General features: G+C 51.9%; 2 protein-coding genes across 2 annotated transcripts; one reads left to right on the top strand and one right to left on the bottom strand.

Moving 5' to 3' along the window:
• Positions 1-40,670: 40,670 nt before the first annotated feature.
• Positions 40,671-43,066, top strand: LOC137538143 (uncharacterized). The gene is made up of 2 exons (XM_068260165.1): positions 40,671-41,877; positions 42,184-43,066. Exons 1-2 carry the CDS (start codon positions 40,731-40,733, stop codon positions 42,411-42,413), a joined length of 1,377 nt encoding a protein of 458 aa, XP_068116266.1. The 5' UTR covers positions 40,671-40,730; the 3' UTR covers positions 42,414-43,066.
• Positions 43,067-43,977: 911 nt separating this feature from the next.
• Positions 43,978-45,336, bottom strand: LOC137537928 (oocyte zinc finger protein XlCOF22-like). The gene is made up of 4 exons (XM_068259855.1): positions 45,231-45,336; positions 44,940-45,137; positions 44,559-44,852; positions 43,978-43,997 (listed from the first exon to the last, which is right to left on the bottom strand). Exons 1-4 carry the CDS (start codon positions 45,334-45,336, stop codon positions 43,978-43,980), a joined length of 618 nt encoding a protein of 205 aa, XP_068115956.1.
• Positions 45,337-70,484: the final 25,148 nt, after the last annotated feature.

Raw genomic sequence — 70,484 nt, 5'->3', positions numbered from 1 at the left:
ATCCGCTGAAAAGGGCCTAAGTAATTTTGGATTTGTGCCGGAATCGCAACAAGATAAAGAGAAGTGTCCGGGGAACAGTCGGCAAACTCTGGGCACGGAGAAAAATAATGCTGCAGTTTTTGCCCCTGGAGGAGCAATTGCTCCGTCAGATATTTCACAGCATAAAAACAAAATCGCTGAACTGGTGAGGTCAGCAGAGAAACAAAGGAGAGGCAGCCTAGACTCAAGTTTCTCAAGGACTCTGGAAATCTCCAGGTGGTCAAGTGAAGAACGCAGTACGGCTAAGTCTGTCGAAAATGAAACTCAGGAAATAGACCCGAATATCGTAAATCTTCTTGAAGGCTTCACTAAACGTATAGAATGCACGGTTGCAAAGTCGGTCCAAGAAGCAGTAAGAGAGGCAGTGGCAATGGAATTAAAACCAATTAAAGAATCGATGACTATATTAAGCAAAAAAATTGAAGTTCTTGAAAGTCAAACTAAAGAAGTGAAGATGGTATCAGACGACCAGATAAAGCAGCTGAGAACTCATAAAGAGGCCTTGAGAGAACTAAGAAGCAGAACAGATGATCTGGAGAATAGAAGCAGAAGGGAGAACATTAAAATCCGAGGTATCCCCTCGAGCGTGGAGCAGAAGGACCTGGAGGGAGCGGTACAGAAGATCTTTGAGGAAATTCTGAAAAGTAAAGAGCCAACAGAACATATGATAGAGTGTATAAAACAAGAACTAACTCGGACTTTGGAGATTGGAAATTAGAATTCTTCCAGGACCTGTGTATCCGTTCTGTCTGCCCGCACCATATGGAGAAGACAACTTCTCAGACCTATCCTAGAAATTATCAAAAAAAAGGGAGGAGTATGCAAATGGGGTTTCCCCATGGCGCTGATAGCAATAATAAATAATAAGACAGTAACTTTAAAAGACGGAGAGCCTTTGGAAAGTTTTCTTAATAAACTGGAGCTACAAAAAATTGAAATAGAAGGATGGGAAGAGGCTTGAATACTTGAATATCAGTTCTGAAGGAAGAAGATGGTACCCTCCCCCCCCCCCCCCCCCCGAAGTTTCTGGATAGATATCCTTATGGTGGATTAATGACCATGGAGATATCACCAGAAAAGTTCCAAGAACGGATGAGTATTAGTTCACACTACTTTTGAACCAAGTTCCAATGGATGAGTAGTATGTTGGTGGATGTGGGTATGTATGTGGGAAACAGGGAAAAAGGAACACTTCTCAGATGTGGAAAACTTCTCAGATGTGGATTGATGCTTAGGATCTATTGGTGCTGTCAGGTCTTGTCACATAATAAAGGGGTGGGTGGTGTAGGTCTTTCTTCTCTAGTCTTTTTTATTTTTAGCATATTGAAGTTAATAAAATGGAATCTATAAAAATCTTGACAATTAATGTTAATGGAGCAAATGTGGGAACTAAAAGGAATAGAATTATTACAGACTTAGTAAGAAATAAAATAGACATTGCGTTAATTCAAGAAACACATTTTCAAACGGGGAAACTACCAAAAATTGTAGATAAAAGATATGAGTGGATTTGTAATAACAATAAATTTAAGAAAACTTGTGGGGTAGCAATCCTGGTAAATACAAAGATCCCCCTAAAGGTATAAAAAGTTCTAATGGACGATTCGGCGCGAGAAATAATAATAATTGGTAAACTGGAGGGTCTATGGATAACAATCGCTAATGTTTACGCGCCGAATAATAAACAGGAAGACTTTGCTTTACTATTTATAGAAAAGGTAATGGGAGTAGCTAGGGGTAAAATAATTATCGGTGGGGACTTAAACCTAGCCCTAGACCCATTTTGGGACTCATCTAGAGGGACAAGTCAATTAACAAGACAACCTTGTGCCCGACTGAATACCCTGATAAATAATCTTTCTCTTGTAGATATCTGGAGATTAAAACATATTGGGGAAAGAGACTACACCTACTTCTCCAAAGTATATAAATCCTACTCAAGGATTGATTATCTTTTTCTTCCTAGGTCACAGATAGACTTAGTGGAAGAGGTAATAATAGGACATTTTACATATTCAGACCACGCTCCAGTTATCATGTCATTGAAAATATCGGAAGGAGGCCTTAGTAAAAGAGGATGGAGAGTAAATACTGACCTATTAAAAGATGAAACAGTGAAGTTAGAAATTGCCGAGAAAATAAAGGAATTTGTGCACTTTAATATGACAGACGAAATCAAACCCCATGTGGTGTGGGACTCATTTAAATGTGTGAATCGGGGTGTTTTGATGGAACTATCTGCAAGGACCAAGAAAATTAAAGAAGGGAAAATGAATAGGTTATTAGAGGAACTACATAGTGCAGAGCAAAAACACAAGGAAAAACTGGATAGTATAACATTAGCTAATCTGATTAGCATAAGAGCGGATCTGAACGAGCTCCTCAATGAGCAATGTGGAATAGAATTAAATGAGAAGCGAAACAAGATTAAACAAGGGGGTAATAAGGCAGGCAAAATCTTAGCCGATATCCTTAAAGGGAAAAAGAAAAGCAAGGTCATAAATAGAAGAAGCAATTAATAAATGTAAACTTGGCAAAAGCCACGGCCCTGATGGGTTTAGTGCGGAATTTTGTAAAACATTTGTAGGGGAAATAGTAGAGCTCTTCTGTTGGATGCTAAACTCGACGGAAGAACTTACCTTCTTGAGTACAAATAATAGTGCACTAATAACCCTAATCCCTAAAGAGACCTCAGAAATATCCAGATGTACAGACTTTAGACCAATCTCGTTAATAAATACTGATATAAAAATTTACGCAATGATCTTAGCAAGTAGATTAGAGAAAATCACGGATAAATTACTAAGCAGCTCACAGTGTGGATTTAGGAAGAATAAACAACTCAAAGACAATATATATACCGCAATTAATATTATTGAAAAATGTAAAAAAGATAAGATAGAGGCTATATTAGTAACACTAGACGCAGAAAAAGCGTTTGATAGAATCTCGAGATCTTTTCTTTTTGACATTCTGCAGAAATTTGAATTAGGTGAGGCGCTAATCAAATGAATTAAAAAACTATATGCTAATCAAACAGCTCAAGTAGTAGTAAATGGCACATTACATGAAAGATTCAGTATCACAAACGGGGTTAGACATGGCTGCCCACTGTCACCAATTCTTTTTAAGCTATGCATGAAAGCGTTACTATCAACAATTCAAGCAGACAATGAAATTCGGGGTATTCAGTCGGGCCAACTACATATTAAGACACTTGCGTACGCTGATGATGTATTATTGATCCTTAGTAACCCAAATAGATCTTTACAAAGATGTGGAAAAGTGTTGGAAGACTTCAGACTTTGTTCAAATTTTAAGATTAATGAGAAAAAAACAAATATTCTAGACCTGGGCTGCACACTAAGGATAAAGAAGGAGAATGAGAAAGAAATACATTACACATGGAAAAATGAAGTCAAATACTTGGGAATTACACTATGGAACAGGTTAGATAACCTTCTTGCCGCTAACTATAAACCCCTGCTGACTGATATAAAGAAGATGTTGAGGTATTGGAATAGACCCTGCTTTAATGTATTGGGGCGCACTGCAATCATTAAAATGATTATATTACCTAAGATCCTGTTTATAATGCAGTGCATTCCAATACATTTACCGGGCTCATGGTTTAAGGCCTGGCATAACATCTTTCAGGACTTCAAATGGGCTAATAGTAACAGAAAGATAAAGTATAGTATGATCAGTAAGAAAAAAGAGGATGGGGGCCTGGCAGCACCAAACCTCCTGTGGTATTATAGAAGCATCCATCTTACAAGAGTAACTTCATGGAGATTAGAAGACGACAGGGCAGATTCTAAGTTACTGTGGACCGCGTTAGAGCAATGCGAAGTAGCTTTTGCAAAAATATTCTCATGGATTCCGGAAAATATTAAAGAATTAATTAAAACAGCAACGAACATATTAATCAAACCAACATTAAATACACTCCTGCAGACGATAGAAACGTGCGATAGATCAACAGGCATATCACCTTTGATATCTCTGAAAGACAATGGGGAATTCCTGCCTGCTTGCAATCTAAACTGGTTTAATAAGAATAAGATCGCTTATGATACTAGAATCATAGATATTGTGGGTAACAAAGAATTAAAAATTGCCGGTCTGAATTGTGAGCAGGCAGGGAAAGGATATTGGTGGCTAAATCAGGTGAATAGTTATCTTGGCAGATTGGAATCAACGGGTAAAAAAATTAAGGAAAAATTAAATATACTAGAGAAAAATATCTACTCTAGAAGGTGCCAGAAAGGTATGATCTCCATCTATTATGACTTTTATGCTGGCCTGCTGAATCCTGGAGTACCTTCGTTCTGTGGTAGCTGGGAGAGAGACTTGGAGAGAGACTGTACACAAAAATGGCGCAGTATTTGGCAAAAAATGAATGCAATTCATGATACAAGTTTACTATTAATACAATACAAACTCTTAAATAGATGGTATATGACACCAAAAAGGTTAAACAAAATCTCTAAGCGAAATAGCAATAGGTGTGGAAGATGCAACAAGGATTTAGGGGACGAAATCCATATTTGGTGGGGGTGCCCAAGGATCCAAGAATTTTGGGAAAGGATTGAGCTCTTCGTGAGAGGGAAATCTTTAACAAATGAAGAGTGTAAGAGGAAAAGAATATTGACAGCAGAAGGGGTGATCTTTAGTATCGCTGATACAGATGATAATAGAGTTAGTAGATTCCTAAAAGAAATGGGAACTCTAGTTGCAAAGGCGCTCATTACCAAATACTGGAAAGGAGGTCAGATCCCTACTTTGGAGGAATGGTGTAACTACATGAATAATACACTGAGAAGGCAGGAAGAAGAGAAATTAGGAGAGGGTGTTAGAGTAGAGGAATTTAGAGAGACCTGGGAAAAAATATTGCTTGAATGGAGAAATGACAAGGAATAGAGCTCAAATAAAGATAGGCGGATTAATTACTCTAATCGAGATTCTCTCTCCAGGCCTCCACACAGCGAACAAGGTGGGCAATACTGGGAGTAACAGGCAGACTATAATGGGTAGTACGCGGCAGCATAATACTATGGAGGAGGTGCTCTGGGGTTCCCTGTTTCCAATGGGGTGGGGGAGTGAGATTGTCGGGATGAGTCGGGTCAATTAATGGAGGGATGGACGGATGGACGATATCCCATTTGGGGGGGGGGGGGTGACGTCCCATGGGACGGTATCGCATGAGGGAGGTGGCGCCCCATGGGACGGTATCGCATGAGAGAGATACATGAGTATCTGCGCATTTAATTGCATGATTTTAGAACATAAGGGTTCGTGCGCTGATTCACTTTTTCGACCGAGGCCCTCTTTATGAGAAGAACCCTCACCTCCAATTTGGGACATCACTTGGGTATTCCATTGTAGAAAGGTTGTTAGGTGGGGGTGGGGTTGTTAGGTGGGGCGAAGATTGAAATCTAGAGTTGGGTTGAGGTACAAGCGGATTCGTTGAGAAGTTTGGGGAGAACTCGGGCGAGGAAGGGTATTGCACAGGGGCCAAGGGGAGAAAAATTTGGGTTGGGGGCAGAATGCACAATCTATAATCTGTATGTAGAGTATATAAATTAACTATTTGTAGATATTTGGTTTGACTTCATTTCCCTTATTGATGTTTTAACTACAAGAATTAATAATAATAAAAGGAAAGAAAATAAATAAGGAAAATCAAATGATGATGCAAACCATACCCAATGATGGGAGTGCTTCAATGAAGCTAATTTTTCTCTTGGGTACAGTACCATGGGTGCGCTGAGTTTGAAAAAAAAAATGGACAAACCAGGTAGAGGAAGAGATAGAGGCAGACCCAGAGGAAGGCCACCAGGCACCAGCAGGTCTGTGGCTGTGCAAGGTGGTCTTGCTGTGATTTCGTGCGGACCTGCCCCAAAATACATTGCTCAGAAGAAGGCACGTGCCATCACTTCCCAAAATCGTGAGGAGGTGATTAAGTATTTAACACAGAACACCTCATTTCCCGCAGCCACCAGCGCTACAACAAGCACCACATCCGCTGCATTTGACACTTCGCAGGAGTTATTTGGTGGTGGTGGTGAAATCACTGATTCCCAGCCACTACTGCAACAACAACAAGAAGGCGCAGGTACACCACCTCATACATCTGAGTTAGGTGGCGATAGTATGGACGTAACGTGTGTGGATGGGGATGATGGTGGACCACCTGAAGTTGGCGCACTTGAGGAGGTGTCTGAGGAAAGCGCAGCTGGCCAGGAGGATTATGATGACGATTATACGGATACCACATATGTTCCCGGTAGAGGCGATGACCAGGGGGACAGTTCAGAGGAGGAGTCAGAGAGGACTAGGAGGAGACGACTCCATGATAGAAGCAGAGGGAGCTCGTCCTCAAAAACAGCTGGGGGCATTGTCCGGCGCCATGTATCACCAGCTATGGCCAGCCAGCCAACATGCCCTTCAACGTCAGCTGCTGATGCCACCCTAGCGCCATCACCCCAGGGGGGTTCAGCGGTTTGGAAATTTTTTCACGTGTGTGTCTCAGATCGGAGCAAAGCCATCTGTTGTCTCTGCCAGCAAAAATTGAGCCGTGGAAAGGCCAACTCTCACGTAGGGACAAGTGCCTTACGAAGGCACCTGGAGAGAAGGCACAAACAGCTATGGCAAGAACACCTGAGGAAAAGCAGCACCCCTCAAAAGACAATCCACCCTCCTTCTCCTCTTCTTCCTTCAGGTGCATCGTCTTCATCCACTTTCTCCCTTGCACCTTCACAGCCACCCTCCTCCACACCGCCTCTTCCCTTCAGCGGTTCCTTCTCCTCTGCCCACAGCAGTACCCAGCTGTCCGTGAAGGAAGTATTTGAGCGTAAGAAGCAAATGTCTGCCAGTCACCCTCTTGCCCGGCGTCTGACAGCTGGCGTGGCGGAACTATTAGCTCGCCAGCTATTACCATACAAGCTGGTGGAGTCGGAGGCTTTCCGTAAGTTTGTGGCCATTGGTACTGTCAAAAACCAGGGTGGTTCTTGCCTTTTTCATGATTGCTAACTCAGTAAAGGACCAGCCCTTAAAGCGTTGCTATCATATAAATCCGGCATAGTGGGGTCTGAACCCTCTATAACAGTAATTATAGATTGACGGTATACCTTGAAATGAATCAGAGCACTCAGTGTATGATTTTATATAAAAAATTGTATTTGCTTATCATACAGCATAACAGTTCCAAGTAGTGTTTCCCAGGGCCGGGCCAAGGCATAGGCTGGAGAGGCTCCAGCCTCAGGGCGCAGTGTAGGAGGGGGCGCATAATTCATTCAGTTGTCATTCCTAATTGTGTATGAAGCAGAAAGAAATGAGAAAGGGGGATACATAGCATTAAATTCAAGCCAGATAACTAGATATTAAGGTGTTGGGGGGTTGTGGGCCCTGTGGCCCTCTTAGTCTAATAGCAATCAGTGTGTGATGGCTGGGGTGGGAGGGATGGAGGGGTGCACTTTGGTGTCTCAGCCTTGGGTGCTGGAGGACCTTGTCCCTGCTCTGGTGTTTCCTTCTAACAGCATTCCATCTCATCAAGGCTTTATAGCCAAACGATCATCAATCTTCTAAGTACATTCAAAAAAGAATATAACAGTTGTGTTATGTAGAATAAGATCAAAAGTAGTCTCATCTGTATCAATAGCTGTGTATCTAGTAGCTGTGTAAAACTTGTAGTAATCTTCTTAAAGAAATAACATAAAAAATAGCTTCTAAAAAACTTCTTGCTAACATCTTAATAAAACTTAATGCTGAAAAATTAATAAAGTGAATCACCAGAATATTAAGCATATTACCCCTTCTCTGTCATCTCCTCAGCATCTAGAACCACTTGTGGGAAGGTAGCTTCTGCCTCATGTGTCTTCTCAGGAGATTGTTGGGCTTCTGCAAACTATGAGCTTTCAGCTTCTACCTTTATAGGGGTTGGAGGCAATATGGCTGCCTAATCTGGAACTTCCCTGGATCCCAGGTTCTGATTGGCTAAAGCTTCCGTGCGTCAATGCTTTATCATGTTTTGATTTCCTAAGTCACAATATTATTGTTTATAAATTCTTAATTACCTTATCTTGTGGGAATGTACGTCATTTGGAGTGCTTGACATTTAATATAGGGTCATTTCTGACGCACTTAATTAAAAATGGACGTCAACAGCCATCTTGTCTGTTGGCTGACCCAGACATGGAGACTAAACAATGTCATTTATGACGCATTTCTGATAAAGTGTTCACTGCTAATTAGTTTTTGGAATGTGTCCTTTCCCAGGTCAGGTTGACCCTATACACAGACCTGTAAGAGCCTTCAGCAATTTAAGGCTTATTAAAACATACAGGGCTTCTAATATACTTATTTAAATATAAAGCTTATTATATAATTCTTCTTAAAACAATTAATCATAAAAGAAATAATTGCACATTAAATCTTGATAATATAAAATCCTTTTCCATATATTTGTCTTTCTGATGAAGAAATAAATATCTAATTTCAACCGGCAGAGGTCAGCCTTTCATAACAAATAACAAACAGTATTAATAATGTTGACGCCGGGTGGCATCATGGAGTCATCTTTAACTAATTGGGAAAACCCCTTGTTTTATATTTTATATCTTCCATGTTTTGACTTTCTCTGTCTGGGAAATGTTTATATTTTCTTGCTGGCCTTGGCCTTCAAGCTAAGAAACATGTCAACATCTTCTAAAACTAAAACAATCTCACAAGAAGGTTTCACAGACCCAAATCATCACTAGCTTTTAAATATATTTTAAAGTAATAGATTCTATTATATAGGGTTTAACAATAACTATTTCTTTCTTTAAAGGGTCTGTATTGATCATTAATATTTAGATTAATAATATCTGTGTGTAATAATTATGTGCATTTATAATTACTGCAGTAATGTGAGTTTAACTTGCTTCTCTGTCTTCACACAGAAGCCTCTTTAAATGTCAAGGCTACGCACTAGCATAAACAAGAATGCTCTGACTTTTTGTAACTAGAATAATCTTATAGGCCTCACAGCCTGGAATATGCTATGTCACAGAGCAATATAAAGTACTCTAACTTTTCACTTTACAATGAAATTTTGCATAGAACATTAAAACTTAACACATATACATATGACATCTTTTCCTGCATAAATAAAACCGCCAGAATTCTGACAGTACACCGCAGTAGAAGATACCAGGCCGCAATTATTTTTCACAAAAGGCCATACCCAAACTGTACCGTGCAGTTGAGAGGCAAGTGGTGTCATCTCTGGCACACAGCGTTGGGTCAAGGGTCCACCTGACCACGGATTCCTGGTCTGCCAAGCACGGGCAGGGCCACTACATTCCATACACAGTCCATTGGGTCAACCTGGTGACCGATGGCAGCAAGCAGGGAGTACGTGGCTGCGCAGAGGACCGACTTGTCACACCTCCACAGCTTGCAGGCAGGCCTCCAGCCACCTCCTCTCCACCTGCTATCACCGCTTCGCTGTCGTCATCCTCCTCCTCCTCCTCCTTGGCTGGTGCCGCCATCTCCTCTCCAGCTACACAGCCCCAGCACCCCAGGGCCTATGCTGCATGCCAGGTGCGACGGTGTCATGCAGTGTTAGACATGTCTTGCCTGAAAGCGGAGAGTCACACTGGAGCAGCTCTCCTGGCTGCTCTTAACAAACAGGTGGAGCAATGGCTGACCCCACACAAGCTTGAGATCGGCAACGTGGTGTGTGACAACGGCAGCAATCTTATTGCTGCGTTGAATTTGGGAAAGCTGACACACATACCCTGCATGGAACATGTGCTTAATCTGGTCGTGCAAAGATTTGTGTCCAAGTACCCAGGCTTAGAGGACATCCTGAAGCAGGCCAGGAAGTTGTGTGGGCATTTCAGGCGCTCTTACAAGGCCATGGCACGCTTTGGGTGACATTCAGCGTAGAAACAACTTGCCGGTGAGACGCCTGATTTGCGATAGCCCGACTCGCTGGAATTCCACCCTGCTTATGTTCTCTCGCCTGCTAGACCAGGAGAAAGCCGTCACCCAGTACCTGTATCATTACAGTACAGGGACACAATCTGGGAGGATTGGGATGTTGTGGCCCAACAACTGGACACTGATGCGAATTGCATGCAGGGTCATGGAGCCCTTTGAGGAGGTGACCAAACTGGTGAGTCGCGATGAGGGCACCATCAGCGACTTGATCCCCTACGCCTACTTCCTGGAGCGTGCCGTGCGTAGAGTGGTGGATACAGCTGTGGAGGAGCGTAAACAAGAAGAGTTAGGGCAGCAGGAGTCGTGGGAGCCATTTACACACGAACCCGATGTTTCCACAACACCGGCGGCAGCACAGAGGGGGAGGAGGAGGAAGAAGAGGAGTCGTGTGGGGAAGGAGAGGAGTCAGACTCTGATGATGGTGATGATGAGGAAGGTGTTTCTGTGGAGGAGGAAGAGTGGGCGGAAGGAGAACAACCGCGGCAGCCATCACAGGGGGCTTCTGCTGCTCCACGTTCCCGTGGTATTGTTCGTGGCTGGGGGGAGGAAGAGGAGTTGCGTCCCGTCACTGAGGAAGAGCAAGAGGAGATGGAGAGTACGTCTGCATCCAGCTTTGTGCAGATGTCCTCTTTCATGTTGTCCAGCCTGTTGAGGGACCCCCGTATCAAAAAACTCAAAACGAATGACCTGTACTGGGTGGCCACACTACTAGACCCTCGGTACAGGCACAAAGTGGCGGACCTCTTAGCAACTCAACAAAAGGCGGAAAGGATGCAGCACTTGCAGAACAAGCTGTCGATGATGCTTTACAATGCATTTAAAGTGGAATATAACCCTGCATTTCAACTTTGCTCTAAAACATTATTTACAGTATATTATATGCAACCAGCATTTTTTTTTTTTACTAGACCAGCATTGGAAGGGTTACACAGGGCTTTAAAGTCCCTAGAGATTTCGGCAGACGCATCCGAACTTCAGTTAGATACTTTTTGTTTTTCAAATATGTATCTAAGTGTTTATTGTGACTCATCTCTCTCACTGAGAAGGAGTTTGGAGGACAGCCAAAGAGTGTGTAACTGTTTATCAATAGATACATCTAACTAAATAGAATGTAACTATCTGAACGTCTGCACAGAACTTAAAGAGAGTCTGAAGCGAGAATAAATCTCGCTTCAGACCTCATAAATAGCAGGGGCACGTGTGCCCCTGCTAAAACGCCGCTATAGCGCGGCTTAACGGGGGTCCCTTCACCCCTAAATCCCCCTCGGTGCAGCGGGGGAGCGCTTCCTGGTTGGGGCAGGGCTAACCGCCGCAGCCCTGCCCCACGCGCGTCTGTCAGCGCGTATCTCCGCCTCTCCCCCGCCCCTCTCAGTCTTCCTTCACTGAGAGGGGCGGGGGAGAGGCGGCGATGCGCCGCTGACAGACGCGACTGGAGGCAGGGCTGCAGCCGTTAGCCCTGCCTCCAGGAAGCAATAAATCTGCGACCTTTCTACGACACTCTTTTGCGGGGGGTGGGTTGGGGGTGAAGGGACCCCCGTTTAGCCGCGGGATAGCGGCGTTTTAGCAGGGGCACACGTGCCCCTGCTATTTATGAGCTCTGAAGCGAGATTTATTCTCGCTTCAGAGTCTCTTTAAAGAGACTCCGTAACAAAAATTGCATCCTGTTTTTTATCATCCTACACGTTCCAAAAGCTATTCTAATGTGTCCTGGCTAACTGCCAGGACACATTAGTTGGTAAGTCTTAGAGCAGTTGGGGACAAGCTCCTGGGTGTGGCAGATCCAGGGCTTGGCTGCGCTCACATATGGTGTTGCATGCTGGTTCTGGGGCCCCGGGCAGTGAGAGTTCCTGGGGCCCCAGGCTGGCTTGTGCACCATTATTGTTTTTAATTTTATTGTAGATTCCCATGCAGTTTAATTAGGAGGGGGGCAGATGAGAGGGTATATCCTGCACGCTGGTGCCCCCTGCTGGCCATATAGCCATTGTCTATATGCAACTGAAACCCTCTCCAATTACTAGATGAGTAGCTCAGCTTCTGTTTGAATTAATCACTGCAGACTAGGTGTCATGTGTATGTGCACTTCTTGATTGGCTTACAAGCAGCCTGCAGGCTTTATATAAGCAGCAGAGAACTGTTTGGGAAGTGAGTATCTCCTGTATGTTTGGTAAGTCTTAGAGCAGTTGGGGACAAGCTCCTGGGTGTGGCAGATCCAGGGCTTGGCTGCGCTCACATATGGTGTTGCATGCTGGTTCTGGGGCCCCGGGCAGTGAGAGTTCCTGGGGCCCCAGGCTGGCTTGTGCACCATTATTGTTTTTAATTTTATTGTAGATTCCCATGCAGTTTAGTTAGGAGGGGGGCAGATGAGAGGGTATATCCTGCACGCTGGTGCCCCCTGCTGGCCATATAGCCATTGTCTATATGCAACTGAAACCCTCTCCAATTACTAGCTGAGTAGCTCAGCTTCTGTTTGAATTAATCACTGCAGACTAGGTGTCATGTGTATGTGCACTTCTTGATTGGCTTACAAGCAGCCTGCAGGCTTTATATAAGCAGCAGAGAACTGTTTGGGAAGTGAGTATCTCCTGTATGTTTGGTAAGTCTTAGAGCAGTTGGGGACAAGCTCCTGGGTGTGGCAGATCCAGGGCTTGGCTGCGCTCACATATGGTGTTGCATGCTGGTTCTGGGGCCCCGGGCAGTGAGAGTTCCTGGGGCCCCAGGCTGGCTTGTGCACCATTATTGTTTTTAATTTCCTGGCTAACTGCAGCACTTTCTACTAACACAGTCTCTGTAATAAATCAATGTATCTTTCCCCTGTCAGACTTGTCGGCCTGTGTCTGGAAGGCTGCCAAGTTCTTCAGTGTTGTGGTTCTGCTCTGAACTCCCCTTTATGCACACTGCCTGTGTGTTATTTAGGATTAGAGCAGCTTCTCTCTTCTCTCTCTTATCTGTTACAAGCTGGATAAATCGTCCCCTGAGCTGGCTGGGCTTTCACATACTGAGGAATTACAAACAAGGGCAAAGCTGTTTGCAGGAAGAAAAGAGCAGCCTGAAACTTCAGTGCATGGGGGAAAGAAACACACAAATGATCTCTTGAGATTCAAAAGGAAGGCTGTATACAGCCTGCTTGTGTATGGATGTATTTTCTATGTGTGGACATACTGTACATCAACCTACTTCCTGTTTTGGTGGCCATTTTGTATGTTTACAAACAAACTTTTAAAAACTGTTTTTAACCACTTTTAATGCGGCGAGGAGCGGCGAAATTGTGACAGAGGGTAATAGGAGATGTCCCCTAACGCACTGGTATGTTTACTTTTGAGCGATTTTAACAATACAGATTCTCTTTAAAACCTCTGTGTTTAACCCTTCCAATGCTGGTCTAGTAAAAAAAAATGCTTTTTGCATATAATATGCTGTAAATAATGTTTTAGAGCAAAGTTGAAATGCAGGGTTATATTCCGCTTTAAGGGTGATGTGGCTGCAAAACGCAATCAAGGTACCACTGGCAGTAACCCTCCTCCTCCCAAGTCGACGCAGGCAAGGACAGGATGCTCCAGCAATCTCAGGGTGATGTCGGACATGCGGATGTTCTTTAGTCCAACTCCTCGCCATAATCCTTCCGGATCCACCCTCCAACAACGCCTGGAGCGGCAGGTAGCCGACTACCTGGCCTTGAGTGTGGATGTAGACTCTGCGAAAAGCGACGATGAACCCTTGGACTACTGGTTGCGCAGGCTTGACCTGTGGCCAGAGCTGTCCCAAATTTGCCATACAACTTCTCTCTTGCCCTGCCGCAAGCGTCCTGTCAGAAAGGACCTTCAGCGCAGCTGGAGGCATAGTTACTGAGAAGAGAAGTCGCCTAAGTCATGACAGTGTTCAGTACCTGACCAAAATTAATGAGGAATGGATAACGGAGGGCTACTGCACGACCGAAGACTAAGTCAGTCCCCACACACAGCATCTCTGCTGCAGGCCGCTTAACTGCCTTCTCCGCCACTACCAACAGGGTCCAGGACTCCAGGCGGATTCCTGAATTTTTAAGGCCGCTGCTAGTAGCGGCCCCTACACTAATTTTTCTGGTGCGTGTACATGTGCCCATCCCCCTTCATGATCATTACCTTGCCGCGGTGAAGGGGCTTGCGCATCACAATGAAGCAATGACCGCCGGCTATTTGAGTGTCTCGGGTGGGGGTGGCACACAAAAGATAATAAGGTCGTTGCTTCATTGTGGTCAGACCAAATTTGATCAGCTGGACAGTCACTGTTCTGTCATTCAGCTACATCAGCCGGGCGAGCATATGGGCTGAAAAGCCACCATCACCTGCACTCTCGTCATGGTGTGCACCAGTCCAGCACGGCCGTCACTACACAAACGGCTGTTTGCAGTCACTGCATACCTTTTACTGCATCTGTGACTGCACATTATACTTGGCAGTCAGTGCATAACTTGCACTTGAATGGATACACTTTTAAACAATTTAAAAATACAACCATCTAAACTTTCAAACAATTTAAAAATACAACCATCTATCATTTTCAAAAAATTTAAAAAAAGGGCAAAAAAACTTGCCCTCTGTAAAACATTCTTGGCAAATCTTTCGACTTGGTTTGTCTTCCGCTGGCTCAAGGGTCCATCTGACCACAGATGCCTGGTCTGCAAAGCACGGTCAGGGCAGCTACAGCATGGGTCTCAGCAGGCTCCCACTTCGGGCCGGAATTCAACCTTCATTCCCCGCGGTGACAATGGCAGACTTGCCCTCCATAACGGATTCCCGTTAAAGGATTTAAAGTTAATTCATTTCAAATACACAGCAGGGCCTCGAAAGTCCGCCTCCTGTATTGTTATTTTTGGTCACTACCTCGGGGCGGGCGTGCATGCCTGCCTGCTGCCCTCCTTGGATGTGTAGTGGTAGCCGTTTCTCAGGCTCCACACCAGATTCCATCCCTTATTCCCCGGCCATTACCCGGGGTCACAAATGGCAGACTTGCCCGCCTCCATATGATTCTCGTGAAAGGAATGTGGTGTCATCTTTGCCTGCCATAACTGGTTCTCGTTAAAGGATTTAAAGTACATTCATTTCAAATACACAGCAGGGCCTCGAAAGTCCTCCTCCTGTATTGTCATTTTTGGTCACTACCTCGGGGCGGGCGGGCGTGCATGCCTGCCCGCTGCCCTCCATGGATGTGTAGTGGTAGCCGTTGCTCAGGCTCCACACCAGATTCAAACCCCTCATTCCCCGGCCATTACCCATGGTTACAATGGCAGACTTGCCCGCCTCCACAGGATTCTCATTGTAGCGGTACTGAACAAGTACACAGCAAGTAGAAAATGTAATTTAAAAACAAAACGTAAGCTTTTTAACAATGCCATGGAAAGTTGAGAAGGAAGTCACACATTACCTGACATCACTGAGTGAGGAAGAGCAATCTCGCCATGTTGCCCAGTAGTCCAGCATGGCCGTCACTACACAAACAGCTGTTTGCGGTGCGTTACACAGTGAGTTTGGTGTGTCAGTGTGAAGCAGTACTCTAATTACACTCCCTGATTGATGTATACACATGCAAGATGTTTTAAAGCACGTTAGGCCTGCAATTTAGCATTCAATATGATTTCTGCCCTTAAAACGCTGCTATGCGTCACATCCAGATTTTTCCCCGGGACTTTTGGCATGTATCCCACTCCGCCATGCCCCCCTCCAGGTGTTAGACCCCTTGAAACATCTTTCCATCACTTTTGTGGCCAGCATAATTTTATCTATTTTTCAAAGTTCGCCTCCCCATTGAAGTCTATTGCGGTTCGCGAACTTTTTCGCGAACCGAACCTTCCGCGGAAGTTCGCGAACCCGGTTCGCGACATCTCTAATCTCTAGTTTCTATCTTATGTTTTTTTTGTCACAGGTACACTTTAAGGCTGGTTTCACAGTGGGACGTTAAAGTCCTACGTTACAGCAGCCTGTAACGCAGCCTAACTCACAGCACTGTAAAATCAATGTGCTGTTCACAGTGCACACGTTGCGTTACATAGTAATGCAGCATGTTTAAACAAAGTGCTGCATGCTGTACGTTATACTGGGCTAAGCCACGTTAGACTGTTTGCACATGCTCAGTAATGTTGGAGGAGGAGGTCTCCCCTCCTTCTCTGCGGCCAGCCACATGGCTAATTAATATTCACTTCACTGTGGTGACTCGCGGTGGGACTGTAGTGTTGTCCGGATCATGAACGAATTGTTCATTTCATCCGGATCTTTTTTCGAATCATGCGGATCATCACAATAAAAGAGTCGGTTCACAGTGGATGTCTGTCTGGAAGAAACAGGAACATACAGAATGTACAGTGCAGGGAAAGTCCTGTCCTGCTAGTCATTTCACCCAGTCTGCTTCCCTAGTAAAATGACTCAAATGATTTGGTTCAAAGATCCGGATCTTTTCAATGATCCGATTCAAATGATCCGAATCCTTAAAAAGATCCGGACTCCCTATCACTAACCTAAAACTGCTGCTTTGAGAGCTGCATAACGCAGCTCAATCTGACGTCCAACTTCAACACCAGCATGCGTTGCGTTAGGGGCACGTTATGCGACTATAACGTCCCCTAAAACGCAACGTCTTAATGGGAAAGTAGCCTAAAGGGAACCTGAGATGGGGATTATAAAGAAAACATACATACCTGGGGCTTTCTCCAGCCCCCTCCGGCATGATCGCTCCCACACCGTCCTCTTCTGCCTCTCCGTTCGCCCGCAATTAGCTCCGCAAAGTCGTGGCCCGGCTGCATGCATGCTCCCGCCACGTTCACGCCGCTGGGAGCGTTCTGCGTCTGTGCACTACTACTGTGCAGTCACAGAACTCTCCCATGGACGGGAGCAAGACAGAGGAGCATGCCTGACTGGACTGCATCTGCACCGACTGGCCCTGACTGGAGGATTTTCGGGGGCCAATTGCGGGTGAACAGAGAAGCAGAAGAGGACGGCGTGGGAGCGATCAGGCCGGAGGGGGCTGGAAGAAGCCCCAGATTTGTATGGTTTCTTGTACACTTGTACACTCAGGTACACTTTAAAGGAAATAACCATTGCACAACAAAGTTCCTCTCTATGACTGAATTAATAATTGAACATAACAGTTTACTTATGAGATAATAAACTACTTTATTATCATATGTTACAAAAAGAAGCATTGTTGTTATTTAGTATTTATATAGCCCTGACATCTTCCGCAGTGCTGTACAGTGTATATTGTCTTGTCACTTAACTGTCCCTTAGAGAGGCTCACAATCTACACGATATAGATATAGACGTATGACTATGATAGGGATAAGTGTATGAAACATAGTCTAGGGCCAATTTTAGGGGGAAGACAATTAACTTCTGTCTGTTTTTTTGGGATGTGGGAGGAAAGTGGAGTGCCCAGAGGAAACCCATACAGACACAGGAAAAACATGAAAACTCCTTGCAGATAGTGCTAGCTATCCTCAGTTCTGCTTCAGCCCCCAATAGATAAGGCTCAATAGAGTTTAAAACCATATAAAACTGCACTTACTGGTTCCCTGACTGCAAACTTCACATGGGGGGATGGGGAGGAGCCTGTAAAAACTCTATGTGAAGTTCAGCAGTGGGGTGCCAGTAAATGCGGTTTTATATGGATGAAGATAAATATTATGGTTTTATATTATGTGCATCCAGTATATCCTGAGGATTGATTCTGAGCAGAGGGGGAAGATCATCTAACTACCCTAAAAAAGCCATTTGACCCTCTATGATACAAGCGGTGATTGCTATTTGCCTTCTTAAAACAGAAGGTATTTGCAATAATTCAAATTGGAGTGAGCATAATATGTCTCCCACGATGCATCATTGCTGCATATGTAAATCGATACAATTAGCAAGCTGACACATCATTGCATTCCAGCAGTTCTGGAGGTGTGGCTAGCTTACAGGGACAACAAAGGATGATTTGCTTATTCAGCAGTGATGCATTGTGGGACACCTCAGAGCTCACTCCATCCTTAATTATCACAAATACCTTCTGTTTTAAGAAGGCAAACTTTGTTTTGCATAATATATTAGTAAAAGGACTTTTTGGTCCCTTGGAGCCCCTTACACACTCCTAGGAGAACTAGCAGTGGCAGGTGATTTTTGACTAAATGGTTTCCCACATGCAACACCTCAATATGACTTATCACCAGTGTAAGATCACTGTTGGAAATCAATTACACTTCTCTATGAAATATTTCCCACACTCAGGGTGTAAATAAGACTTCTTCCTTGTAAAATGTTTCTCACATTTCACCAGAGCAGATTGGCTTCCCCACTGTGTGGCATCTCTCATGCTTGACAAGCTGTAGTTTACGTCCGAAATCTTTCCCACACTCAGCACATGAGTACGGCTTCAACCCCGAGTGAGATTTCTGATGTGTAACAAGCTGTGACTTCTGAACAAAAGATTTCCCACACTCAGTACAGGAATACGGCTTCTCACCAGTGTGAGTCCTTTGATGTATGACAAGATGGGACTTGTTCACAAAACATTTCCCACACTCAGAACATGAAAACGGTTTCTCACCCCTGTGAGATCTCTCATGGGTGACAAGGTGTGACTTGCATACAAAACATTTCCCACAATCAGCACAGGAATATGGCTTCACTCCCGAGTGGGATCTACAATGTCCAAAAAGGTGCGTTTTCTGTGCAAACCACTTCCCACACTCACTGCAGGGATATGGCTTTTCACCAGTGTGAATTCTTTGATGATCCAAAAGTTGAGATTTGTGTCCAAAACATTTCCACACTCAGTTTGTACTGAAATCGCAGTTTGTCGTGCATCAGAGATATCACTCAGAAGTAAATCCACATTCTTGTACTGTTTGCCACACTCAACAAAGGAATATGGCTTCTCACCAGTGTGGATTCATGTCTCACGTGTATGACTAAGTGTAATTTGTTACCAAAACATTTCCCACACTCAGAGCAGGAATGTGGCGTCTGCCCAGTGTGAGATCTTTCATGCCTAAGAAGAGCTGATCTGCTCCCAAAGCATTTTCCACACTCAGCACATGAATATGATTTCTCCCCTGTGTGGGATCTCTGGTGTACAACAACCTGGGATTTAAATGCAAAACATTTCCCACACTCAAGATATGACTATTGTTTCATTCTGGAGTGATACTTCTGATGCACAACACACCAAGACTTCTGTTCAAAACATTTCCCACACTCTGAACAGCAAAAACTCTTTTCATGCTGAGCTCCGGCATGAGGGTCCACAGGGTTAGAAGAATGGGGGGAGCCAGAGGGGACATTTGGAGTAACAGGGTTACTTTCTGCAGAATTCCGTGTGAGGACGTCATCTTCCATTGTACAGCCTTGGGATGTAGTGAGATACACCTCTGGGGGGACTCAATGCTGCAAATAGAGAAACATCATCACTTATTTTTAGAGGCTTTTGAGTTGAGTAACCTACAGTATACATCAGCCCTTTGTTAGAACTGCAGAAGGCTGTATTCACATCCCACTTTACATATACTCCTATCTGTCCTCCCATCCTTCTATGATATACAGAACAGGTCAGTGGTGCCAAGTCATCCCCCTGTGTGGCCAATCTGTGTGCAGTAGTATACAGTGGCCATGACCAGCTTATTACCAGTCAGTGACAGTCTGGTGCTTATTAACGGTTCAATCAATCGTATCAGGAGACGCTAATGGTGCTGTTTGACCATAAACATTCTATTGAATCATTCCAAAATTCAGATTGCTGTAACAATCTTTTGGTCTGATTGAATTGCTTATCATTTTCCCTCCGTTGGTGTGCCGGAATGATCATTTCTGATTGATAGCAATGATTAGATTGTATAGGAGTTTGTACCGTTAATGGTTTGTGAAATTTTCCTTCTTAAAACAGAAGGAAACTTGCAATAATTCAGCTATAAGTGAACATTTGTGGTTACCCACAATGCACCACTACTGAATATGCAAAATATCTCTTTTGGCTCCGTAAGCCAGGCAAGCATTCAGAACCGCTGGTGTATAGCGAGCCTATGGCTTTATATATTACACAGCCTGTTTTGGGCTTTTGGTTCTCATCAGTACATGGCAGGGATTGATATGGCTGTATGTAATAGGGCTTGGACCAGTACAACAGAGTAACCAAGCAGCTCGGGGTGACCCAAACCACTAGGAATGTATAGGGGAATAAAAGAGACCAAAAAGCCGTTAAAGTGTACCCGAGGGCACCTTAAAGGGACACTTAAGTCAAACAAAAAAAAATGAGTTTTACTCACCTGGGGCTTCCAATAGCCCCCTGCAGCTGTCTGTTGCCCTCGCCGCCTCCCTCCGATCCTCCTGGCCCCGCCGGCAGCCACGTCCTGTTTTAGTGACAGGAGCTGACAGGCTGGGGATGCGAGTGATTCTTCGCGTTCCCAGACACATTAGCACACTCTATGCTGCTATATGGTATATGATATATGCTATAGTTGCATAGATAGCGCTATTGTGGCCAGGAACGCGAAGAATCACTCGCGTCCCCAGCCTGTCAGCTCCTGTCACCGAAACAGGAAGTGGCTGCCGGCGGGGCCAGGAGGATCGTAGTAAGACGGCGAGGGCACCGGACAGCTGCAGGGGCTATTGGAAGCCCCAGGTGAGTAAAACTCATTTTTTTTGTTTGACTTAAGTGTCCCTTTAAGTCACCCTCTACTGTATCCAACTGCAAATAGTAATACACAGTATTATAGTGTAATCAGCTTCTTGCAGGCAGGAAACACAAAAGCTATGAAAACGCACATAATGAGTGATGCCCATGCCCATGCCCCATGGGTAGTCTGGGGTGTCCGCACACGTCCATTAGTATGCATGTCCAGACACGGCGGTGCATGTCCTTGATTGTGGCCAGGTACACTTTGCGCATGTGCGTGACGTCACGAAACGTGCCCAGCCACAGGCGTGCAATCAGCGATGCGCACTGCGGGGTCTGGACATGTGTACTAATGGACACTAAGGTGGCGCGGCCAGCATACAGGTGAGCCATGCCCCTGCTTGGGGCCTCACACTGCGGGGGCCTCGCTCTGCTGCTGGCGGCGGGCTTGCAGGTTGGGGCCCGATGCTGGATCACAGGTTTGCTTCAAAATGTATAAAATATCTATGCAGCACTCGCTATATAGTATAGTGTATCGCAGTGTATAGTGTATCACTGCAACATGTCATTTTACCGTGTTTATAAACCTATTTTTCTTTGATTTTTTTTTCAAAATTGATTTGATCAAAAACTACAAGGTCTTTTTGAAATTTGGTTTTGAATTGTCCCCATTTTTGGGCTTTTTGATGGGTCGTTCATAAGTATATTTTTTCTTGCTTGCTGGTGGTTTAAAAGGCTTTTTATAGATAAGTTGTGAAGATGTTACCAAGGAGAAAAAGTGAATTGAATCAGGGCCATTGTGTCTCTCTCCATGTTCACAAGGGGAAATGAAACAATGATTATAATAATGCATATAAAGGATGGAGGTCTGTGAGGCAGCACAGTGGTGTGCTGGATGGAACCATTTGCCTTGCAGTGCTGGAAGTTAGGAAGTCTTATAGTGCGAATGCATTGTTCATTCGGATTGACCTCTGGGCGGCCCATTGATGAGATATCTCTCCACTGGAAAACTTTTTTTTTTTTTTTTAATAATGCTTATTATGAAGCTATAAACAAAGTTGCATATAAAACAATAACACTTAAAGCAAACCTGTGACAAAAAAATAGACACGTTAGATGCTTACCAATATCGTGGTAAGACTCTGGATGGCCCTGAGGCTCCTCCGATCCTCCTCCAGCCCACTGCTGCTTGCAGGAGCCCTCTTCTTTGTGGCCACACTCCTGTCCATGTACGAGCGCAGGCGCATGCAAGGCCCGTGCTTGTGCCGTAGCACAAAGCTGCCCAGGCATTATTATTATTATAATTATTATTGTATTTATAAACCGCATATTACGCAGCGCTGGACAATAAATATATACAATGATACAAGGATGACAGACATAACAAGGTTATACAACATAGAACAAAGTTATACATGCAAATTGTTCAAAATACATGATCGTGTGATATGGGCTGGTTAGGTAGGCCCAGTAATACAAGTACAGGCTGTCATAGGACAGGAGCATATGATGCTGTAGATTACACTAGGGAATGGAGGACCTGGCCAGAGGCTTACAATCTAAAGGGTGGAGTGGAAACACTAGGTGGGGCTGTTAAATATTCAGTAGAGAGTTACTGTGTGGTAGGAGGTGGGTAGGCCATCATAAAGAGGTGGGTTTTGAGGGCTTGCTTGAATGTGTTGAAAGAGGGAGCAATCTAATGGGCGGTGGAAGGGCATTCCAGAGGGTGGGGGCAGCTCTTGAGAAATTCTGCAGGCGGGCAGGGGAGTGTGAAATGCGTGGGGTGGTGAGGCGAAGGTCGTTGGAGGATCAGAGGGGGCGACCTGTTGTATACCTGTGAACAACCCCCAAGATGTAGGTAGGGCAGATTTTGTGCACAGATTTATACACCAGGCATAGAATCTTGAAATTTATCCTGAAACGGATAGGGAGCCAGTGCAGGGATTCACAAAGGGGAGATGTGGATGCGGAGCGGTGCGAAAAATGGATGAGTCTTGCAGCCGCGTTCATCACTGATTGAAGGGGGGCAATGCGTTTCAAGGGGAGGCCAGAAAGGAGGGAGTTACAGTAATCAAGGCGGGAGATGATGAGGGCATGGATGAGCAGTTTGGTCGTGTCCGGGGTTAAGAAGGGGCGGATCTTGGAGATATTACGGAGGTGGAAATTGCAGGCTCTGGTGATGTTTTGGATGTGTGGGATAAAGGAGAGGTCAGAGTCCAAGGTGACACCCAGACAGCGGGCCTGGGAGGTAGGATGAATGGTTGTGTTGTAAATTGTGAGGTGGAAATCTGGGAGGGGTGCAGCAGCATGGGGTGGGAAGATCAGGAGCTCAGTTTTGTCTAGGTTAAGCTTCAGGAACCTAGCAGACATCCAGGAGGAAATTGCTGAGAGACACGAGGAGACCTTGTTTATGGTGGTGGATGAGAGATTGGGGGTATGGAGGTAAATCTGAGTGTCATCTGCATAAAGGTGGTATTTGAAGCCCAGGGAGGAGATAAGCTTGCCAATTGTGGAAGTGTATATGGAGAAAAGAAGGGGGCCTAGAACAGAGCCCTGGGGGACCCCAACTGAGAGGCGGGCAGGGGTTGAGGAGGAGCCATTGAAGGAAGTGGTGAAGGAGCAATTGGATAGGTAGGAGGAGATCCAGGCCAAGGCAAGACCATAGATGCCCATGGACTGTAGTGATTGGAGGAGGAGGGGGTGGTCAACAGTGTCAAATGCTTAGGAGAGGTCGAGGAGAAGTAGGATGGAATAACTGCCTTTGGCCCTGGCAAGGGTAAGGTTGTTGACCACTTTGGCGAGGGCTGTTTCAGTTGAGTGTGCAGGTCGGAATCCAGACTGTAGGGGTCAAGTAGGGTATTGGTGTTGATGTATTGGGTAATGTGTTGGTGGACTAGGAGTTCGAGGAGTTTAGAAGCATAGGGAAGGAGGGAGATTGGGCGGTAGTTTGAGGGTAGGGATGGGTCGAGTGAGGGTTTTTTCAGCAGGGGGAAGTACAGTGGCCTGTTTGAATGCTTTGGAGAAGGTGCCTGTGGAAAGGGAGAGATTGAACAAGGAGGTGAGGACTGGGGCCAGGTCAGGGAAGTGGGGACGAAGAGTATTTGCGGGTACCGGATCACAGGGAGAGGATGTGGGGGGGTGGGGAAGCCGCTAGCAGCAGGCTGACTTCATCAATGGTGGCAGGAGCAAAAGAGGCGAGGGGTGGATGCAGGGGCGGACTGGCCTGGGGGGACAGGGGGCTATTGCCTCCCGGGCCGCCTCCTGCACCTTTCATCAGGGCCGCCAGGACTTTTTTCCTACTTGTCATATAAGCGGCTCCCTCTCCCAGCCCGAATGCAGTGAGTGTTGGTGAATCGTTCGAGGTGCTGCTAGGCAACAGAGGTCCTGCCCCCTGCCTGTAATAGCAGCCAGCCAGTGAAGAGAGAGCAGAGGTGGCTCTAGCGCGTCATTTGAAGTGGCCAGGCTGCCGGAGGATTCCAGTGCTGCCTGGTGAAATTAACGCTGCAGTTTCTCCCTCAATGCCAGATTCCCAGCCTCCTGCCCCTTGAAGCTGGAAGGGACAGGACACAGATCACTGCAGCCAAACATCAGTGACCAGACAATGTTCTTTGTAAGCGGACACCTCCTCTCCTCTTCATTTGTTTGCTCTGTTTTGAACTGGCCAGCTCTGTGTGCATGTAACCCTTTCACTGCTGCCTGCTAGTTTTAGCTTTTTGCAGCACTGGCTCTTTGTATGCATATTTATATATTCTTCTAGTTTGACTGCACACTGATATACTGTACTATATCACTAACACTTACTACTTTACTTAAAGAACTTCCGATGGTTCCGATGCACAATAAAAAAACTTTTTTAATCACGCTTCTCCCGGCCGCGAGCAGCAGTCGCAGTCCCTTGCCGCAGCCCTGGTCCTCTTCAGTGTCCCTGCTGGCCGTCCGCAATGATGTCTACCTGCTGGCAGGGTTGGCTCTTCTGTGCCTGAGTCCACGTCATCTGGCGCATACTGCACCTGAGCATTAGTTTTGCACACACCCAGTATGCGCCAGATGTGGACGTGCAGGCGCAGAAGACCCGACCACCTGGCGGGTAGCCATCATTGTGAATGTCCAGCAGGGACATTGAAGAGGACCAGGGCTGTGGCAAGGAACTGTGACTGCTGCTCGGGGCCAAAAGAAGCCCTAGGTGATTAAAAAATAGATTTTTTACTTTGCATCGGAAGTCCTTTAAAGGAAACCTTAAAGTGTACCTGAGTTGTGTACTGGTGTATTTATACTTACCTGGGGCATCCTCCAGCCCCATGAGGTGCTCCCTCGCTGGCCGCTTTGTTGTCTTGTAATATTACACAACCCCCTCCTGGTAATCTAGCCAGTCGCAGCCAGTCATGCGCTTCTGCACATGCCTGTTTCCCTCACCATTCCCTCTCCCTGCTGTCCTCCTTGTCCCTCTCTGATATCCATTCAGCAGCTGTTCCCTCTGAAAGTTGCATGTGCCTCCTGAATTGTGCTCCCACAGCTGGGAGCATTCTGCGCTTGCGAAGTTGCTAAAAATTGGTACTGCGCACGCAGTGAACATTTCCAACTATGGAAGTGTGATCAGGGAGGCGTGTGGCCATGCCTGGTCCCTCACCCTCTGCAGGGGCCTCAGGCTGAGCTGTCCCTGTGCTCCACAGCCCCTCTTAAGAGTAGTACTCACATGTCCTCGATCCAATGGCAAATCTCTCTGCTCTCCTCAAGCTGAGAGTAACTATGGTGGCTTTCCTGTCACTTAGCCTCCAGGTACCATGGTTACCTGATGATAAGCGTTCTCCTATCTTCCTCACTGGTACCCCCTACTGCTGGATTATATTGATCACATCATTACGCGACATCGGCATTAGGAGGGAGCAGGCAGAGGAGGACGCATATCATGCAGACACCCTGGAGTAGGTGAGATGACTGCTGCTCTTCCCGCTGCGGGGAGTGGGGAACCAAAGGAGCCACGGTGGGGGGAACACAGGAGCCATGGGGGTGGGGCACAGGGGGAACAAAAGTGACACAGGGAAAAAAGAACAAGGGACATGAGGGGACACAGAGGGAGATAAGAGACAGAGGGGGCCGAAAAAGGCACAGTGGGAATAGGTGACATAGAGGGGGACAGAAGAGGCACAGAAATGAGTGTTCTGACTTAAGAACAGATTTAGATTAAGAACAAACCTACATTCCCTATTTCCTCCATTAACCAAGGACTACCTGTATTTCACAAGCCACTTTATTAGGTACAGTATGTCTTGCTAGTACTGAATATATTCTGTTTTTGCCATCAGAACTGCCTCAATTTTAATTCTTTATGGCATTCCTCTGAGATTTTTGGTCCATGCTGACATGTTATGCAGTTGACTCCACCCACAGCATGCCATGGTCACGCCCATTTTTGTCATCTGTCGTTACCCCCCCCTCAAGGGCCTCTGGGTTGCATTTTCCCCCCAGGCCAAAAGGTCCCAGTCCTCCCCTGGGTGGATGAGACCGGGGAGGCATGGCTTATTCCTCTTTGCAGATGCGGTTCCGTGCTACTGCGCCTGCGCTTGTACATGGATGGGAGTGCGGCTGTGAGAATATGTACAGATGGTTCCATCACCGGAACAGAGAGGTCGAGGAGGAGGGTAAACCTCTGGACTATCCAGAAACTTCCCACAACTTAGGTAAGTTTCTATCTTGTGTTTTTTTTTTTGTCACAGGTACACTTTAAAGGGAACCTGAGATGGAGAATTATAAAGAAAACATACATACCTGGGGCTTCCTCCAGCCCCCTCCAGCCTGATCGCGCCCACACCGTCCTCTTTTGGCTCTCCATTCATCTGCAATTGGCCCTGGAAAGTCCTCCACCTTGGGGCCAACTGCACATGCATGGGCTGGCCGCGCGCATGATCCCACCACGTTCACGTTGCTGGGAGTGTTATGCGTCTGTGCTCTACTACTGCGCAGGCACAGAACTCTCCCGGCGACGGGAGCAAGACAGAGGAGCATGCCTGACTGGACTGCATCTGCACCGACTGGCCCTGACTGGAGGATTTTCTGGAGCTAATTGCGGGTGAATGGAGAAGCAGAAGAGGACGGCGTGGGAGCGGTCAGGCCGTAGGAGGTTGGAGGAATTCCTACGTATGTTTTTTTGTAATCACCCCATCTCAGGTACACTTTAAAGCAAATAACCATTGCTCAACAAATCTATTCAAGTGAACAGAGACGCCAAAAAAATAAAACAATATGATACAAATTTTAAAACATGGACGTGGTCGAGGTGGAAATCTGACCACTCCAAAAGACACTCGGAAACAATTATGTTTCAAAGTATAACACAAAAATAATTTATTTATACACTCCACAATTTCACAATGCGTTTCGCGGGCGTGTCCTGTTAAAGGAAAATTAACTTACAACATGAGACGTCTCCAATTCGTGCCAATGAAAATGAAATCTTTATTTACTCAGCCAAGGACTTTCTCACATGCCAGCATATAGAAACCGCAACTAACACAGTTCAGCTCAGCATGAGAAAGTGGCTTTCTCCTGGTGTGCAGAGTCCTTTTAAACCCTAATTAATATGATAAAATATTCCTCCTTTCAGGCAGTTCTTTCTGGTAAGTGTCCAATTAGCATCATATCAAGGTGTCTCAGTCCTCCTTTCTTGGGCGGGGTTACTTGACTTCTCTCTGTCCTTCATGAAAGTGAAAGTCAACTTTGGAGGAAGTCTTCTGAAGTCAGTTCCTTGTTTCGTTTCTCAAAGTCAGACCTGCCCTCAGAATCTGGTTCAAACTGCTTCTCAAAGAGTTGTTTCTTTGTGCCTAGTACAACATGACACGAGGGGGGAAGGGAGGTGTTCTGGAATTCCACTGCAAAGGACATAATAAACTGTGCACAGTAAATGGTTCAAAAACATATATAACATATATTCAGTGATATTGTGATAACTCTTAAGGTAATAATAATGGTCATATTATTTAAAGTGTCACTCTAACACACTGGTCTGATTATATGTATGTGGTTCTTATAGCCACGTGAGAATATAAAGGATATACATAAGATTAATTATAAATTCTTTCCACATTTCCCTCCTGTTTATAATTAATCTGTGGGTCGATTACATATGTATATAAAAAAGAATATTTACATTCACATTTCTGTGCTTATGCTTGCTTAAGCCTCGGGTATCTGCAAATGTGTCTCCACTACAGGGATTGGAGACTCAAGCAAACACAGCCTTCTATCCCCATTTACTGCAAATGGGTATGCACTACAGCAAGTCAGGGCATAGAAGTGAAATGATCAAAAAAAAAACCAGGCTCTGGCCGTGAGCTGGAATAATTGCCTCACACGTTGGCCTGGCCATCCCCCTCCAGCATGCCATCATAATCTCCTCCCAGATCACCGTATGCTTCTTCATCATGCTGCGCTAAGGCAGCATACATAGTAGGACTCATATGCTTATCTATCAATCTTGCAAAAAATGTTCTCAGCATTGGGAAAATACAGCAGGCTAGCAGGAACAGAACCATAAGAACAGTTAGGAATGTGATACCAAAACTCTGAAAAAATGAGGTCCAGCTTCCAAACCAGTTCTGTAACCAGTCTGTTATTGGGTTTGAAACACCTGAGTTTCGTTTCAGCTCTTCAGATAGGTCTTTTACCTGCTGAAGAGCCACTGTCACTTTTCCATCAGGGGACGTATTATCTGGAATGTAGGTACAACATTGTTCCCCAAAAAATTCACATACACCCCCTTTTTCTGCCAACAGCATATCTAATGCAATTCTATTCTGCAATGCTGTTAATGATGTTGCTTTCAGTTGCTCTGCCAAACCTTCAATAGCATCTCTAGTATAATTAACAAATCTTTGCTGATTGTAGTAAATATAATTAATCAAATCCACATTTTTGTTAACTGTCGGCCATAGGAAAATTGACTCAAACCCTGCAGCAATTTGGTTCCTAGCCTTGAACTCATCTGGCACCCCTCTGGGGACCCCTATCGCATCAATATACACATATGGGTCCAAACTCCCTTTTGGTGCCTCTCTTTTACTCTGGTGTACCTTTTTATCCACCAAAATGTTAAAAGACTCATAGGGCAATATAGTTACATGTTCTATCATCCAGACAGGGGCACACAACCCTTTCCATTCTGGTGGCAATGATGATTCTGCTTTGTTAGGTTCACAAGTCCACCAAGTATCTTCTAACTGCCATTTTGTTCCTAGGCTCAAACCTTTATCATTTGTTACCTCCACTATTTCTCCACAATACTTAGTCATTGGATGGTTACTAGGGGCAGACCTATTATAGCACGTAAGATTGCTGGCTGTAGCAAATGCACGCTGTGGGGTGCCTGGTACCTTCATATGGGCTCTCTCTGTGGTACAGTTCCGTGGTTGACTCACACTTATAATACTTTGTATCATACATTCTAACTCAGATCCACTCGCCACTACTGGTACCAGAGCAATCTGCGGTCTAGCCGCTGCACACACAATACAGTCAGACACATTCATTTGATTTGCAGTAAAAGTTGCCAAAGTAGTCCAAAAATTCCATCGGTCACTAGAACCTTGTTACCAGTCACGTTCATCTTGTTAATACTGTTCGATGGGGATGGGTCAGTAGTCTCTTTGCCTATCCTGTCGTTGCTGTTCAATGGAGGTCGTTCAGTCATTGTCATTGTCATTCCAGGGCTCTTCTTCTTCTTCTTTTTTTTAAAAATGCTATGGTTTTAACCCAACTTCCCCTATGTAGCCTTTTAGGTATCTGTTCCCCCTTTTTTATCTCCTTTTCACCATGGTTCAAGATAAAGAACTACACCTGTGCCTTGGGAAGAATCTTCTAATATCTTCCCACAGCCTTTGAGATCGTGGTCGCACTGAGGCTCAAGCAAATGTTCCCGTCGCTTCAGGATCTCAAATTTCCGCCCCTCTTTTCCCCGTGGTGCTAACTATCAAGAACAGATTGGATCTGGCTACTATTTTAAAAGGAAATAACGGTTAAGCATTCTTCTTGACCAAGATTCAAACAACATTTCTTTCATTTCAAAACCACCGAAGCTTCATGTGAGTGTTCGTAGTAAGCTGTGGCTCTGGATCTTTAATTAATCTAAACTCGGAAGGCCCATGTGCACCCTCTTACAATGGCTCAAATATTACCATGTAGTGTTATTTTAATTTAGCCACCATCCCTCCTGTTGACACATGTAAGACTCATGTGTCATAACCACAAATCAATTGAACAGAGTCAGTCAAAAGAAGGTTAGTAGGTCAGCAGTGTACAGAGCGACCTGTAAGTAAAGTCTTAGACTGCAAGTCAGCAGAGGGAGCTGTAGTAGTAGACGTCAGGACTGCCATTTCGTTGCCATGTCAGATCAGGGGACTGGGATGTTGCACACATGTGAATGGCCAGTGGTATGGGAGCCCGGAAAGCATCCATGCAATACAGAAACAACTCAGTGGGACGGGTGGGCTCCCCAGTTGCTGACACCTAACCCTGCTTACGCCATTAAGCCGCAAACGTATGCATGATGACAAAGCATACAGACTGTCAGTAAAAACAGTGGGGGACAGAATCCCATATAACAGGCTGGCGTAGGGAAAGCGATAAAACACACAGCTTGAGCAAAGACGCATAAAGAAGCTTATCTATTCTACGATGTTCTTCAGCTCACTACTGTAAGACCAGCTTAGTTGTTGGTGTATTCCCTCCTGTGCACATAGAACTTATCCGCAAAGATTTGTTAATTCCTCTGCGCAAAAGTCACAGCGCAGATGCGGACGGGGAAAAACATCCTCTGGTCAGTAGACAACAAAGAAAACAAAGGTACAGGGGGCTAGGGTGGTGCAGCTTTGGACAATGATACGTAGGTGCCCAAGCAAACTGGCTGTGCAGCATAGGCGGGGCGGAAAGAGGGGGGCGGGGGTTGGATGGATAGATCTGGTGGGGTTGGGCCGGTGGGGGTGGGGTGGGGCTGGTGGGGGTGGGGTGTGGTTGGTGAGGTGGGGCTGGTGGGGGTGGGGTGTGGTTGGTGGCGGGCTCTTGGCAGAGAACTACAGTCATGCATCCCTCTCCGCATTTCGCCATTAGACAAGGCATTGTAGTCAAAATGTTTTATAAAGTCATTTTACTGAACTTCTTCTAACATACCCATAAAGTATAAAAATTTAAACATGTGACAATCAAACAGTCAATCAGTCGATGACAATGACCCATATATCACAGCAATACAGCAATCAATTGTTCCCAGAAAAAGAAAATCATCATATTTGCTCTTATAACTAAAAGTAATATTTGCGGGTTTTTTTTTTTTTTTTTTAATATGGGTTTCACAATATACAGTGGAGGAAATAATTATTTGACCCCTCACTGATTTTGTAAGTTTGTCCAATGACAAAGAAATGAAAAGTCTCAGAACAGTATCATTTCAATGGTAGGTTTATTTTAACAGTGGCAGATAGCACATCAACAGGAAAATCGAAAAAATAACCTTAAATAAAAGATAGCAACTGATTTGCATTTCATTGAGTGAAATAAGTTTTTGAACCCTCTAACAATAAAAGACTTAATACTTAGTGGAAAAACCCTTGTTTGAGGTCAAAGTTTCTTGTAATTGATGACTAAGTTTGCACACATTTTAGGAGGAATGTTGGTCCACTCCTCTTTGCAGATCATCTCTAAATCCCTAAGGTTTCGAGTCTGTCTCTGTGCAACTCTGAGCTTGACCTCCCTCCATAGGTTTTCTATTGGATTAAGGTCCGGAGACTGACTAGGCCACTCCATGACCTTAATGTGCTTCTTCTTGAGCCACTCCTTTGTTGCCTTTGCTGTATGTTTTGGGTCATTGTCGTGCTGGAACACCCATCCACGACCCATTTTCAGTTTCCTGGCAGAGGGAAGGAGGTTGTCGTTCAGGATTTCACGATACATGGCTCCGTCCATTTTCCCGTTAATGCGATTAAGTTGTCCTGTGCCCTTAGCAGAAAAACACCCCCAAAGCATAATGTTTCCACCCCCATGCTTGACGGTGGAGACGGTGTTTTGGGGGTCATAGGCAGCATTTTTCTTCCTCCAAACACAGCGAGTTGAGTTAATGCCAAAGAGCTCTATTTTGGTCTCATCAGACCACAGCACCTTCTCCCAGTCACTCACAGAATCATTCAGGTGTTCATTGGCAAACTTCAGATGGGCCTGCACATGTGCCTTCTTGAGCAGGGGGACCTTGCGAGCCCTGCAGGATTTTAATCCATTGCGGTGTAATGTGTTTCCAATGGTTTTCTTGGTGACTGTGGTCCCTGCTAATTTGAGGTCATTCACTAACTCCTCCCGTGTAGTTCTAGGATGCTTTTTCACCTTTCTCAGAACCATTGACACCCCACGAGGTGAGATCTTGCGTGGAGCCCCAGAGTGAGGTCGATTGATGGTCATTTTGTGCTCCTTCCATTTTCGAACAATCGCACCAACAGTTGTCACCTTCTCTCCCAGCTTCTTGCTAATGGTTTTGTAGCCCATTCCAGCCTTGTGCAGGTCTACAATTTTGTCTCTGACATCCTTGGACAGCTCTTTGGTCTTTCCCATGTTGGAGAGTTTGGAGTCTGCTCGATTGATTGATTCTGTGGACAGGTGTCTTTTATACAGGTGACTAGTTAAGACAGGTGTCCTTAATGAGGGTGACTAATTGATTAGAAGTGTCTAATCACTCTGTGGGATCCAGAACTCTTAATGGTTGGTAGGGGTTCAAAAACTTATTTCCCTCAATGAAATGCAAATCAGTTGCTATCTTTTATTTAAGGTTATTTTTTCGATTTTCCTTTTGATGTGCTATCTGCCACTGTTAAAATAAACCTACCATTGAAATGATACTGTTCTGAGACTTTTCATTTCTTTGTCATTGGACAAACTTACAAAATCAGTGAGGGGTCAAATAATTATTTCCTCCACTGTATATATATTTCTTTCAAACAAACCTCTTATCTTGCTACATGCATTCTTTCAAATCACTCTGTTCTGCCTGTATACACACACACACACACACACACACACAATCCACCATCTAGCTGGGATCAGTAGTCCATGAGGCTTCTTGCCCCCTCCTCAGAAATGTGGGCGTAACCCATACTTTCACACAGATCCCAGGCAGAAACTCCACTCGAATTTTACAGAATTTAACATTACAAACACATTCCAAGTAACCGACATTCACTTAGATACATTTATGTAAACAAAATGTATCTATCTGAGCTTCGGATGCGTCTGCAGAAATCTCCTGGAACTTTAAAACTCTGTGTAACCCTTCCAGTGCTGGTCTAGTAAAAAAAAAAAATGCTGGTTGCATATAATATACTGTAAATAATGTTTTAGAGCAAAGTTGAAATGCAGGGTTATATTCCGCTTTAACACTCCATTTTCACATTCTTGTGTCCATCAATAAATTCACTTACACATTTACCTTCTACTAGGGCACTGGTTAGTACCCTTAACTACACTTCGTCACTTAGTAACCTTGGTGTCTGTCAGGACACTTTTGGACTAGATGATCCTTTTTTCCACATAAAAAGCATTCTCCGCGTCGTTTGCGCCCTTTATAATCCCTATATCTGCGCCCTTGTGGGCGAAGTGTATGCCCATTATCATTCATATAACAGTCACTTTCATCATCATCGCAATCATGAACATATGTAGCAGCTTTCTTCCCTTTCTTCTTAATCACACATACAGGGTATCGGGTGCATTCTAGAAAATCACTCAGTTCGCAAATTCTATGATCCACCACATACTGTGTGACACACTTGCATATCCCTTCAGTCAAAACTTCATGTATAGCAATCTTAAACCAATCAAACAATACAATTGAGGTGGAGTTCTTCCTAAATGGCTTTCCAGAGTGTAGTGACCACCTCTCACGGGAATTCACCTCCACCACACCCCAAGCAGTGGGAACTCACCGCATACAAATGACCCTCTATTAGATGGGTCTCCAGCGCCTATAGGGTCATCTGGCCGCCCCCTGCCATTCAAGGATTCTCCTCCACTGTTGTCAATTTGCTGTAGTATCAATGCACCTCAAAAAAACATAACCAGAGCTCCCATAGCGTAAAATTGTAAAAACACTTTAATTTTAAACGAAGTGCAAACTTACAAACGTGTCCGTTGTTTAAGGCACAGAGTTTTAATGGGCTCTACCCCAAACGTGGGCCACCGGGTCGGCTTGGTTGCGCTGGTCCTCTGGCCTCCCTCTGGTTCCTCACGTGTCCCCTTGTGCTCTTTCCCCGTTTGCTGGCCACGTGCACTTGACCGGTTTCGTCGCCTGTAGCGACTCCTCAGATGCATGCGCAGCTCTCTGCAAGCTATCTTTTATACCTATCAATCCCCTCCCTCCCCTCCCCTTCTCAAGTCTGACCCGGAAGCATCGTTCCCCACGCTACCTCTGCCAATAGAGACGTGTCTACCCGGAACCTACTCGGGACATGCGTCTCCTTGGCAACAATGTATCGCTCTGCGCGGTAATCAGAACGTCATCCTAAAGCGACTACATTGTCGCATAAACATTGGCATCTGAGGCTGTAGCCATCTAGTGTCCATTTGGCTAACTGCCTCTCCCCAAGCGTATATCTCCCTTACTATGCGGGTTACTAGCCGCTTTACTACGAGCGGCCTCAGCCTATGCCCCCTGGTGGCTAATTTTATTATTACACTCTCCACTGAAAATTTGGCAATGGCATTAAGCCTTATGCCTCAGCACACCCTCTGCTTTTCCGGGGACCCTTGGGAATATCACCCTAACAGCCCCCGGGGAAGCAGAGGGTGTGCTGAGGCATAAGGCTTAATGCCATTGCCAAATTTTCAGTGGAGAGTGTAATAATAAAATTAGCCACCAGGGGGCATAGGCTGAGGCCGCTCGTAGTAAAGCAGCTAGTAACCCGCATAGTAAGGGAGATATATGCTTGGGGAGAGGCAGTTAGCCAAATGGACACTAGATGGCTACAGCCTCAGATGCCAATGTTTATGCGACAATGTAGTCGCTTTAGGATGACGTTCCGATTACCGCGCAGAGCGATACATTGTTGCCAAGGAGACGCGTGTCCCGAATAGGTTCCGGGTAGACGCGTCTCTATTGGCAGAGGTAGCGTGGGGAACGATGCTTCCGGGTCAGACTTGAGAAGGGGAGGGGAGGGAGGGGATTGATAGGTATAAAAGATAGCTTGCAGAGAGCCACGCATGCTTCTGAGGAGTCGCTACAGGCGACGAAACCGGTCAAGCGCACGCGGCCAGCAAACGGGGAAAGAGCACAAGGGGACACATGAGGAACCAGAGGGAGGCCAGAGGACCAGCGCAACCAAGCCAACCCGGTGGCCCACGTTTGGGGTAGAGCCCATTAAAACTCTAATTTTAAACGAAAGGCAAACTTACAAACGTTGTTTAAGGCACAAAGTGTTTTTACAATTTTACGCTATGGGAGCTCTGGTTATTTTTTTTTAGGTGCATTGATACTACAGCAAAGTGACAACAGTGGAGGAGAATCCTTGAATGGCAGGGGGCGGCCAGATGACCCCATAGGCGCTGGAGACCCATCTAATAGAGGGTCATTTGTATGCGGTGAGTTCCCACTGCTTGGGGTGTGGTGGAGGTGAAACCCGTGAGAGGTGGTCACTACACTATGGAAAGCCATTTAGGAAGAACTCCACCTCAATTGTATTGTTTGATACTGTTCAAGCAAGTGTCTCTCTCTTTCATATAAGTCAATCAAAGTGCGCAGCTATTTGATGATTATTGTGACTTTAATTGTATGTTGAGCAGCTCACCACCAGTGAAACCCCGTTTTAATATCAGCGCAGTTTTACGGTTTTGGAATTTTGAGCAATCTTAAACCGTTCTTATGGGGAATCTGTTGCTTCGGCAGCAGGGGGAGCTATACCTCTATATTTACTGAAAACCTCCATCACTTTATCCAGTAGCTCATCTATGTCTAATCCGTTTACATCATCTTTCACCTCATATGTCTGGGAGGCCCCATCCACCTTTCGTGGGAGGGGCTTGGTTTGGGCTTGGGGAGGGTTCTGAGGAACCTGACATGCAGTACATGGTACCTCCTCCAAGTCATTGTTCTCCGTTCCTAACCAATATGTTAAGACTTGGCTCCTCCTCGTATATGCCTCTAGTAGCCATCTTTGAGCCTCTAGTAAACCATATTGCTTTTCTAAAATCACATTACCCTGAGCATCACATTTAATTTGAGAAATAAGTTTTTTTGCACCCCTCAGGGTGCAGGTGTCCTGAAAAACCATATTTACTTCTCCACAGGCTACAAGATTTCAACCAATTTTTGCTTTTCCTGCGCATAACACATTCATCATCAGTAGCTTTAATTTTGCTTGTACCTTGCCCCATTGATCTATGTACAGCACTATGATGTAACAATTCCTGCTGTTTCAATCCCGTTCACTCACTTATTGTTGGATTTACAATGTCCTACGGTCCCCTCCCGGAAAATGTACTGCCTTCTATGCACAAAGATGTAACAATTCCTGCATTTACAGCGCAAAGATCTTACAATTCCCGCTGAGGCAGAGTGCCTGCACTAAGATGGAAACGTTCCTGCTAAGGCACCTCGGGGGCTGCAGCTGAGACCGGACAACACTCAATGTGATGAACCTCTGTGTGGGGCTGACACTGACTGAAGTACAGAAACAACCTGTGATCTAGATCCACTCCGATATTACTGCCTGTTACGCGGCTGTGTTCTATTACAAGAACTTACAATTCCGCTGAGGCACACGGTAGCTTAGGAAACTGACCACAGATTGTGTCAAGTAAAACAATATAACAACACATCAAAACTTATACTCTAATTTTGTGCAGCCCTGTGTATGAGAAGTTACAGAAATAAAAGGTAGTACTTACAATTAAGAAGCTTTCAGGACACCCGAGAACTTTGTTTTAGAATCCTAAGCAGGCGATTTCACCGACCTTGGCTGAAGAAGTCTCACGGTTTGAAATAAACCGTATTTCACAAGGACATGAGACCTAGTTGCGTTTGGCCACCTTTTGGAAGGGATTATTTGCCCCGGTGGACTTTCACTGGCCTGCTATTAAATTGATCGCCAGTCACAAACGCGCTCCTAGGCCTCATTTCTTTGTGACGATAGGTTCCCAGTTCGAAATAGGACCAGATGTTAAAGGAAAATTAACTTACAACTTGAGACATCTCCAATTCGTGCCAATGAAAATGAAATCTTTATTTACTGAGCCAAACTTTCTCACATGCCAGCATATAGAAACCGCAACTAACACAGTTCAGATCAGCAGGAGAAAGTGGCTTTCTCCTGGTGTGCAGAGTCCTTTTAAACCCTAATTAATATGATAAAATATTCCTCCTTTCAGGCAGTTCTTTCTGGTAAGTGTCCAATTAGCATCATATCAAGGTGTCTCAGTCCTCCTTTCTTGGGCGGGGTTACTTGACTTCTCTCTGTCCTCCATGAAAGTGAAAGTCAACTTTGGAGGAAGTCTTCTGAAGTCAGTTCCTTGTTTCGTTTCTCAAAGTCAGACCTGCCCTCATAATCTGGTTCAAACTGCTTCTCAAAGAGTTGTTTCTTTGTGCCTAGTACAACATGACACAAGGGGGAAGGGAGGTGTTCTGGAATTCCACTGCAAAGGACATAATAAACTGTGCACAGTAAATGGTTCAAAAACATATATAACATATATTCAGTGATGTTGTGATAACTCTTAAGTTATTAATAATGGTCATATTATTTAAAGTGTCACTCTAACACACTGGTCTGATTATATGTATGTGGTTCTTATAGCCACGTGAGAATATAAAGGATATACATAAGATTAATTATAAATTCTTTCCACAGTCCCCACTTCTTCAGGCAATTAAAATAGGAGTATATAGCAGTAGTAGTCCAGGTCTGCATTAAGCGCCTCTGAGACAGGAGTGGAGCGTATAAATAAATTCTTTTTGTGTTATACCTTGAAACATACTTATTTTCGAGTGTCCTTTGGAGTGGTCAGATTTCCACCTCAACCACATCCATGCTTTAAATTTTTTATCATATTCTTTTATTCTTTTGGTGCCTCTGTTCCCTTGCATTGATTTTCTATCCACCCTGGTGGAAGGGCAGAAAACGTTATACGTTTCTTCCTATCTACAGAGAGCGACTTCTTATCCCTGAGTAGAGACAGGGGTAATCTCCCTACCTGCTGTTACAGTGGTTGCCTGAGAGGGAACCCTGGTTTGTGAGTATCCCATATTTACCTTTCATCACTCCTCCCTTGTGTCCATACATACTACACTATATTGGGCTCTCGGTGTCCCTGTGTTCTCTTTTTTCTTATTGCTCAACAAAGTTCTATTATAGAACACGAGTCATCTCTAAGACTGAATTAATAATTGAACATAACAGTTTACTTATGAGATAATAAACCACTTTATTATCATATCTTACAAAAAGAAGCATTGTTGTTATTTAGTATTTACATAGCGCTGACATCTTCCGCAACTCTGTACAGAGTATATTGCCTTGTCACTTAACTGTCCCTTAAAGGGGTTCACAATCTACACGATATAGACATGGACATATGACTATGATAGGGATAAGTGTATGAAACATAGTCTAGGGCCAATTTTAGGGGGAAGACAACTAACTTCTGTTTGTTCTTTTGGGATGTGGGGGGAAACTGGAGTGCCCGGAGGAAACCCATACAGACACAGAGAAAACATGACAACTCCTTGCAGATAGTGCCCTGGCTGGGGGCCCATCGCTGCAAGGCAAGAGTACTGTCACGGGCGGTTGCGGGGCCGCAGACGCGTCCTGGAAACGCCCGTGAAGAAAACGTGATCGCACTCGATTCTCTGCATCGATTGCGCTTCAGATCACTAGAATCTGGATTGATTGTGTAGGAGCAGCTGAGTCTTTTCTCAGCAGAGAGATAGCATCAGCTTAACTGCAGGATGGCTCTTTTGATATGCTAAGGAGCCTGGGCCAGGCCTGTGTCCAAGAGGATGTTTGTCTCAATTACCTCCATTTGGTGGTCCTTTTCATACAGGGAGATCCCAGGAAGCTAGGCACAGCTGGACACCAGACACCCTGGCTCCAGCCTTACCAGGAAGAAATGAATGTACTATATAATCTTTTGCCCATTTACAGAATACAATAAATAGGGTAGTTATGAGAGCGGTATCATTGGATCCGTAGGGTCATGCTGAATCTCTTGATACCAGTCGAGAGGGGCCCGGGGCCCCTACAACCCAGGTATGAATCTTCTCAGGAACCTGATCCGCTGCACTAGCCATGTCTGATATCATATTAATCGGTAGGTTCTGGGGATCGATAATATGTAATTATTATTTGTGTGCCGGCCGCGTAGGTCGGCCTAGAGAACATGTCAGGATTATGAGGTTGCTGAAGCCCCTGCCCAGATGTGATTACCATAATCCGGCCTGGGGGCTGACTCTGGAAGCCCTCCTCTGAACTCAGCTCCATTAAAAGTGAATGAGCTGGGGGGGGCGTGGCTACCGCTCGATCCGGATGGTTGTGTGCCTCTGAGCTCCGTCCTTGCAGCCGCTGATTTATCCCCCTAGGAGGGCTGTCATTAAGCATTTATTCTCGGGGATACCTTTCTTAGTGACCCGGAACGCTGATGGGACCAAAGAAAACGAAGAAGCATCAAGCTGAAGCCGAAGCTATGGAGAAATTCCTCCGTGAAACCCAGGCCTCACAAAAGGGTGTCTCCTCGGGTCAGGCAAAAGATCTTCCTCAGGCTGCAGCTGGGACACCTGCGTCTCCTCTCACTGCGGAACGTATGGAATTTTTACTGACTCGCCAGAAAGACTCCTTGATGGCACACATGAACAAGCTAATTACATCTGCTACAAAGGAGCTGAAGACTGAAATAGCCGTCATAGGTGAACGCACGAGTGCTCTGGAGAAGAAGACTGACGACCTTATAAACAAGCAGAATCTCTTAGAGGATGAACAGACTCAGGTTCAAGCAGACATACGCTTTCTTCGGCTAGCCCAAGAAGATTCTGAAAATAGAGACAGACGCCAAAATGTTCGCATCAGGGGAATTCCTCACTCTGTGACCACAGACATCCTACGTGAGTACTTGCTCCGTTTATTTAAACATTTAATCCCTGATCAATCTGACGAAATGTGGCGTCTAGATAGAGCTCACATGGCCCTGGGAAGCTCTCTAAGGAACCCACAAGCACCCAAAGACGTCATCATGCGTTTTCATTACTTTGAGAGCAAAGAGGCCCTTCTAAATGTCACCAGAAACATGGCCACAGTAAGCTTTGAGGGGAATTCACTAAGCTTCTACAGTGATCTCTCCCTGGTCACTCTTGAGAAGAGACGCCAGCTTCGCCCACTCACTTCAGCCCTTAAAGAAGCAGGAGTACGCTACAAATGGGGATTCCCCTTTAAATTGATTGTGACACGTAATAGCCGCACCCAGGGCCGGCCCATCACTTTTTGCCGCCTGAGGCAAATTTGGCAGAGCTGCTGACGCCGCCCCCCCCTTCCGGGGGGGGGCGGCCGCCGAGCCGGAGGGGTAGCGGGCAGGTCGGGGGTATTGTGCCTAGCGGTGGGGAGGGGGGTCGGACCCCCCCCTCCCTCGCCTGGGTCCCCCGATCTGCGCTCCCCTCCAGCCTGTAATTAGTAAGCTGCTGTCAGATCGTAAGAGGCACGGGCGGGGAGGACTCACCTTTTCCGCGTTCCATCGTGCGCTCCATTGACAATACAGTGGGCGGCGATGCAGGAAGTGATGTCAGTGGAGCGCTCGCTGGAACGCAAAGTTTGCCGCCTGAGGCAAATGTTTCACCCCGCCTCATGAGCGGGCCGGCCCTGGCCGCACCTATATCTTGCAAGACCCTGACGAAGCTCCGGAGTTCTTTAAGAAATTTCCCCCTTTCTAACGGAACCAGGCAGGGGTGTCCCCTGTCTCCCCTATTATTCGCCCTGTGTATCGAACCCTTAGCGGCGGCCATTAGGCAGGCACAAGATATTAAGGGCATACAAATAGGGGGTGTTGACTACAAGGTAACATTGTTTGCTGACGATGTGATGCTGACTTTATCCCAACCCCTGATCTCGTTCCCAAACTTACTCCAGCTGATAGACTCTTTCGAAAAGATTTCTGGATTTAAAATCAATCCAGAAAAAACAGAGGCCCTCCCACTATTTCTAACTGAGGCAGAACTCTCCTCCCTGAAGTCACACTTTCCTTTTAAATGGAAAAAAGACTCTATTAGATACCTGGGAGTTAATATTACTAAGTCCTACGCCACACTGTATGGGTCTAATTTCCCTCCACTGTTGAAGCAGATTGAACGTGATCTTGATCGTTGGTCCTCTTATGGGATCTCTTGGATTGGGAAGATCTACTCGGTAAAAATGAATGTCCTTCCTCGCCTGTTGTATCTTTTTGAGACGCTGCCGGTGAGGGTCCCCTCAAAGGTCTTGGACAGATTTCAAAAGGATATCAGGAGATTTATTTGGGGAAGGAAGAGACCCAGAGTCCCCTTTTCGGTCATGGAGTCCGATAGGTCCAGAGGTGGGCTCTCAGTCCCTAACTTTAAGCTATACTACCTGGCCTCCCACCTAAGACAGGCTATTGAATGGTCAGCTAAACCTTTGCGATACAAATGGATGCAGATTGAACAAGCTTCAGTTCACCCTGGTTCATTGGGCTCCATGCTCTGGTATAATGGGATATCATATGGGTCCTACCCCTCCGCATTACCTACGGTGCGCTTTACTAAAACAATTTGGGATTCCACTAGATTAAAATTTGGCCTAAGGGGGGTGGTCACATCGCTGGAAAGAATTAGAGAGGTTCCCGGTTGTCCTGCGGAAGCACTTGACTTTATCTCACGCCATTCAGAAGACCCTGATATATTTTACCTCAAAGATTTATATGATCCCTCAACAGGTTCCTTTCTCCCAATTTCAGTGTTCCAGTTACAATTCCAACTCCCACCTTCTTCATTCCTTCCATATTTACAACTCCGTTCCTGCACTGCCTCCAAGATATCCAGTAATAACTTACCCCCTCTTACTGAGTTTGAGAAAATGACTTTAGAAACCCAGAGGCCATCTCAAACTATTTCTAAATTGTATGGTATCCTCTCTCAGAAGGGCTCCCAACAACCCGCAAGCCATAATTATATGACATACTGGGAAGAGGAATTCAACGAATCCTTAGACTATACTGATTGGGAAAGTATATGGGACAATGCCAGAAAATCTTCCATATGCACTACCGTAAAGGAAAACATATATAAATTAATGTTCAAATGGTATTATACTCCTGTACTTTTACGCAGACTATTCCCAACTACCTCAGACCAGTGTTGGAGGGGATGTGGTAATAGAGGGACTCTGGCCCATATATTCTGGTTCTGCCCTAGAATTTTGGCATTCTGGCAGTCTATAGCTGACTTGATCTTTAAAGTTATTAGGAAAAAGATTCAGCTGAACCCATGGGTTTATGTTTTGGGTAAATCTCCACCAGGGCTCCGCCCTCATACTCGTAAAATGGTAAATCATATCCTCACTGCCGCACAACTGAAGATTTCGGCCAATTGGAAAAACAATCATCCCCCTACCCTAGAGGAGGTTGTCCTCCGCATACGCAGGATTAGGATAATGGAATATTTGTCATCACTGGTCAACGATTACGCAGGACAATTTGGTAAAACCTGGGACTTTTGGGATATTAACTTCGATTTAGCCTCTGAATCTTAACCTCTCCATCCCTCTCTCTCCCCTCTCTCTGAATATTATCTTTGCCCCTTAATCCTGATTTATTCTGTTGAAATGAATGCTAGGATATGACATACCACTATATTAGTCATGTGAAGGGTTACTGTATTAATTCTTACCTTAATTATTATATGCTTCTTTTATGACTCTACACTAGACAAGGAAAAAGAAGAAAGAAAAGAGGTTCTCTCTTCTTTACTCTCTTTCTTGGGTTTTATGGAATATTTTGTCACTTTTGGTATGTTTATCTATCTGCTACATTTTCCTAGAAGATATATCCTGTGAATATCTGTACAACCTGTTTATATATTGAACCTCTTAATAAAAATTGAGTTAAAAAAAAAAAAAAAAAAAAAAAGGTGAATGAGCTGCCCGGGCAATTGAGTCCTCCCATTCCATCTTCCTGAGAGCATGCTGCCAGCCAGAGGACACATGGTTGGCGGCCATCTTGTCTGAATTGAAACAAAGGACATTCTCCATTTTGTTTGGATTTTAAAACTTGCTGAACTTTCAATGTATCTCTGGAACAAAGAACTTTGCAGAACTTGAAACCGTTTTGCTTGGACTTTATGATTCTTCCCACAAAAGGACATATTTCCACAAACCCTAAGTATTTTCTCCCTTTTATTTTTTATACTGGCTATTACTGTTTTAATAATTGTTGATTTTAATAATTGTCTGTATATATTAATTATTTATATTGCTTTCAATAAACCGACTCTATCGTCAGTTGTTGTCCTAGCTACCCTATTTTCAGCACACACAGAACTGATCCCAGGTCTCTGAAGAGACGCTACTATTGGTTGTTTTTGGCTAGACAGAATACAGCGTGTTTCAACCATTTTTTATTCGCAGGATCAGTCAGGTCCACGGGCCCCTACCCGTGGTGGTGGCAGTTATACCCTGAATCGTGTGTGAGTTGTAATTACCCATATCTCACAGGCTCCCTTCTGGTTTGTCTGCGGCTAATTCCCAACGGTTCCTGCGCATTGACTGCGACCAGAGTTCGCACGATCCCGTGCGCTGGCACCATTTGGAAGGCCATTTGCGGTCGGACCACCAGGGCTCCTGTGACAAGTACTATTCACTATGCTATTGTGTTGCCAATATCCTCAGTTCCGCTTTAACCTCCAATAGGTAAGCCAGTGACCTCATCAGAGTTTAAAACCATATAAAACTTCACTTATTGGATGCCTGCCCACAAACTTGGAAGGATGGAAAGGAGCCTGTAAAAACTCTATGTGAACTTCAGCAGTAGGTTGCCAGTAAGTGCGGTTTTATATGGTTTAAAGAGACACTGAAGCAAAAAAAAGAAAATAATGGTATGATTAGTATTTGTAGTACAGCTCAGAAATAAAACATTAGGAGCAGAGAAATAAGTATAATATTGTTTCCAGTACAGGAAGAGTTAAGATACTCCAGTTGTTATCTATGCAGAAAAGCCATTGAGCTCTACTACTTTCAAAGTCGCAGAGAGCTCTGAGTTCTGAAGGTTGTTATCTAAGCTGTCAGGCAAGGATTTTCTTTTTCTCTGCCAGAGGACAGGTCAATAGTTCACAGACTGCTCTGTAAAAAACATTTAGAATGCTGAGTACTGTGTTAACTGCACATATTAGAGAATAATGCAATGTTAGAAAAAACACTATATAACTGAAAATAAAACTAGTAGCAAATAAAATATTCTCATAATCTTCTAATAATTATCTGTACTACACAACCAATTCATTATATCATAAAAAAAATTTCCGCTTCAGTGTCTCTTTAAGATAAATATTATGGTTTGACATTATGTGCATCTAGTATATTTTGTTGAGGTCACTGGTTTAACTATTAGAGGAAGAAGGACGGATTCCCAGCAGAGGGGGAAGATCATGTAACTACCCTAAAAGAGTCATTTGACCCTCTTTTATACAAGAGTTTCATCATCCGGTGATTGCTATTTGCCTTCTTAAAACAGAAGGTATTTGCAAAAATTCAGGTTGGAGTGAGCATATAAAGTCTCCCACGATGCTAGGAGAACTAGCAGTAACAGGTGATTTTTGACTAAACGGTTTCCCACATGCAGCAAATCAGTATGACTTATCACCAGTGTAAGATCTCTCACTGTTGAAAATAAATGTAATTTACGTCCAAAATCTTTCCCACACTCAGCACATGAGTACAACTTCAACCCTGAGTGAGATCTCTGATGTGTAACAAGCTGTGACTTCTGAACAAAAGATTCCCCACACTCAGTGCAGGAATACGGCTTCTCACCAGTGTGAGTCCTTTGATGTATGACAAGATGGGACTTGTTCACAAAACATTTCCCACACTCAGAACATGAAAACGGTTTCTCACCCCTGTGAGATCTCTCATGGGTGACAAGGTGTGATTTGCATACAAAACATTTCCCACAATCAGCACAGGAATATGTCTTCTCTCCCGAGTGGGATCTCCGATGTACAAAAAGGTGCGTTTTCTAGACAAACCACTTCCCACACTCACTGCAGGGATATGGCTTTTCACCTGTGTGAATTCTTTGATGAACCAAACATTGCGATTTGTTTCCAAAACGTTTCCCACACTCAGTACAAGAATGTGGATTTACTTCTGAGTGATATCTCTGATGCACGACAAGCTGCGATTTCAGTACAAACTGTTTCCCACACTCAGAACAGGAATATGGCTTCTCGCCAGTGTGGATTCTCTCATGTCTCACGAGTTCTGATTTACTTCCAAAACATTTTCACACAATACAGGGATATGGCTTTTCGCCACTGTGAATTCTTCTGTGTATGACTAAGTGTGATTTGTTACTAAAACATTTCCCACACTCAGAACAAGAATGTGGCTTCTCCCCAATATGAGATCGTAGGCGAGCTGCTTGCCACGAATAACTATGGGTAGCCTGGGGTGTCCGCATGCGTCCATTAGTATGCATGCCCAGGCCTGGCGGTGCATGTCCTTGATTGTGGCCAGGCACGCTTTGCGCATGTGCGTGACATTACAAAGCGTGCCCAGCCACAGGTGCGCAATCAGCGATGCGCACCACGGGGTCTGGGCATGTGTTCTAATGGACACTCAGGGGCGTGGCCAGCATACAGGCAAGCCATGCCCCCGCTTGGCCTCACACTGCGGGGGCCTCGCTCTGCTGCTGGCGGTGGGCGTGCAGGTGGGGGCGCCAGGCGGAGCAGCAGGAGGGTGGACATAGCGGTAGGGGAGCAGGCAGAAAGAAGTTTCCACTTACCTGCCTCGATCCTGGACACAGCTTCTATCTTCTTCAGTGTCCCCCTCTGTGCTACCTCTGCCCCCCCCTCCTTTGTGCCTCCTCCTGTCCTAGTGATGATCATAATGTTCTAATTTCATTTATGTAAAATGTTGCAATTCTGAATATGTGTAATTAAGATTTTGAAATTGAATTTATTTCACATAATCCACTCAAACTTCCAGAGGATCCCGGCGCTGGATGCCAGGTTTGCTTTAAAATGTATAAAATATGTATGCAGCACTCGCTATATAGTATAGTGTATCGCAGTGTACAGTAGTTTAGGAGGATTACTGTATATTGTGTAGTTATTCAGTACTGCAGTGCTAGTTGTTAGACTAGTACTGTCAGAGTGATCAACACAGCAGAAATGCAGTAGTCACACAGAGTGTCAGTGTGACAGACCGTGCGTTAGTGTGCACAATGTGTTCTACTGTGCTCTGTGTCACTCCGATTTGAATAAAGTGCAAGTACCCCACATCCATCCGGTGACATCAAAATTAAAACTTGCACTATGTCTGCTGGCACTGGCAGCCGGGGGAAGGCCATCAAAGGCAAGAAGAGCGAGAACATTGCTGGCACCGTCACCGCCAGCAGTTCTTCCACACTGCCCATTCAGCCGGTAGACACTGGCCGTGGACGCACTGGGCACCCAGGTGATATTGGGAGTCACGCTGGAGAGGCGCAACAGCGTGTAGCGGCAATTTTTCAGCAGGGTAGGCGGCGCAAATTGGAGGAGAAAGATGCCGAGCCTGTGATGCAGCTAATGGTGGATGAGCAGGGCACCAGCAGCTCTAAAACAGAGAGCTCCACCCCCACCACCACTCCTGTTCTCAGGAGCCCAGCAGCAGTGCATGGGGACTCTTCGGTCATGTCAACCCCAGCGGGTAGCCTACCCTCAGTGAGTGCTGACTTGTTTAGTCCAGACTAGTGTTGGGCGAACAGTGTTCGCCACTGTTCGGGTTCTGCAGAACATCACCCTGTTCGGGTGATGTTCGAGTTCGACCGAACACCTGATGGTGTTCGGCCAAACCGTTCGGCCATATGGCCGAACTAAGAGCGCATGGCCGAACGTTCCCCGAACGTTCGGCTAGCGCTGTGATTGGCCGAACGGGTCACGTGGTTCAGACCCGAACGCGCTCTGATTGGCCGAACGGGTCACGTGGTTCGGGTAAATAAATTCCCGATCCACGTCATTTCTCAGCCATTTGTCTGTGGGTTTAGCTTTGGGTAGGCAGGCAGGGTAGTTCTCTCTCCAGCCAGGCTAGCCAGGGTCCCCCCAGTCATTGTGTCGCTGCTGGGAACAGTAGTACACCGCTCACCCACCACTATATAGCATTTCTGTACTGCCACTGTACTGCTGCCAGTCAGCGTGTACTTTAAGGATAAGTGAAATGAAGAAGAAATCCTGTGAAAGAGGGAGGGGCAAGGGAAGAGGTGTTTCCTCTGACGGTTCACGTACAGGCCACAGTGGAGCACCGAAGAAAACCTACTGCGTAATATGTTGGCGCTTTATAAATTAAATAAATAAATAATAACTTGTTCACTCTGACGGGCGTGGCTGCAACTGCAGCCCCAGGACCGCCTAACGCCAATCGGTGTAAAGTCTGGGGGTTAGCTTTTTCAGGAGATCGCGTGCGCCGATTTTTGCACATATCTGCTTGGTAGGCGTACCACATCTTTTTAACCTGTGGGAATTCTCACCATATATGCTTAAAGCAACCTATAGTGACACGACTTCTGAAACAATTTGGGTCCTCATTTGTCAAATATTTTGAGTACCTGTCAGGTGTTAATCATACCATCAGGGAGATTATTTCCAGGCTTTGTGGTCTTTTTAAGACATTTCAGATCTTAAAATCAGGAAAAAAAGAATGCTGCCAGAGTTTCTGCAGCAGCCCCCGCTTTCACCCACTTCCCTGGGCTCCAGCACTGCAATTTTCCCTCTGTCCTCCAGGTGGCACTGTAACTCTGTATTGAGATCACTAAGGGCAATCTCACCAGAGGGATTCAGAGCCTCGGAGGACAGGAAGAACAACACAGCTACCGACGTCTGGATCCCCCTGGGAGGTGAGTAAAAGCGACCACTGCACGCTATTCTCTGCATTGAGCTCCCGCAGGCTAGCCCGAGCTACACTCAGGATTACCGCCAGGGGGTTAAATATGTACAGTGTAAAACTAATGCTGGGAATACACGTTAAGTTTTTACTTTAGATAGATGGGTTCGATAGATAAATTCCAACCTGTTGGATCTGGTCGATTCTACTTTCGTTTCGATTCTCCTCATTCAAGTGAATGTAATTGATAAGAAAAGATAAGGAATCGAGCAGTGAATCGAGAGTAGAATCGATCGAAAGCGAAAACGACGGCACAAACGAACGCAAAAACGCATCGTGTATTCCCAGCATAAGGGATGTTTCTGTAAACTTCACATTGGTTGAATGTTTTGGGGTAAGGTTCCATATTTTCTCCCATTCTTCTAATATGGGGCGAGTTAACCACCCTGCCATGACCTACAAATGTAAAGCCTCCATTTCATAGCAAATTTGGAACATGGATTAGAAAGGATGTGGTCCGCAACAAGTTCTCTCCACAGATCCCGTAATTTATTTAGGACGTATCCTTACAGCAAGTATAAAGTACATAAGCTGACATGTTTCAGGCCATGCGGCCCTTAATCATAGCTCACAAAAATACAGCTCGATCCTCTCAATTTAAAATGAAAAGGTATGTGCGACACACCCGAGTGTGGCATGCACCCGCCCACCCGTAGGAGGGGTCAACAATGTTACAGGTACATGCCACCACCCCCCGGGTGGTTCCAACCCCTATACAAACATTGATCCATCAACATTTAAAAGAATACAAATCTCAAGGAATAGAAAAATGTATAAAATCGAGATTTGTATTCTTTTAAATGTTGATGGATCAATGTTTGTATAGGGGTTGGAACCACCCGGGGGGTGGTGGCATGTACCTGTAACATTGTTGACCCCTCCTACGGGTGGGCGGGTGCATGCCACACTCGGGTGTGTCGCACATACCTTTTCATTTTAAATTGAGAGGATCGAGCTGTATTTTTGTGAGCTATGATTAAGGGCCGCATGGCCTGAAACATGTCAGCTTATGTACTTTATACTTGCTGTAAGGATACGTCCTAAATAAATTACGGGATCTGTGGAGAGAACTTGTTGCGGACCACATCCTTTCTAATCCTATTTCAGTACCTGGGCCTGGCTGCCTCTGGTCCAGCACTGCTCTACACGGTGCAGTTAAGCGGTGTTCCACTTCCTTCTATTTTGCTACAAATTTGGAACTTGAAGGGGGAAGCTCATACCCAATTACCAGTCATATCCATGTTCCGCCACATTCTGCAAACTTTGCTGGTGTTTTATAGATGAATCTTATGAATTCATCCTACCCTAACCACCCTTCCCCGTATGGTAGCTATGCACACAAATGACACCAAACACAAATATTTACATTATTGTGTTGGTGGTGTATATGGAAGATTGTGGACACAGAACAAGCATGCAAACATTGCAGGGATTTGAACCCCGTCCTGCCAGGCAGGAGTGCCCATCACCAACGCTTTCTGCTTTTCTGCCATAGTCAAATCATACTAACAGTTTGAGTGCAGAAAAAAAGACCTCAAATTTTAATTAGAAAGGAAAAAAAAAACTTCACATTTCCCAGTTGATCCAGAGGAAGGCGAAAAACTTCACTAGGGTCCAATTAGACTTAAAAGGGAAAAATTCCTTCCCAAGTCCTTATGGCAGTAGATGAGCAGAAAGGGATCCGCAAACCACCAGACCAGGTTGAAGTAAAAAGGCTGATATATTTATTTGAAAAATCCACAGGCAATGCAATAAAATCACAGGATCAACTCACGCATATCGGGCCTACCATCTGCCCTTAAACATAGTTGATTACGATTAAGGGCAGATGGTAGGCCTGATACGTGCGAGTTGATCCTGTGATTTTATTGCATTGTCTGTGGATTTTTCAAAAAAATATATCAACCTTTTTACTTCAACCTGGTCTGGTTTGCGAATCCCTTTTTGCTCATCTACTTGCTATGGCTTGGCTCACCTGATCCTGCACCGACTGGTGTGATATTTGGGGGTACAGAGCGTACATGAACTTCTTTTGCTCCTTATGGCAGTCACATAAATCCCTGGATCAACTCTCCCTGGCACTATGTTCTACTTATAGCAGAAGGTACTTTACTAACAACCGGCGTCCAGGAGGGACTTTTACGACCCAGAAGCAATTTTAATAGCAAAAGGAGCGACCCATGAGGGATGTTAGTAACCACCGGCACCCAGTAGGGAATTTTACAACTGGCGCCCAAGAAGGACTTCAAAAAAACTGTTGCTCTGGAGGGAAAAAAACAGTCAAAGGACTACACACATCGCCTTTTTGGGAGACTACACGTTGTGCCCTGCCGAGGGACCAACAACCAGCGCCCAGGCGAACTCTAAGAAGTCATAGTGCGCCCTGCCGGAAGACTTCACACCGCCCAAGGGAGGAACCAACAGCAGGGGCCAGGGAGAACTATAACGGGAGGACTTCACACTAACAACCGGCGCCCAGGAGGGACTTTAGAGACAGCAAGGGGGGGATTGAGCAGGGACAGCCGGTGCCCAGGAATGTGGCTTAAGTAGGGACAGCCGATGCCCAGGAGGGGGGCTTAAGTAGGGACAGCCGGCGCTCATTAGCAGGGCTTAAGTAGGGACAGCTGGCGCCCATTAGGAGGGCTTAAGTAGGGACAGCCGGCGCCCATTATGGGGGCTTAAGTAGGGACAGCCGGCGCACGGGTTGGGGGCTTAAGTAGGGACAGCCGGCGCCCGGTAGCGGGGCTTAAGTAGGGACAGCCGGCGTCCGGTAGGGGGGCTTAAGTAGGGACAGCCGGCGTCCGGTAGGGGGGCTTAAGTAGGGACAGCCGGCGCCCGGTAGGGGGGCTTAAGTAGGGACAGCCGGCGCCCGGGTTGGGGGCTTAAGTAGGGACAGCCGGCGCCCGGGTTGGGGGCTTAAGTAGGGACAGCCGGCGCCCGGGTTGGGGGCTTAAGTAGGGACAGCCGGCGCCCGGGTTGGGGGCTTAAGTAGGGACAGCCGGCGCCCGGGTTGGGGGCTTAAGTAGGGACAGCCGGCGCCCGGTAGGGGGCTTAAGTGGGGACAGCCGGCGCCCGGTAGGAGGGCTTAAGTGGGGACAGCCGGCGCCCGGTAGGGGGGCTTAAGTAGGGACAGCCGGCGCCCGGTAGGGGGGCTTAAGTAGGGACAGCCGGCGCCCGGTAGGGGGGCTTAAGTAGGGACAGCCGGCGCCCGGTAGAGGGGCTTAAGTAGGGACAGCCGGCGCCCGGTAGGGGGGCTTAAGTAGGGACAGCCGGCGCCCATTAGGGAGGCTTAAGTAGGGATAGCCGGCGCCCGGTAGGGGGGCTTAAGTAGGGACAGCCGGCGCCCGGTAGGGGGGCTTAAGTAGGGACAGCCGGCGCCCGGTAGGGGGGCTTAAGTAGGGACAGCCGGCGCCCGGGTTGGGGGCTTAAGTAGGGACAGCCGGCGCCCGGGTTGGGGGCTTAAGTAGGGACAACCGGCGCCCGGTAGCGGGGCTTAAGTAGGGACAGCCGGCGTCCGGTAGGGGGGCTTAAGTAGGGACAGCCGGCGCCCAGTAGGGGGGCTTAAGTAGGGACAGCCGGCGCCCGGTAGAGGGGTTTAAGTAGGGCAGCCGGCGCCCGGGTTGGGGGCTTAAGTAGGGACAGCCGTCGCCCGGGTTGGGGGCTTAAGTAGGGACAGCCGTCGCCCGGTAGGGGGCTTAAGTAGGGACAGCCGGTGCCCGGTAGGGGGGCTTAAGTAGGGACAGCCGGCGCCCGGTAGGGGGGCTTAAGTAAGGACAGCCGGTGCCCGGTAGGGGGGCTTAAGTAGGGACAGCCGGCGCCCGGTAGGGGGGCTTAAGTAGGGACAGCCGGCCCCCGGTAGAGGGGCTTAAGTAGGGACAGCCGGCGCCCGGTAGGGAGGCTTAAGTAGGGACAGCCGGTGCCCGGTAGGGGGGCTTAAGTAGGGACAGCCGGCGCCCGGTAGGGGGGCTTAAGTAGGGACAGCCGGCCCCCGGTAGAGGGGCTTAAGTAGGGACAGCCGGCGCCCGGTAGGGAGGCTTAAGTAGGGACAGCCGGCACCCGGAAGAGGGGCTTAAGTAGGGACTGCCGGCGCCCGGGTTGTGGGCTTAAGTAGGGACATCCGGCGCCCGGTAGCGGGGCTTAAGTAGGGACAGCCGGCGCCCGGGTTGGGGGCTTAAGTAGGGACAGCCGGCGCCCGGGTTGGGGGCTTAAGTAGGGACAGCCGGCGCCCGGGTTGGGGGCTTAAGTAGGGACAGCCGGCGCCCGGGTTGGGGGCTTAAGTAGGGACAGCCGGCGCCCGGGTTGGGGGCTTAAGTAGGGACAGCTGGCGCCCGGATTGGGGGCTTAAGTAGGGACAGCCGGCGCCCGGTAGGGGGGCTTAAGTAGGGACAGCCGGCGCACGGGTTGGGGGCTTAAGTAGGGACAGCCGGCGCCCGGGTTGGGGGCTTAAGTAGGGACAGCCGGCGCCCGGGTTGGGGGCTTAAGTAGGGACAGCCGGCGCCCGGGTTGGGGGCTTAAGTAGGGAAAGCCGGCGCCCGGGTTGAGGGCTTAAGTAGGGACAGCCGGCGCCCGGTAGGGGGGCTCAAGTGGGGACAGCCGGCGCCCGGTAGGGGGGCTTAAGTGGGGACAGCCGGCGCCCGGTAGGGGGGCTTAAGTGGGGACAGCCGGCGCCCGGTAGGGGGGCTTAAGTAGGGACAGCCGGCGCCTGGGTTGGGGGCTTAAGTAGGGACAGCCGGCGCTCGGGTTGGGGGCTTAAGTAGGGACAGCCGTCGCCCGGGTTGGGGGCTTAAGTAGGGACAGCCGGCGCCCGGGTTGGGGGCTTAAGTAGGGACAGCCGGCGCCCGGGTTGGGGCTTAAGTAGGGACAGCCGGCGCCCGGGTTGGGGGCTTAAGTAGGGACAGCCGGCGCCCGGGTTGGGGGCTTAAGTAGGGACAGCCGGCGCCCGGGTTGGGGGCTTAAGTAGGGACAGCCGGCGCCCGGGTTGGGGGCTTAAGTAGGGACAGCCGGCGCCCGGTAGGGGGGCTTAAGTAGGGACAGCCGGTGCCCGGTAGGGGGGCTTAAGTAAGGACAGCCAGCGCCCGGTAGGGGGGCTTAAGTAGGGACAGCCGGCGCCCATTAGGGAGGCTTAAGTAGGGATAGCCGGCGCCCGGTAGGGGGGCTTAAGTAGGGACAGCCGGCGCCCGGTAGGGGGGCTTAAGTAGGGACAGCCGGCGCCCGGTAGGGGGGCTTAAGTAGGGACAGCTGGCGCCCGGGTTGGGGGCTTAAGTAGGGACAGCCGGCGCCCGGGTTGGGGGCTTAAGTAAGGACAGCCGGCGCCCGGGTTGGGGCTTAAGTAGGGACAGCCGGCGCCCGGGTTGGGGGCTTAAGTAGGGACAGCCGGCGCCCGGGTTGGGGGCTTAAGTAGGGACAGCCGGCGCCCGGGTTGGGGGCTTAAGTAGGGACAGCCGGCGCCCGGGTTGGGGGCTTAAGTAGGGACAGCCGGCGCCCGGTAGGGGGGCTTAAGTAGGGACAGCCGGCGCCCGTTGGGGGCTTAAGTAGGGACAGCCGGCGCCCGGGTTGGGGGCTTAAGTAGGGACAGCCGGCGCCCGGATTGGGGGCTTAAGTAGGGACAGCCGGCGCCCGGTAGGGGGGCTTAAGTAGGGACAGCCGGCGCACGGGTTGGGGGCTTAAGTAGGGACAGGCGGCGCCCGGGTTGGGGGCTTAAGTAGGGACAGCCGGCGCCCGGGTTGGGGGCTTAAGTAGGGACAGCCGGCGCCCGGGTTGGGGGCTTAAGTAGGGACAGCCGGCGCCCGGGTTGGGGGCTTAAGTGGGGACAGCCGGCGCCCGGTAGGAGGGCTTAAGTGGGGACAGCCGGCGCCCGGTAGGGGGGCTTAAGTGGGGACAGCCGGCGCCCGGTAGGGGGGCTTAAGTAGGGACAGCCGGCACCTGGGTTGGGGGCTTAAGTAGGGACAGCCGGCGCTCGGGTTGGGGGCTTAAGTAGGGACAGCCGGCGCCCGGGTTGGGGGCTTAAGTAGGGACAGCCGGCGCCTGGGTTGGGGGCTTAAGTAGGGACAGCCGGCGCCCGGGTTGGGGGCTTAAGTAGGGACAGCCGGCGCCCGGTAGGGGGGCTTAAGTAGGGACAGCCGGCGCCCGGTAGGGGGGCTTAAGTAAGGACAGCCGGCGCCCGGTAGGGGGGCTTAAGTAAGGACAGCCGGCGCCCGGTAGGGGGGCTTAAGTAAGGACAGCCGGCGCCCATTAGGGAGGCTTAAGTAGGGATAGCCGGCGCCCGGTAGGGGGGCTTAAGTAGGGACAGCCGGCGCCCGGTAGGGGGGCTTAAGTAGGGACAGCCGGCGCCCGGTAGGGGGGCTTAAGTAGGGACAGCCGGCGTCCGGTAGGGGGGCTTAAGTAGGGACAGCCGGCGCCCGGTAGGGGGGCTTAAGTAGGGACAGCCGGCGCCCGGGTTGGGGGCTTAAGTAGGGACAGCCGGCGCCCGGGTTGGGGGCTTAAGTAGGGACAGCCGGCGCCCGGGTTGGGGGCTTAAGTAGGGACAGCCGGCGCCCGGGTTGGGGGCTTAAGTAGGAACAGCCGGCGCCCGGGTTGGGCGCTTAAGTAGGGACAGCCGGCGCCCGGGTTGGGGGCTTAAGTAGGGACAGCCGGCGCCCGGTAGGGGGCTTAAGTAGGGACAGCCGGCGCCCGGTAGGGGGGCTTAAGTAGGGACAGCCGGCGCCCGGTAGGGGGGCTTAAGTAGGGACAGCCGGCGCCCGGGTTGGGGGCTTAAGTAGGGATAGCCGGCGCCCGGTAGGGGGGCTTAAGTAGGGACAGCCGGTGCCCGGTAGGGGGGCTTAAGTAGGGACAGCCGGCGCCCGGTAGGGGGGCTTAAGTAGGGACAGCCGGCCCCCGGTAGGGGGGCTTAAGTAGGGACAGCCGGCGCCCGGGTTGGGGGCTAAAGTAGGGACAGCCGGCGCCCGGGTTGGGGGCTTAAGTAGGGACAGCCGGCGCCCGGGTTGGGGGCTTAAGTAGGGACAGCCGGCGCCCGGGTTGGGGGCTTAAGTAGGGACAGCCGGCGCCCGGGTTGGGGGCTTAAGTAGGGACAGCCGGCGCCCGGTAGGGGGGCTTAAGTAGGGACAGCCGGCGCACGGGTTTAGGGCTTAAGTAGGGACAGCCGGCGCCCGGTAGGGGGGCTTAAGTGGGGACAGCCGGCGCCCGGTAGGAAGCTTAAGTGGGGACAGCCGGCGCCCGGTAGGGGGGCTTAAGTAGGGACAGCCGGCGCCCATTAGGGAGGCTTAAGTAGGGATAGCCGGCGCCCGGTAGGGGGGCTTAAGTAGGGACAGCCGGCGCCCGGTAGGGGGGCTTAAGTAGGGACAGCCGGCGCCCGGTAGGGGGGCTTAAGTAGGGACAGCTGGCGCCCGGGTGTGGGGCTTAAGTAGGGACAGCCGGCGCCCGGGTTGGGGGCTTAAGTAGGGACAGCCGGCGCCCGGGTTGGGGGCTTAAGTAGGGACAGCCGGCGCCCGGTAGCGGGGCTTAAGTAGGGACAGCCGGCGCCCGGTAGGGGGGCTTAAGTAGGGACAGCCGGCGCCCGGTAGGGGGGCTTAAGTAGGGCAGCCGGCGCCCGGGTTGGGGGCTTAAGTAGGGACAGCCGGCGCCCGGGTTGGGGGCTTAAGTAGGGACAGCCGGCGCCCGGGTTGGGGGCTTAAGTAGGGACAGCCGGCGCCCGGGTTGGGGGCTTAAGTAGGGACAGCCGGCGCCCGGGTTGGGGGCTTAAGTAGGGACAGCCGGCGCCCGGGTTGGGGGCTTAAGTAGGGACAGCCGGCGCCCGGGTTGGGGGCTTAAGTAGGGACAGCCGGCGCCCGGTAGGGGGCTTAAGTAGGGACAGCCGGCGCCCGGTAGGGGGGCTTAAGTAGGGACAGCCGGCGCCCGGTAGGGGGGCTTAAGTAGGGACAGCCGGCGCCCGGTAGGGGGGCTTAAGTAGGGACAGCCGGCACCCGGGTTGGGGGCTTAAGTAGGGATAGCCGGCGCCCGGTAGGGGGACTTAAGTAGGGACAGCCGGTGCCCGGTAGGGGGGCTTAAGTAGGGACAGCCGGCGCCCGGTAGGGAGGCTTAAGTAGGGACAGCCGGCACCCGGAAGAGGGGCTTAAGTAGGGACTGCCGGCGCCCGGGTTGGGGGCTTAAGTAGGAACAGCCGGCGCCCGGGTTGGGCGCTTAAGTAGGGACAGCCGGCGCCCGGGTTGGGGGCTTAAGTAGGGACAGCCGGCGCCCGGGTTGGGGGCTTAAGTAGGGACAGCCGGCGCCCGGGTTGGGGGCTTAAGTAGGGACAGCCGGCGCCCGGGTTGGGGGCTTAAGTAGGGACAGCCGGCGCCCGGTAGGGGGCTTAAGTAGGGACAGCCGGCGCCCGGTAGGGGGGCTTAAGTAGGGACAGCCGGTGCCCGGTAGGGGGCTTAAGTAGGGACAGCCGGTGCCCGGTAGGGGGGCTTAAGTATGGACAGCCGGCGCCCGGTAGGGGGGCTTAAGTAGGGACAGCCGGCGCCCGGTAGGGGGGCTTAAGTAGGGACAGCCGGCGCCCGGTAGGGGGGCTTAAGTAGGGACAGCCGGCGCCCGTTAGGGGGGCTTAAGTAGGGACAGCCGGCACCCGGGTTGAGGGCTTAAGTAGGGATAGACGGCGCCCGGTAGGGGGGCTTAAGTAGGGACAGCCGGCGCCCGGTAGGGGGGCTTAAGTAGGGACAGCCGGCGCCCGGGTTGGGGGCTTAAGTAGGGACAGCCGGCGCCCGGGTTGGGGGCTTAAGTAGGGACAGCCGGCGCCCGGGTTGGGGGCTTAAGTAGGGACAGCCGGCGCCCGGGTTGGGGGCTTAAGTAGGGACAGCCGGCGCCCGGGTTGGGGGCTTAAGTAGGGACAGCCGGCGCCCGGTAGGGGGCTTAAGTAGGGACAGCCGGCGCCCGGTAGGGGGGCTTAAGTAGGGACAGCCGGCGCCCGGTAGGGGGGCTTAAGTAGGGACAGCCGGCGCCCGGATTGGGGGCTTAAGTAGGGATAGCCGGCGCCCGGTAGGGGGACTTAAGTAGGGACAGCCGGTGCCCGGTAGGGGGGCTTAAGTAGGGACAGCCGGCGCCCGGTAGGGAGGCTTAAGTAGGGACAGCCGGCACCCGGAAGAGGGGCTTAAGTAGGGACTGCCGGCGCCCGGGTTGGGGGCTTAAGTAGGAACAGCCGGCGCCCGGGTTGGGCGCTTAAGTAGGGACAGCCGGCGCCCGGGTTGGGGGCTTAAGTAGGGACAGCCGGCGCCCGGGTTGGGGGCTTAAGTAGGGACAGCCGGCGCCCGGTAGGGGGGCTTAAGTAGGGACAGCCGGCGCCCGGTAGGGGGGCTTAAGTAGGGACAGCCGGCGCCCGGGTTGGGGGCTTAAGTAGGGATAGCCGGCGCCCGGTAGGGGGGCTTAAGTAGGGACAGCCGGTGCCCGGTAGGGGGGCTTAAGTAGGGACAGCCGGCGCCCGGTAGGGGGGCTTAAGTAGGGACAGCCGGCCCCCGGTAGAGGGGCTTAAGTAGGGACAGCCGGCAACCGGTAGGGAGGCTTAAGTAGGGACAGCCGGCACCCGGGTTGGGGGCTTAAGTAGGGACAGCCGGCGCCTGGGTTGGGGGCTTAAGTAGGGACAGCCGTCGCCCGGTAGGGGGCTTAAGTAGGGACAGCCGGTGCCCGGTAGGGGGCTTAAGTAGGGACAGCCGGTGCCCGGTAGGGGGGCTTAAGTATGGACAGCCGGCGCCCGGTAGGGGGGCTTAAGTAGGGACAGCCGGCGCCCGGTAGGGGGGCTTAAGTAGGGACAGCCGGCGCCCGTTAGGGGGGCTTAAGTAGGGACAGCCGGCACACGGGTTGAGGGCTTAAGTAGGGATAGACGGCGCCCGGTAGGGGGGCTTAAGTAAGGACAGCCGGTGCCCGGTAGGGGGGCTTAAGTAGGGACAGCCGGCCCCCGGTAGAGGGGCTTAAGTAGGGACAGCCGGCGCCCGGTAGGGAGGCTTAAGTAGGGACAGCCGGCACCCGGAAGAGGGGCTTAAGTAGGGACTGCCGGCGCCCGGTAGGGGGGCTTAAGTAGGAACAGCCGGCGCCCGGTAGGGGGGCTTAAGTAGGGACAGCCGGCGCCCGGTAGGGGGGCTTAAGTAGGGACAGCCGGCGCCCGGTAGGGGGGCTTAAGTAGGGAAAGCCGGCGCCCGGTAGGGGGGTTTAAGTAGGGCAGCCGGCGCCCGGGTTGGGAACTTAAGTAGGGACAGCCGGCGCCTGGGTTGGGGGCTTAAGTAGGGACAGCCGGCGCCCGGGTTGGGGGCTTAAGTAGGGACAGCCGGCGCCCGGGTTGGGGGCTTAAGTAGGGACAGCCGTCGCCCGGTAGGGGGCTTAAGTAGGGACAGCCGGTGCCCGGTAGGGGGCTTAAGTAGGGACAGCCGGTGCCCGGTAGGGGGGCTTAAGTATGGACAGCCGGCGCCCGGTAGGGGGGCTTAAGTAGGGACAGCCGGCGCCCGGTAGGGGGGCTTAAGTAGGGACAGCCGGCGCCCGTTAGGGGGGCTTAAGTAGGGACAGCCGGCACACGGGTTGAGGGCTTAAGTAGGGATAGACGGCGCCCGGTAGGGGGGCTTAAGTAAGGACAGCCGGTGCCCGGTAGGGGGGCTTAAGTAGGGACAGCCGGCGCCCGGTAGGGGGGCTTAAGTAGGGACAGCCGGCCCCCGGTAGAGGGGCTTAAGTAGGGACAGCCAGCGCCCGGTAGGGAGGCTTAAGTAGGGACAGCCGGCACCCGGAAGAGGGGCTGAAGTAGGGACTGCCGGCGCCCGGTAGGGGGGCTTAAGTAGGGACAGCCGGCGCCCGGTAGGGGGCTTAAGTAGGGACAGCCGGCGCCCGGTAGGGGGGCTTAAGTAGGGACAGCCGGCGCCCGGTAGGGGGGGCTTAAGTAGGGACAGCCGGCGCCCGGTAGGGGGGCTTAAGTAGGGACAGTCGGCGCCCGGGTTGGGGGCTAAAGTAGGGACATCCGGCGCCCGGTAGCGGGGCTTAAGTAGGGACAGCCGGCGCCCGGGTTGGGGGCTTAAGTAGGGATAGCCGGCGCCCGGGTTGGGGGCTTAAGTAGGGACAGCCGGCGCCCGGGTTGGGGGCTTAAGTAGGGACAGGCGGCGCCCGGATTGGGGGCTTAAGTAGGGACAGCCGGCGCCCGGTAGGGGGGCTTAAGTAGGGACAGCCGGCGCACGGGTTGGGGGCTTAAGTAGGGACAGCCGGCGCCCGGGTTGGGGGCTTAAGTAGGGACAGCCGGCGCCCGGGTTGGGGGCTTAAGTAGGGACAGCCGGCGCCCGGGTTGGGGCTTAAGTAGGGACAGCCGGCGCCCGGGTTGGGGGCTTAAGTAGGGACAGCCGGCGCCCGGGTTGGGGCTTAAGTAGGGACAGCCGGCGCCCGGGTTGGGGGCTTAAGTAGGGACAGCCGGCGCCCGGTAGGGGGGCTTAAGTAGGGACAGCCGGCGCCCGGTAGGGGGGCTTAAGTAAGGACAGCCAGCGCCCGGTAGGGGGGCTTAAGTAGGGACAGCCGGCGCCCATTAGGGAGGCTTAAATAGGGATAGCCGGCGCCCGGTAGGGGGGCTTAAGTAGGGACAGCCGGCACCCGGTAGGGGGGCTTAAGTAGGGACAGCCGGCGCCCGGTAGGGGGGCTTAAGTAGGGACAGCTGGCGCCCGGGTTGGGGGCTTAAGTAGGGACAGCCGGCGCCCGGGTTGGGGGCTTAAGTAGGGACAGCCGGCGCCCGGGTTGGGGCTTAAGTAGGGACAGCCGGCGCCCGGGTTGGGGGCTTAAGTAGGGACAGCCGGCGCCCGGTAGGGGGGCTTAAGTAGGGACAGCCGGTGCCCGGTAGGGGGCTTAAGTAAGGACAGCCAGCGCCCGGTAGGGGTGCTTAAGTAGGGACAGCCGGCGCCCATTAGGGAGGCTTAAGTAGGGATAGCCGGCGCCCGGTAGGGGGGCTTAAGTAGGGAGAGCCGGCGCCCGGTAGGGGGGCTTAAGTAGGGACAGCCGGCGCCCGGTAGGGGGGCTTAAGTAGGGACAGCTGGCGCCCGGGTGTGGGGCTTAAGTAGGGACAGCCGGCGCCCGGGTTGGGGGCTTAAGTAGGGACAGCCGGCGCCCGGGTTGGGGGCTTAAGTAGGGACAGCCGGCGTCCGGTAGGGGGGCTTAAGTAGGGACAGCCGGCGCCCGGTAGGGGGGCTTAAGTGGGGACAGCCGGCGCCCGGTAGGGGGGCTTAAGTGGGGACATCCGGCGCCTGGGTTGGGGGCTTAAGTAGGGACAGCCGGCGCCCGGGTTGGGGGCTTAAGTAGGGACAGCCGGCGCCCGGGATGGGGGCTTAAGTAGGGACAGCCGGCGCCCGGGATGGGGGCTTAAGTAGGGACAGCCGGCGCCCGGGTTGGGGCTTAAGTAGGGACAGCCGGCGCCCGGGTTGGGGGCTTAAGTAGTGACAGCCGGCGCCCGGGTTGGGGGCTTAAGTAGGGACAGCCGGCACCCGGGTTGGGGGCTTAAGTAGGGATAGCCGGCGCCCGGTAGGGGGGCTTAAGTAGGGACAGCCGGCGCCCGGTAGGGGGGCTTAAGTAGGGACAGGCGGCGCCCGGTAGGGGGGCTTAAGTAGGGACAGGCCGGCCCCCGGTAGAGGGGCTTAAGTAGGGACAGCCGGCAACCGGTAGGGAGGCTTAAGTAGGGACAGCCGGCACCCGGAAGAGGGGCTTAAGTAGGGACTGCCGGCGCCCGGTAGGGGGGCTTAAGTAGGGACAGCCGGCACCCGGAAGAGGGGCTTAAGTAGGGACTGCCGGCGCCCAGTAGGGGGGCTTAAGTAGGGACAGCCGGCGCCCGGGTTGGGGGCTTAAGTAGGGACAGCCGGCGCCCGGGTTGGGGGCTTAAGTAGGGACAGCCGGCGCCCGGTAGAGGGGCTTAAGTAGGGACAGCCGGCGCCCGGTAGAGGGGCTTAAGTAGGGACAGCCGGCGCCCGGTAGAGGGGCTTAAGTAGGGACAGCCGGCGCCCGGTAGAGGGGCTTAAGTAGGGACAGCCGGCGCCCGGTAGAGGGGCTTAAGTAGGGACAGCCGGCGCCCATTAGGGAGGCTTAAGTAGGGACAGCCATCCCCCGGTAGGGGCTTAAGTAGGGACAGCCGGCGCCCGGGTTGGGGGCTTAAGTAGGGACAGCCGGCGCCCAGGTTGGGGGCTTAAGTAGGGACAGCCGGCGCCCGGTAGGGGAGCTTAAGTGGGGACAGCCGGCGCCCGGTAGGAGGGCTTAAGTGGGGACAGCCGGCGCCCGGTAGGGGGGCTTAAGTAGGGACAGCCGGCGCCCGGGTTGGGGGCTTAAGTAGGGACAGCCGGCGCCCGGTAGGGGGGCTTAAGTGGGGACAGCCGGCGCCCGGTAGGGGGGCTTAAGTAGGGACAGCCGGCGCCCGGGTTGGGGGCTTAAGTAGGGACAGCCGGCGCCCGGGTTGGGGGCTTAAGTAGGGATAGCCGGCGCCCGGTAGGGGGGCTTAAGTAGGGATAGCCGGCGCCCGGTAGGGGGGCTAAAGTAGGGACAGCCGGCGCCCGGTAGGGAGGCTTAAGTAGGGACAGCCAGCACCCGGAAGAGGGGCTTAAGTAGGGACTTCCGGCGCCCGGTAGGGGGGCGTAAGTAGGGACAGCCGGCGCCCGGTTTGGGGGCTTAAGTAGGGACAGCCGGCGCCCGGTAGGGGGGCTTAAGTGGGGACAGCCGGCGCCCGGTAGGAGGGCTTAAGTGGGGACAGCCGGCGCCCGGTAGGGGGGCTTAAGTAGGGAAAGCCGGCGCCCGGGTTGGGGGCTTAAGTAGGGACAGCCGGCGCCCGGTAGGGGGGCTTAAGTAGGGACAGCCGGCGCCCGGGTTGGGGGCTTAAGTAGGGACAGCCGGCGCCCGGGTTGGGGGCTTAAGTAGGGACAGCCGGCGCCCGGTAGGGGGGCTTAAGTAGGGACAGCCGGCGCCCGGTAGGGGGGCTTAAGTAGGGACAGCCGGCGCCCGGTAGGGGGGCTTAATTGGGGACAGCCGGCGCCCGGTAGGAGGGCTTAAGTGGGGACAGCCGGCGCCCGGTAGGGGGGCTTAAGTAGGGACAGCCAGCGCCCGGGTTGGGGGCTTAAGTAGGGACAGCCGGCGCCCGGTAGGGGGGCTTAAGTAGGGACAGCCGGCGCCCGGTAGGGGGGCTTAAGTAGGGACAGCCGGCGCCCGGTAGGGGGGCTTAATTGGGGACAGCCGGCGCCCGGTAGGAGGGCTTAAGTGGGGACAGCCGGCACCCGGTAGGGGGGCTTAAGTAGGGACAGCCGGCGCCCGGGTTGGGGGCTTAAGTAGGGACAGCCGGCGCCCGGTAGGGGGGCTTAAGTAGGGACAGCCGGCGCCCGGTAGGGGGGCTTAAGTAGGGACAGCCGGCGCCCGGTAGGGGGGCTTAAGTAGGGACAGCCGGCGCCCGGTAGAGGGGCTTAAGTAGGGACAGCCGGCGCCCGGTAGGGGGGCTTAAGTAGGGACAGCCGGCGCCCATTAGGGAGGCTTAAGTAGGGATAGCCGGCGCCCGTTAGGGGGGCTTAAGTAGGGACAGCCGGCACACGGGTTGAGGGCTTAAGTAGGGATAGACGGCGCCCGGTAGGGGGGCTTAAGTAGGGAAAGCCGGCGCCCGGGTTGGGGGCTTAAGTAGGGACAGCCGGCGCCCGGTAGGGGGGCTTAAGTAGGGACAGCCGGCGCCCGGGTTGGGGGCTTAAGTAGAAACAGCCGGCGCCCGGGTTGGGGGCTTAAGTAGGGACAGCCGGCGCCCGGTAGGGGGGCTTAAGTAGGGACAGCCGGCGCCCGGTAGGGGGGCTTAAGTAGGGACAGCCGGCGCCCGGTAGGGGGGCTTAATTGGGGACAGCCGGCGCCCGGTAGGAGGGCTTAAGTGGGGACAGCCGGCGCCCGGTAGGGGGGCTTAAGTAGGGACAGCCAGCGCCCGGGTTGGGGGCTTAAGTAGGGACAGCCGGCGCCCGGTAGGGGGGCTTAAGTATTGACAGCCGGCGCCCGGTAGGGGGGCTTAAGTAGGGACAGCCGGCGCCCGGTAGGGGGGCTTAATTGGGGACAGCCGGCGCCCGGTAGGGGGGCTTAAGTAGGGACAGCCGGCGCCCGGTAGGGGGGCTTAAGTAGGGACAGCCGGCCCCCGGTAGAGGGGCTTAAGTAGGGACAGCCGGCACCCGGTAGGGGGGCTTAAGTAGGGACAGCCGGCGCCCGGTAGGGGGGCTTAAGTAGGGACAGCCGGCGCCCGGTAGGGGGGCTTAAGTAGGGACAGCCGGCGCCCGGTAGGGGGGCTTAAGTAGGGACAGCCGGCGCCCGGTAGAGGGGCTTAAGTAGGGACAGCCGGCGCCCGGTAGGGGGGCTTAAGTAGGGACAGCCGGCGCCCATTAGGGAGGCTTAAGTAGGGATAGCCGGCGCCCGTTAGGGGGGCTTAAGTAGGGACAGCCGGCACACGGGTTGAGGGCTTAAGTAGGGATAGACGGCGCCCGGTAGGGGGGCTTAAGTAAGGACAGCCGGTGCCCGGTAGGGGGGCTTAAGTAGGGACAGCCGGCCCCCGGTAGAGGGGCTTAAGTAGGGACAGCCGGCGCCCGGTAGGGAGGCTTAAGTAGGGACAGCCGGCACCCGGAAGAGGGGCTTAAGTAGGGACTGCCGGCGCCCGGTAGGGGGGCTTAAGTAGGGACAGCCGGCGCCCGGTAGGGGGGCTTAATTGGGGACAGCCGGCGCCCGGTAGGAGGGCTTAAGTGGGGACAGCCGGCGCCCGGTAGGGGGGCTTAAGTAGGGACAGCCAGCGCCCGGGTTGGGGGCTTAAGTAGGGACAGCCGGCGCCCGGTAGGGGGGCTTAAGTAGGGACAGCCGGCGCCCGGTAGGGGGGCTTAAGTAGGGACAGCCGGCGCCCGGTAGGGGGGCTTAATTGGGGACAGCCGGCGCCCGGTAGGAGGGCTTAAGTGGGGACAGCCGGCACCCGGTAGGGGGGCTTAAGTAGGGACAGCCGGCGCCCGGGTTGGGGGCTTAAGTAGGGACAGCCGGCGCCCGGTAGGGGGGCTTAAGTAGGGACAGCCGGCGCCCGGTAGGGGGGCTTAAGTAGGGACAGCCGGCGCCCGGTAGAGGGGCTTAAGTAGGGACAGCCGGCGCCCGGTAGGGGGGCTTAAGTAGGGACAGCCGGCGCCCATTAGGGAGGCTTAAGTAGGGATAGCCGGCGCCCGTTAGGGGGGCTTAAGTAGGGACAGCCGGCACACGGGTTGAGGGCTTAAGTAGGGATAGACGGCGCCCGGTAGGGGGGCTTAAGTAGGGAAAGCCGGCGCCCGGGTTGGGGGCTTAAGTAGGGACAGCCGGCGCCCGGTAGGGGGGCTTAAGTAGGGACAGCCGGCGCCCGGGTTGGGGGCTTAAGTAGGGACAGCCGGCGCCCGGGTTGGGGGCTTAAGTAGGGACAGCCGGCGCCCGGTAGGGGGGCTTAAGTAGGGACAGCCAGCGCCCGGGTTGGGGGCTTAAGTAGGGACAGCCGGCGCCCGGTAGGGGGGCTTAAGTAGGGACAGCCGGCGCCCGGTAGGGGGGCTTAAGTAGGGACAGCCGGCGCCCGGTAGGGGGGCTTAATTGGGGACAGCCGGCGCCCGGTAGGAGGGCTTAAGTGGGGACAGCCGGCACCCGGTAGGGGGGCTTAAGTAGGGACAGCCGGCGCCCGGGTTGGGGGCTTAAGTAGGGACAGCCGGCGCCCGGTAGGGGGGCTTAAGTAGGGACAGCCGGCGCCCGGTAGGGGGGCTTAAGTAGGGACAGCCGGCGCCCGGTAGAGGGGCTTAAGTAGGGACAGCCGGCGCCCGGTAGGGGGGCTTAAGTAGGGATAGACGGCGCCCGGTAGGGGGGCTTAAGTAAGGACAGCCGGTGCCCGGTAGGGGGGCTTAAGTAGGGACAGCCGGCCCCCGGTAGAGGGGCTTAAGTAGGGACAGCCGGCGCCCGGTAGGGAGGCTTAAGTAGGGACAGCCGGCACCCGGAAGAGGGGCTTAAGTAGGGACTGCCGGCGCCCGGTAGGGGGGCTTAAGTAGGGACAGCCGGCGCCCGGTAGGGGGGCTTAAGTAGGGACAGCCGGCGCCCGGTAGGGGGGCTTAAGTAGGGACAGCCGGCGCCCGGTAGGGGGGCTTAAGTAGGGACAGCCGGCGCCCGGTAGGGGGGCTTAAGTAGGGACAGGCGGCGCCCGGGTTGGGGGCTAAAGTAGGGACATCCGGCGCCCGGTAGCGGGGCTTAAGTAGGGACAGCCGGCGCCCGGGTTGGGGGCTTAAGTAGGGATAGCCGGCGCCCGGGTTGGGGGCTTAAGTAGGGACAGCCGGCGCCCGGGTTGGGGGCTTAAGTAGGGACAGGCGGCGCCCGGATTGGGGGCTTAAGTAGGGACAGCCGGCGCCCGGTAGGGGGGCTTAAGTAGGGACAGCCGGCGCACGGGTTGGGGGCTTAAGTAGGGACAGCCGGCGCCCGGGTTGGGGGCTTAAGTAGGGACAGCCGGCGCCCGGGTTGGGGGCTTAAGTAGGGACAGCCGGCGCCCGGGTTGGGGCTTAAGTAGGGACAGCCGGCGCCCGGGTTGGGGGCTTAAGTAGGGACAGCCGGCGCCCGGGTTGGGGCTTAAGTAGGGACAGCCGGCGCCCGGGTTGGGGGCTTAAGTAGGGACAGCCGGCGCCCGGTAGGGGGGCTTAAGTAGGGACAGCCGGCGCCCGGTAGGGGGGCTTAAGTAAGGACAGCCAGCGCCCGGTAGGGGGGCTTAAGTAGGGACAGCCGGCGCCCATTAGGGAGGCTTAAATAGGGATAGCCGGCGCCCGGTAGGGGGGCTTAAGTAGGGACAGCCGGCACCCGGTAGGGGGGCTTAAGTAGGGACAGCCGGCGCCCGGTAGGGGGGCTTAAGTAGGGACAGCTGGCGCCCGGGTTGGGGGCTTAAGTAGGGACAGCCGGCGCCCGGGTTGGGGGCTTAAGTAGGGACAGCCGGCGCCCGGGTTGGGGCTTAAGTAGGGACAGCCGGCGCCCGGGTTGGGGGCTTAAGTAGGGACAGCCGGCGCCCGGTAGGGGGGCTTAAGTAGGGACAGCCGGTGCCCGGTAGGGGGCTTAAGTAAGGACAGCCAGCGCCCGGTAGGGGTGCTTAAGTAGGGACAGCCGGCGCCCATTAGGGAGGCTTAAGTAGGGATAGCCGGCGCCCGGTAGGGGGGCTTAAGTAGGGAGAGCCGGCGCCCGGTAGGGGGGCTTAAGTAGGGACAGCCGGCGCCCGGTAGGGGGGCTTAAGTAGGGACAGCCGGCGCCCGGTAGGGGGGCTTAAGTAGGGACAGCCGGCGCCCGGTAGGGGGGCTTAAGTAGGGACAGCCGGCGCCCGGTAGGGGGGCTTAAGTAGGGACAGCCGGCGCCCGGTAGAGGGGCTTAAGTAGGGACAGCCGGCGCCCGGTAGGGGGGCTTAAGTAGGGACAGCCGGCGCCCATTAGGGAGGCTTAAGTAGGGATAGCCGGCGCCCGTTAGGGGGGCTTAAGTAGGGACAGCCGGCACACGGGTTGAGGGCTTAAGTAGGGATAGACGGCGCCCGGTAGGGGGGCTTAAGTAGGGAAAGCCGGCGCCCGGGTTGGGGGCTTAAGTAGGGACAGCCGGCGCCCGGTAGGGGGGCTTAAGTAGGGACAGCCGGCGCCCGGGTTGGGGGCTTAAGTAGAAACAGCCGGCGCCCGGGTTGGGGGCTTAAGTAGGGACAGCCGGCGCCCGGTAGGGGGGCTTAAGTAGGGACAGCCGGCGCCCGGTAGGGGGGCTTAAGTAGGGACAGCCGGCGCCCGGTAGGGGGGCTTAATTGGGGACAGCCGGCGCCCGGTAGGAGGGCTTAAGTGGGGACAGCCGGCGCCCGGTAGGGGGGCTTAAGTAGGGACAGCCAGCGCCCGGGTTGGGGGCTTAAGTAGGGACAGCCGGCGCCCGGTAGGGGGGCTTAAGTATTGACAGCCGGCGCCCGGTAGGGGGGCTTAAGTAGGGACAGCCGGCGCCCGGTAGGGGGGCTTAATTGGGGACAGCCGGCGCCCGGTAGGGGGGCTTAAGTAGGGACAGCCGGCGCCCGGTAGGGGGGCTTAAGTAGGGACAGCCGGCCCCCGGTAGAGGGGCTTAAGTAGGGACAGCCGGCACCCGGTAGGGGGGCTTAAGTAGGGACAGCCGGCGCCCGGTAGGGGGGCTTAAGTAGGGACAGCCGGCGCCCGGTAGGGGGGCTTAAGTAGGGACAGCCGGCGCCCGGTAGGGGGGCTTAAGTAGGGACAGCCGGCGCCCGGTAGAGGGGCTTAAGTAGGGACAGCCGGCGCCCGGTAGGGGGGCTTAAGTAGGGACAGCCGGCGCCCATTAGGGAGGCTTAAGTAGGGATAGCCGGCGCCCGTTAGGGGGGCTTAAGTAGGGACAGCCGGCACACGGGTTGAGGGCTTAAGTAGGGATAGACGGCGCCCGGTAGGGGGGCTTAAGTAAGGACAGCCGGTGCCCGGTAGGGGGGCTTAAGTAGGGACAGCCGGCCCCCGGTAGAGGGGCTTAAGTAGGGACAGCCGGCGCCCGGTAGGGAGGCTTAAGTAGGGACAGCCGGCACCCGGAAGAGGGGCTTAAGTAGGGACTGCCGGCGCCCGGTAGGGGGGCTTAAGTAGGGACAGCCGGCGCCCGGTAGGGGGGCTTAATTGGGGACAGCCGGCGCCCGGTAGGAGGGCTTAAGTGGGGACAGCCGGCGCCCGGTAGGGGGGCTTAAGTAGGGACAGCCAGCGCCCGGGTTGGGGGCTTAAGTAGGGACAGCCGGCGCCCGGTAGGGGGGCTTAAGTAGGGACAGCCGGCGCCCGGTAGGGGGGCTTAAGTAGGGACAGCCGGCGCCCGGTAGGGGGGCTTAAGTAGGGACAGCCGGCGCCCGGTAGGGGGGCTTAATTGGGGACAGCCGGCGCCCGGTAGGAGGGCTTAAGTGGGGACAGCCGGCACCCGGTAGGGGGGCTTAAGTAGGGACAGCCGGCGCCCGGGTTGGGGGCTTAAGTAGGGACAGCCGGCGCCCGGTAGGGGGGCTTAAGTAGGGACAGCCGGCGCCCGGTAGGGGGGCTTAAGTAGGGACAGCCGGCGCCCGGTAGAGGGGCTTAAGTAGGGACAGCCGGCGCCCGGTAGGGGGGCTTAAGTAGGGACAGCCGGCGCCCATTAGGGAGGCTTAAGTAGGGATAGCCGGCGCCCGTTAGGGGGGCTTAAGTAGGGACAGCCGGCACACGGGTTGAGGGCTTAAGTAGGGATAGACGGCGCCCGGTAGGGGGGCTTAAGTAGGGAAAGCCGGCGCCCGGGTTGGGGGCTTAAGTAGGGACAGCCGGCGCCCGGTAGGGGGGCTTAAGTAGGGACAGCCGGCGCCCGGGTTGGGGGCTTAAGTAGGGACAGCCGGCGCCCGGGTTGGGGGCTTAAGTAGGGACAGCCGGCGCCCGGTAGGGGGGCTTAAGTAGGGACAGCCAGCGCCCGGGTTGGGGGCTTAAGTAGGGACAGCCGGCGCCCGGTAGGGGGGCTTAAGTAGGGACAGCCGGCGCCCGGTAGGGGGGCTTAAGTAGGGACAGCCGGCGCCCGGTAGGGGGGCTTAATTGGGGACAGCCGGCGCCCGGTAGGAGGGCTTAAGTGGGGACAGCCGGCACCCGGTAGGGGGGCTTAAGTAGGGACAGCCGGCGCCCGGGTTGGGGGCTTAAGTAGGGACAGCCGGCGCCCGGTAGGGGGGCTTAAGTAGGGACAGCCGGCGCCCGGTAGGGGGGCTTAAGTAGGGACAGCCGGCGCCCGGTAGAGGGGCTTAAGTAGGGACAGCCGGCGCCCGGTAGGGGGGCTTAAGTAGGGATAGACGGCGCCCGGTAGGGGGGCTTAAGTAAGGACAGCCGGTGCCCGGTAGGGGGGCTTAAGTAGGGACAGCCGGCCCCCGGTAGAGGGGCTTAAGTAGGGACAGCCGGCGCCCGGTAGGGAGGCTTAAGTAGGGACAGCCGGCACCCGGAAGAGGGGCTTAAGTAGGGACTGCCGGCGCCCGGTAGGGGGGCTTAAGTAGGGACAGCCGGCGCCCGGTAGGGGGGCTTAAGTAGGGACAGCCGGCGCCCGGTAGGGGGGCTTAAGTAGGGACAGCCGGCGCCCGGTAGGGGGGCTTAAGTAGGGAAAGCCGGCGCCCAGTAGGGGGGTTTAAGTAGGGCAGCCGGCGCCCGGGTTGGGAACTTAAGTAGGGACAGCCGGCGCCTGGGTTGGGGGCTTAAGTAGGGACAGCCGGCGCCCGGGTTGGGGGCTTAAGTAGGGACAGCCGGCGCCCGGGTTGGGGGCTTAAGTAGGGACAGCCGTCGCCCGGTAGGGGGCTTAAGTAGGGACAGCCGGTGCCCGGTAGGGGGCTTAAGTAGGGACAGCCGGTGCCCGGTAGGGGGGCTTAAGTATGGACAGCCGGCGCCCGGTAGGGGGGCTTAAGTAGGGACAGCCGGCGCCCGGTAGGGGGGCTTAAGTAGGGACAGCCGGCGCCCGTTAGGGGGGCTTAAGTAGGGACAGCCGGCACACGGGTTGAGGGCTTAAGTAGGGATAGACGGCGCCCGGTAGGGGGGCTTAAGTAAGGACAGCCGGTGCCCGGTAGGGGGGCTTAAGTAGGGACAGCCGGCGCCCGGTAGGGGGGCTTAAGTAGGGACAGCCGGCCCCCGGTAGAGGGGCTTAAGTAGGGACAGCCGGCGCCCGGTAGGGAGGCTTAAGTAGGGACAGCCGGCACCCGGAAGAGGGGCTTAAGTAGGGACTGCCGGCGCCCGGTAGGGGGGCTTAAGTAGGGACAGCCGGCGCCCGGTAGGGGGGCTTAAGTAGGGACAGCCGGCGCCCGGTAGGGGGGCTTAAGTAGGGACAGCCGGCGCCCGGTAGGGGGGCTTAAGTAGGGACAGCCGGCGCCCGGTAGGGGGGCTTAAGTAGGGACAGTCGGCGCCCGGGTTGGGGGCTAAAGTAGGGACATCCGGCGCCCGGTAGCGGGGCTTAAGTAGGGACAGCCGGCGCCCGGGTTGGGGGCTTAAGTAGGGATAGCCGGCGCCCGGGTTGGGGGCTTAAGTAGGGACAGCCGGCGCCCGGATTGGGGGCTTAAGTAGGGACAGCCGGCGCCCGGATTGGGGGCTTAAGTAGGGACAGCCGGCGCCCGGTAGGGGGGCTTAAGTAGGGACAGCCGGCGCACGGGTTGGGGGCTTAAGTAGGGACAGCCGGCGCCCGGGTTGAGGGCTTAAGTAGGGACAGCCGGCGCCCGGGTTGGGGGCTTAAGTAGGGACAGCCGGCGCCCGGGTTGGGGGCTTAAGTAGGGAAAGTCGGCGCCCGGGTTGAGGGCTTAAGTAGGGACAGCCGGCGCCCGGTAGGGGGGCTTAAGTGGGGACAGCCGGCGCCCGGTAGGAGGGCTTAAGTGGGGACAGCCGGCGCCCGGTAGGGGGGCTTAAGTGGGGACAGCCGGCGCCCGGTAGGGGGGCTTAAGTGGGGACATCCGGCGCCTGGGTTGGGGGCTTAAGTAGGGACAGCCGGCGCTCGGGTTGGGGGCTTAAGTAGGGACAGCCGGCGCCCGGGTTGGGGGCTTAAGTAGGGACAGCCGGCGCCCGGGTTGGGGGCTTAAGTAGGGACAGCCGGCGCCCGGGTTGGGGCTTAAGTAGGGACAGCCGGCGCCCGGGTTGGGGGCTTAAGTAGGGACAGCCGGCGCCCGGGTTGGGGGCTTAAGTAGGGACAGCCGGCGCCCGGGTTGGGGGCTTAAGTAGGGACAGCCGG

This window comes from Hyperolius riggenbachi, chromosome 11 (assembly GCF_040937935.1).
Source record: "Hyperolius riggenbachi isolate aHypRig1 chromosome 11, aHypRig1.pri, whole genome shotgun sequence".
Classification (NCBI taxonomy): Eukaryota; Metazoa; Chordata; class Amphibia; order Anura; family Hyperoliidae; genus Hyperolius; species Hyperolius riggenbachi.
Note: the sequence above shows the minus strand (reverse complement) of the source record. Positions and strands in the feature narration are given on the sequence as shown.

Coding starts and splice junctions, on each gene's coding strand:
- LOC137538143 (XM_068260165.1), top strand. CDS start 40,731: ATGCTGACTTTATCCCAACCCCTGATCTCGTTCCCAAACTTACTCCAG. Junction 41,878..42,183: donor CAACGAATCCTTAGACTATA/CTGATTGGGAAA, acceptor CTCCACCAGGGC/TCCGCCCTCATACTCGTAAA.
- LOC137537928 (XM_068259855.1), bottom strand. CDS start 45,336: ATGCGGACACCCCAGGCTACCCATAGTTATTCGTGGCAAGCAGCTCGC. Junction 44,853..44,939: donor TCATCAAAGAATTCACACAG/GTGAAAAGCCAT, acceptor CCCACTCGGGAG/AGAAGACATATTCCTGTGCT. Junction 43,998..44,558: donor GTGTGGGAAAGATTTTGGAC/GTAAATTACATT, acceptor TGTTTTTTACAG/AGCAGTCTGTGAACTATTGA.